The sequence below is a fragment of the Microtus oregoni genome, unplaced genomic scaffold, assembly GCF_018167655.1.
Source record: "Microtus oregoni isolate MIOR12 unplaced genomic scaffold, Mior012 000003F_ref0000135, whole genome shotgun sequence".
Lineage (NCBI taxonomy): Eukaryota > Metazoa > Chordata > Mammalia > Rodentia > Cricetidae > Microtus > Microtus oregoni.
Genome location: NW_024543062.1, coordinates 66750646 through 66822734, shown reverse-complemented (window position 1 = coordinate 66822734; position 72089 = coordinate 66750646). Strand labels below are relative to the sequence as shown.

Sequence of the window (72089 nt, the reverse complement as noted above, 5' to 3'; positions counted from 1 at the left end):
GACAGAAGAGTGGAGCCGTGAGGACTCTTGTGCCTTTTTGCTTGTTGGCTACAGGTGACAGGTGAAGCTGTTTGCTGCACAGTACAGACTGTGACACAGACTGCAAAGATCAAGGCTCTCTGAGTCCCCTGCAGACAATGTAGCCTCACCCACACCGGGTGACCATCCTTCAGCAGGGAGCTGTGTGTGTGTGTGTGTGTGTGTGTGAGAGGAGAGAGAGAGAGAGAGAGAGAGAGACAGACAGACAGACAGACAGAGACAGAGAGACAGAAACAGAATGAATCTCCATTGATATGTCTCTCATGACACCATTCACTTATGAATTGCAAATTACATTTCAAAATGACTTCGCTCAAAATACCCAGACACCTGACCGCAGACTGCCAGCCTAATGCTAAAATAGGCACCTTGATCAGCTCACCCTATGACTTTAACCACGCAGCTGCATCTGACCATGTAATAGATATCTTTGCCAAAAGAAATATGAACAACGCTGGGAACTGGTTACACACTTGGGATTGGGCCAAACTTTGCAGGAGTGATGGCTCTGTTGTCTGGAGGGTCTCAGGGCCAGGACACTTTTCTCAACGATCTGGATCTATATAATGAAAGCAAATAGGAGAGAATCAGACGTGCCCAGAACCTCTCCCTGCCTAATATGGGAATAGCAACTAACCGTCAAGATGCTATTAGCGTCGGCTCACAGCTGATGACTCACCTTTAAAGTCGTACAAAAGAAAATGAGGCCAAACCATTTGCAAGACAATTTGTAATGTGTATCAGGAGTCATAAAGATGTTTCTTCCTGTCCCCTTGACACAGTCACCTTACTGGAACTCAAAATATGATGCAAATGAAAATGTATTTGATATAAAATCTGAGTCAATCCAAGTACTCAATAATAAGGAAAATGGAAATTATGGTGATTTCCTAAAGAAATATTCCACAGCCATTAGAAATTAATTAGGAAACTGTCATCATATAGAAAAACACCAAGGATGATGTGAGATGCAGAATATAAATTATATAGTCAAATGCATTTTACAATTGCAATCATGTTCAAATATATCTAAATGAAACAACAGGAGTGTGAGTGTTTCCTATACTTTTATAGCTTTTTAAAATTTCAATCTATCATTTTAATTTTGTTTTTGTTTTTCGAGACAGGATTTTTCTGTGTAGCTTTGGAGCCTGTCCTGGAACTCCCTCAGTAGACCAGGCTGGCCTTGAACTCACAGAGATCCTTCTGCCTCTGCCTACCAAGTTCTGGGATTAAAGGCATGCGTCACCACTGCCCAGCTTCATTTTAATATTTTTTAAAAGAAGAAGGACTAGGAAGGTAGTAAACCCAAAAGTCGGGCACACAGTAATCCTAGTTCTCTGAAGTCTGTGCTGGGAGGCCCAGGAGTCCGGGTTACAGATAAACACCATGTCTCAAAAACAAACCAGAGAGATTGAGCGAGATAGAGACAGCAAGAGAGAAAGAGAGAGAGGTTATATACAATGCTTCATATCCCCCTCTATTTAAAGTGTTTAGTAAATGAGTGTGGGGACCTTGTGAATCCTTTGACAGCAGAATGAGTACTTAGCTTTTCCTCTTTCCCCAAGACTTCCCAGGATGCAGTGGGCAGGTAGGAAACTCTTTCCACAGAAGCCCCTGGCTCAGTCCCTCCCTGAGGAAATCGGCCTTAGGAATCCGGACCCTAAGTTTCTGTTATTTCCAAGGAAGACCTACTTTAATAACAAAACAAAACAATAAAAATCAGGGTGCACTGCACTTCCTGCACCCACTCCTGTTTCTCTGGATGGCACACAAGTTTCCTGGACTAGACTTTGGGCCCTCTGCTAAATAAAGATAGGAAATCACACAAGCGTGAGATCTTTGTTTTGATGTTTGCTTCTCCAAAAAAGATTCACACACACACGCACACACACACACACACACACACACACACACACACACACACACACTATACCCTGGGTCCTGGGCTCCACTCTCCACAGAAAGATGAAGATAACGAGGTGGCAGTTACTGGATTTGACCCTAGCTTTCAGTTCTGCCTCCACATATTCTTTGTGTTTTTATGTCACATAAGCATAAATAGGGAAAAGAATGAACGCCTACTACAGATTTGCTTCGCTGTCCGCTGACCGAAACATTGGTAAGAGCTGAGAGATGGGCCAAGGAGATGGCCCAGCAGCTGCAGCACTTGCTATAGGAGCAGATACCCAGAGTTTGATGGCAGAAAAAGAGAATGAGTCCCGCAAAGTCCTCTGACTTCCACTTGCATGTAACGGTGTACACAGCTGCTCATGTGACTATCACATGCATGTCATGGTATGTGCATAGGTACTCAAGTGCCTTTCACATCCATGTCACAGTATGCATACAGGTGCTCATGTGACTATCACATGCATGACGTGGTGCGCACACAAGTGCTTATGTGACTATCCTATGCATGTCATAGGATGCACACAGGTGCTCATGTGATTATCATTTGCACGACATGGTATGCACACGGGTGCTCGTGTGACTATCACATGCATGTCATGGTATGCATACAGGTGCTCATGTGACTATCACATACATATCACAGCATGCACACAGGTGCTCACATACAAACACACAATAATAATAAATTTTTAAAAAAGAATTCAGGTGTGTAGTCCAGTACAGCCCTGGATGAGTGAATTCTCAGCCAACTCCTTGATCACTCCCACATGCCATTAAATAATAAGAAATGAAAAAAACCCTACTGTTTTCATTATCGATATATATAAACTATACCGTTTAAAATGAGTGTCGATAATTATCTGAAGAGAAAAAATTAATTTTCCAGAATAAAAATATCTATCAAGCTCTTCCCCAGCCATCACACCCATGTTGCTTAAAAATTGTGGAGCCCTTGGGTCAAGGAGACAGTCAAGTCGGCTTTCAGCAGAAAATGTGCCGCTCTGCACGAAAATGGCCACTTAAGCAAGAATGTGGAAATGATTTATCTCCCCATGTAGAGTCACAACGGCACTTCAGTCAGGAGCCATGCTCCTACACACAGCAGAGCACTCAGGGGCCAGAGAGCTGGGGACCTAACATACGAAAATTACCTTAATAAAAGTTAAATCACCCACATCCCAAAGAATAAAAAGCCACTGACAACAATAATGTTTAAATTAAGAACAGCAGAACATAAAGCACTTCTGTGCCCACCGCATAATCGGAGTCTTCCAGAATTGGTGGCAGGAAGCAGTGGGATGAGCCGTGTGTGAAGACTGAGGCAGGAGGAGAGAGGAAGGAGCCGTGGGCCTGAGCAGAGGCCGCTGTTTAGCTTTATCACGGTAGCATTCCGAGCCCAGAAAGGCACTTGAATGAATGACTGAATGGATGAATGAATGAATGCATGCACAAATAAAGTATCAACATTCACCAAAGACAGCACAGTTCTCGGGTGAAATTAAAGAGCCATGCGAATTTACCTTAAATCAGAGAAGTGGAGATGTTTACCACATATTGCATTTAGATAATGGTAATCTAGCTCAGGGAGCCACACGTAGGACAAGGCTAAGACCCTCCTAAAAGATCATGTCTGAAAAGTCAATCATGCTAGAGTTTCAGAAATTTCTCCCTTAAATTATCTCCTAAGTTTTGATTGCACACACACACATGCACACACGCACGCACACACGCATGCACACACATACACACGCATGCACACACATGCACACATGCATGCACACACATGCACACGCATGCACACACGCATGCACACACACATGCACACACAATGCACACACACATGCACACACACACACACATACACACCCTTCCAAATGAAGCACCTCTACCTGCTGATCCGCGGTTCCAGTTGTGTGCACCAGCTGAGCTCAGCGGCTGCTGAGAGCGGGAATTGGAAGGGAGCCACAGGCCGAGAGGCCCCCTGACTCCTGGAGCAGCCACCCCAAAGCACACCCCTCCCGGACCTTTCTTTGTAGTACTTATCACTGTCCAGTCATCTTGCTGGTCGCCTTCTGTCTGGCTACTCTCACCAGAATGTCCTCTCCAGGAGGGCCAGAACCTAGGCCGCCTGTTTCCTCTCTGACCCCAACGCCTGTCACCTAGAAGAGATCCAGAGTCTTGAAAACGAATGAATAAAGTTGGGAAGTGATGATTTTAATCCCAGCACTGGGGAGGCAGGTGGATCTCCAGCCTGGTCTACAGAACGAGTTCCAGGACAACCAGGGCTATACAGAGAAACCCTGTCTCAAAACAAACAAACAAACAAACAGAAAACAAAAACTGAAAGAAAGAAAATGAACGAATGAGTGATTGAACGAACAGGAAGTCCAATGACAGTGTTCATAGGTATCGCTGTCTTCAGGACGGTGAAAACATCTCCGGCTGCCGTCCCTTACATGCAGTACAGGATGGGTGTTTCGCTGTTGTTCTTTTGAGTCTGGATTTCCTTCTGTGGTCCAGCCTAGCCTAGAACTATGCAGCCCAGGCAAACTCAAACTTAGAGCAATTCTCCTGCCGCATTCCCTCCTTTTGCTGCGAGTCCGACTGTGAGACACCACAGCTGGCTCTGGGTTACTTACTTGTTTTTACTTTGTTGTTCTTGTCTGAGGTACTGAGGCAAGCAGTCTTCCTCTGACTGAGTTAACCCCCTGAGAAGTCTGTTTTTAAAGAAGATTTGATGAAAGGCTTCCTAAGTAATAGACATATTTACTCCTGATGAGTGATCCAAGACCTTGCATTCCACACAGTTAAGTCCTTGACAGTTCAAATCGAAGGGAAGGCTTCTTTTTCTTAAAATACATATTTAAAATTCAGATGCTAAATGTCAGTAATAGTAATGTGTGCCTATAGGAGCACTCAAAAAGCTGAGGCAGGAGGATTGCTGCAATTTTCAGGCTGGCCTGGGCAAAAGTATGAGACTCTGTCTGAAAAAAAAAAAAGAAAGAAAGAAAAAAAAAAAGAAAAGACCCCCCCACACACACTCCAACTGAAAAACGAAGAAAACCAATAGTAAAAATCAACATGGAAGCAGCAGGCTTCCACAGGGCCGTCTGAAGTCACTGCTCAGTAGTCCCTGAGAGTCCCATAGGGGTCTTAAGTGTCACTGCAGAGTTATACAAAGTCTTATTTGTAGCAATGCAATCGAGGCTATTACTCTTTTATTTTGCCTTAACCTAGCAGCTATAAAGGTTTTTGTTATTTGTTTATCTGACTGTACCTGGGGTCTAAGGAAAAGCATCTTCTTCGCAGGGTCTTTACCTTCAGCAGGGCCTGTAGCGAGTTCTCTGTAGGCCTCTCTACCTCGCCGGCTTGAGTCCAGGCTTAACTATGACAGTGTTCTGCACTCCTGAATTACTGCTTGACTTTGCAAGCCGGGCGGGCTCTTTAGATGTGCTGCATCTACAGGATGAATCTACTTCAGCTAATCTCAGGGATGAAAGATGGTGTTGAGTAGTGGCGGACACAGCCAAGCCTGATGACCTGAGTTCAATCCTCAGGACAGGCGTAGTAGAAGAAAGCCAAAGCCTGCGAACTGGCCTCTCATCTCCACACATGCTCTCTCTCCCTGCCTCCTCCCTCTCTCTCTCTCTCTCTCTCTCTCTCTCTCTCTCTCTCTCTCACACACACACACACACACACCAAATAAATAAGTAAATAGTGGCAGTGGTGGCACACGCCTTTAATCCTAGCACTCAGGAGGCAGAGGCAGGTAGATCTCCGAGTTCGAGGCCAGCCTGGTGTACAGATTCAGTCCCAAGACAGTCAGGGCTACATAGAGAAACCTTATCTCAATCCCTGCCCCACCCCATCCCCCTCCCTCCCCCCAAAAAAGGAAAGAAAGGAACATATTTAAAGTTGCCTGGTATCAACTCTGAGAGGAGAGCATCACCTATTTCGTCTACCAGGACCTTAGACAATCGGCAGCCCATTTGCTGAGGGAATCTGTTTAAAGAGGGCTAAGAAGAGGACGTTTGTACGTGCAGACTCCCGAGCAGGTCGCTTCCTTTCCACTCAGGGAATCTCAATTTACGGGTGCCTGTGTGTTTAGCAAGTCTCTCAGTCAGATTCCCAGACTGAGGTAACTGAGGAGCACTGAGTAGGAGCCCTGTTAGGGAAAGTGTTTCTTCTTAGGCCTCTTCACTACCACATCTAAAATGGCTGACCCTAGCAGAGCCTGGAAGTGCTCAATTCCGGCACTGAGGGGGCAAAGGCAGATGGATTTCTGTGCGTGAGATCAGTGTGGTCTACGTCGTGAGTTCCAGAACAGTCAGGGCTATGTAGACAGACTCTGACTCACTCCAGCACATGCTATCACCTCAGTACACATCCGCCCTGTTTGCTGATGGTTTGTATTTAAAAAAAAAAAAAAATCAAAATTTACATCAAGCATAGCAAATAAGTTTACTAGAAAGAAACAAACCATGACAGAAATCACAGAGAACTCTTATGCAAAGAAACCAATCCAAACGTCCTAGAGCAAGAACAGCAGCGCAGGACAAACTTTACCACACTGGCTCTCGGGGCCAACTGGGACTGCTGACACAGCTATCCGCGGACCACCGGGAACCTGAACTACGAGGCACAGAGGACAAGGCTGCCCAGGGAGAAAAGAGGCTTAGCCAATTGCCCCGCCACCGTCTGGCGTTCCCCATCCGAATGACCAGACATTGCTGGGGGTTCTTGTCGTCCATCTTGATGAAAAGAAGGCTGCTGTCAGGTGTCCTTTTTTTCAAAAATGTGTAAGAACTTCAGCAAATTTTGCCCTTTTCTCAATTCTATGAAGAGCTCTATTTCACTTCCGTCCTCTGTCATCCTCCCATCCCATCTCCCCGACCCCCATCACTTTGAAACAGGCTCTGAGCTGTCCTGACTTGTCTTGAACTTACTCTGAAGCCCTGGTAGATCTTGGATTGGTGATGGTGATCCTACCCATCCTTAGCCTCCTGGGCGGCTGGGATGACAAACATGGTTTTCTGTGCACACTGGTGTACACTGTATTTAAGCGTGGTCTTTTGTTAACTAATGAATGTTAGATACTGTATCAAAAGCCAACAAATGTTGACGCTGGTCTGAGCTACTTAGTGAGTTTCAAAGAAGGAAAGGAGAAAGAGAGAGTGAGGAGGGAGGGGGGAGAGAGAGAGAGGGAGGGAGGGAGGGAGGGAGGGAGAGAGAGAGAGAGAGAGAGAGAGAAACAGGGCTGTTATACAGAGAAACTGTCTCGGAAAAAAAAAGAGAGAAAAGAAAAAAGAAAAACTGGTGTCAATGGAAGGCTTGATTTAGCTGTCCTTTCCATCTCCCTCTAGAAAGGACAAGGTGGATGGCAGTGAGGGAGGGGTGGCTATTATCCCAACTCCTCAGGATGTAAGATGGGAAAATTACAAATTCAAGGCCAGCCTGGGCTACCTAGCGAGTTTAAGACCAACCAGGATAACTCGATGAAAACTACTTTGAATATAAAATGAAGAATGAGTTGCGGGGGGGGGGGGGGGGGGGATACATGCGAATGGTAGAGTACCTGCCTAGCTGGTGCAGAGCAGCTCTGGGCTCCAATCCTAGCACACACACACACACACACACACCAGCACGGCTACTCCCACACAAGAGAAAGGGCAGTCAAGACCTGAGTGCATCCTCTCTTCTCTTCTCTTCTCTTCTCTCTTTCACCGGGACTCTTCGTCACCTCATGCTGTGAGTTTCAAGTTATAAACTACTTCTAGTGGGTCCCAGCCGGCGCTCTCAAAAATTAAAACAGGATATATCTTATCAGAGGTCAATAACAAAAATCACAGTTCTGTAATGGCGCAGTAAGTTTACTGTGTGCATTCCAGGTGACGTCAGTCTAGTTTTTACTACGCCAGTCATGGGAAAAGCATTTGGAAGCTTCCACAAAACCAATAAGAAACTACTCTCTCCCTCATCCAATCAGAAATTAAATTTCTAAGCAATAGGCCGGGTAGTACAGACCTGAAATCTAGGTATCTAGAATGATTATGAATTTGATGCCAGTATGGACTTCACAACAAATTCTAGGCCAACCTGGATGACATAATGAGGTCATCTCAGAAAGAAAAAAAAAAAAGCCTGAGTGGTGGTGGTCTCAATAAACAAAACAAAACAAAAGAAGGTGGGGCTGTGGTGTCCTCCTTGAATCCTTGAATTGGTCTACAGAATAAGTTCCAGGGCCAGGCAGCCAGGTCTACACGGAGAAACCCTTTCAAAATAAAACAAAATAAAAATGACAAAAAAAAAAAGAAAAGAAAAGAAAGAAAAAGAAAATATTAAATTCCCTAATCGAGTATCTAAAGAAAAACTTAGAGCAGATGTATTCTTCAATAGTGACCTAAGCCAGCTATAAATCTCCAGACATCTGTCTTGAGTTGCCCAGACCCGCGGGGGTGTTGACAGTGTGCCACAGTAAACACTGCCCCACCCGCTATGCCATAGCTAAGCTGCCAGCTTCCACCACAGACCTCACGCCTCTGCGCGTCCTTTCTTTGGGCCATACTCCTCTTCTCCTCCGAAAGCTTCCTCTGCTGCCGGTACTCACATCCTACAAGCACAGCCTCCGGCATTCCCTCGACCTCCCTCCTCTCCTCACCGCCCTGTGGAAGGAGTGCCTTCCATGAGCCAGTTGGTACGAACAAGAGGCCTTGCTTCCAAGTAGCCCTGGGCTTGCCTTCCTGGGGGCCAGGCAAGTAGGACGGAATCGGAACGGAACCATCGGGGAGTGGTTGTGTGGGTCTCGCAGCAGGCATGACTATTATCCTGAAGAAGACTGGCAGCTGCCAGAGCAGGCTGCGGTTTGAAACCAGGGAGTCAGGAGTGATTCCAAGGGGAATGGGTTGCAGTGTCACAAAAAATAAGGGGAGTTGGGAAGTTCAGACAGTCAGTGAGGAAATGGTGGTTTCCCCTGTGCCCGGGGGGGGGGGGGGGGGGGGGGGGGGGGGGGGCAACTGCAAACATAAGTGGAAGAGCTAGGAAGACTAAGGCTGCAGGTCAGCCGGCCCAGTGCTGAGTGCTGAGATTAAAAACACATGCCACCACCACCCGGCTTAGGCAAGTCTTGACCTCATAAAGATTCACCGACCTTTGCCTCCAGAGTGCTGGGATTAAAGGTTGATGACACCATGCCCACTTCATGCCTTTCTTTGTAACAGATTTTACTTAAACCCCTTGAGAGGAAGAAATATGTCTGATTCTTTTTTCAGGTTTTTTTTTTGTACAATTTCATTACATTTGTTTTATATGTATATGTGTGTGTATATGTATATGTAATTCTTTTCTCCTGGCATGAGTATTATATATACAGATAATGTAATTTGATCAGATTGTCCCCCACTCATCTGACTCTTGACTCCTGACAGCTAACAGTACCTTGGCATTCAATAAACATTGTTATGGAGTGATGTCATATTTGAAAACGGAGATATTGAAATTAGAGTTATTTTTTGGGAAAAGTTAAATCATGACGTCAGCTCTTTCACTGTCTTACACAGCCATGGCATACGGGAATACTGGCCTATTAAAAAGGCGGTAAAAAATGTGACCTTTCTTGTCATCTCTGTGATTATGATTGTTAATTCTACAACTGTTGTTGGCCTGATGTTGGGGTGTTTTCAACAACATAGAGCATCTAAAGCATGGGATATGAGGTGGTACATAACTATGATTCCAGCACTGAGAGGCAGGAGCTGTAGTCCGAGGCTAGCCTGGGCTAGATTATGAGACCCTGCCTTACAACAAGCAAACATGGCTTCTTCTTATGCTCATTCATTCGCTGCCAATTTTCCATTAAAGAAGGAATACTGACACTCACGTCTATTTTTCTGGTACCAGATACTGAATTTAGGGCCTTGTACATATTGGGCAAGTACTGGGTCACTGGGCTCCACCCCCAGACCTCTTTTTATTTTTTATATTAAAACAGGGTCTCATTAAGTTGCCTTGGCTAGCCTTGAACTTGTGATCTTCCTGCCTCAGCCTCCTTAGTGGCTGAGATTACAGGCCTGGGACATCGGATAGGGCCGAGCTACCCTTTGAGAAACTTATGTCCTAGCTGAATAGTGGTGGCACACACCTTTAATCCCAGCACTCAGGAGGCAAAGGTAGGTGGACCTATGTGAGTTCGAGGCCAGCTTGGTCTACAGAGCGAGTTCCAGAACTGACTCCGTAGCTACTGGGAAGTCCTATCTCTAAAAACCAAAATAAATAAATAAATAAACAAACAAATAAATAAATAGGAAAAGAAACTTATGTCCTTAAATCTGCTGGAAAACACTAAATAATGTCAACATGTTATAAAAAAAAATGTGAGATCTTGGGCTGGAGAGATGGTGCAGCGGTTCAATTCCCAGCAACCACATGACAACTCATAACTATGTGTAATTCCAGTTCCAAGGGATCTGACACCCTCACAGAAACAAACATGCAGGAAAAACACCATTGCACATAAAAATAAATAAATCTTTGCTGGATGGGGTGACACATGCCTTTAATCCCAGCACTCAGGAGGCAAGAGGCAGGTGGATCTCTGAGCTCCAAGCCAGCCTGGTCTACAGAGAGAGCTCCAGGCCAGCCTGGTCTACAGAGTGAGCTCCAGGCCAGCCTGGTCTACAGAGTGAGCTCCAGGCCAGCCTGTCCTTAAAGAACAACAACAAAGTGGGATTTCCACAACAGAGCAAATGTAGCACATAAAACCATATTACTCTTATACAGGTATCCTATACAAATTTGCTAACAGTATCAACTCCTTAAAATAAAAAAGCATGAATTATGTCTTAATAACAATAACAAAATACAGGCTTTCAAGTAGAAGTGCTTGAAATTCCTGTACAGGATACAAAGGTCAAATCCCACTAGTCATGATCAAATGTGCCTATAATCTCAGCATTCAAAGAAGCAAAATGCTGACCAGAAGTTTGGGCCAGCCTGAGCTACATAGTGAAGTGGTGTCCAGGCCTGCTAAGAATTATATACTGAAAATCTGTCTCATAACAAAAGGGTTGGGGGTGACAGCTCAGTGGGCAAAGGGCTTGTCACCAGCCTAGGACTAATATGGTCAAAGGAGAGAACCAAATTTCTCCAGTATTCTTCTAACCGCCCCCTCCCACACAGCACCATGACATACATGTATGCATATGACACACATGCACAAAATAAGTAAATAAATATAGATTTGGCTTTATTTTAAAGAAGTTGAATCCTAAATATAAATAAGCAACAAACTTTATTTCCTTTTGCGGGGGAGGGAGGTTGAACAGTTTGACTTAACAGGAGTATAGAAATCAATAATTAGATCACACAGTAGACATTCATGTTGCTCTCTTAGTAAGAAAACTTAACATGCCAGTTGGTGGTGGTTACCTTTAATCCCAGCACTTGGGAGGCAGAGACAGACAGATCCTTTGTGAGTTCGAGACCAGCCTGGTCTACAAAGAGAGTTTCAGAACAGTCAGAGCGGTTAAACAGAGAAATCCTGTCCCAAAAAGCAAAAAAAAAAAAAAGAGAGAGAGAGAGAACTTTTGAAATATTGTCAAATTCTGTGTCTCTCTCTGTATGCATGGGGGGGGGGGGGAGAGAGAAAGAGAGAGAGAGAGAGAGAAATATAGAAAGGGTCTCAGGTAGCCCAGACTGGCCTCAGACTGCCTTGGCAGCTGAGCATGGCCTCGATGCTCTTTTTCCCACTCCTGTGTGCTGTAGTTTCAGGTGTGTAGGGACCAGACCCAGGGCTTCAGGCATGCTAGTCAAGCATTCTGCCAAGTGAGCTACGTCTCTAGGCCCTCTCTTTGATATTTTTTCAGTCCATTCTATATGCTGACAATGGAGCCCAGAGCTGCTCAGTGCTAGGCAAGTATTCTACCACTAATCTAAGCTCCAGCCCTAGTACACTTTCTAATTTTTTTTTCTAATTTTTCTTTCATTCTGAAGACACATAAAACCACTTTTATTTTTCAAGACAGAAGAGTATCACTATGCAGTTCTTTCTGTCTTGAACTTCCTGTGTAGATCAGGCTAGTTTTCCAGCTTGCAAACGGCAAGCATTAGCACTGTAGAGTATCCACACTGAGAACTGCACATGGTTCAACACAGCAGCATCAGAACAACCACCCGAGAACTGCACATGGCCGGACATGGCCTGACACAGCGGTATCAGAACAAAAGAATCACCAGCGGGACAGAGCTGGATCCTATAAAAAGGAGTAATTAAAAATAGAAGCTTCGCTCCCATGCATCCAGTCAGCCGAGTTCTGCTGGCCAAGGACTTTAATGTAATGTGGGCAGTTAGCATTCCCTGGGCTCTAAGCCTAACCTGTCACATTGTCCTCTGCTCGTCTGGTCACAACAGTCCAGAAAACCAAGCAGGCAAGTATGTTTATATCCATTTTTTTTTTTTTTTTTTTTTTGGTTTTTCGAGACAGGGTTTCTCTGTGGCTTTGGAGCCTGTCCTGGAACTAGCTCTGTAGACCAGGCTGGTCTCGAACTCACAGAGATCCGCCTGCCTCTGCCTCCCGAGTGCTGGGATTAAAGGCGTGCGCCACCACCGCCCGGCTATCCATTTTTTATTTATGCAGGTGGTAGTAAAAAACACAGGCAAGGGCCGGCAACATGGCTCAGAGGGTAAAGGGCCTTGCTGCAAAGCCCAGAGACCTGCATTCCATTCCCAGAACCCACAAAAGGGAGGGAAAGAACCAACTCCACAAGGATTAAAGCCGTGCGCTGCCACCACTCGGCTTACTCAAAGTTTCTTCACACTGTGTTCATCCTGTAATGGGATTCCTGTTATCCTGCCTTTAGGTCTGTTGAGGAATAAACGAGGTAACGGCAGCAGAATGGATGTCCCCATCAAGCCGCCCACTCTTCAGGCCGCGCGGCCATTGAGACATGCTCTGTCAGGGCGGTTCTTTAAGTTTATGCAGATCCAAAATTAGACTTCTAAGCAACGGCTCGAGTTTGGGCCAGATACAAGCCATTTCTAACATACTGCACCCTATCCTTCCCCCTTCAGCCTGTCGCAGACGCTCCTGCTGGCATGCAGCCATGACTGGGGCTCAACCCCTTTGTCATTGCTGCATGCTATAGTTGTCCCTCAGACAATGCCTACAAAATAAGACTTGTCTTTAAGGGAAATGATTTTTTTTTTTTGAAGGAAGAACCCTGGAATGAGAAACAGTAAGCAACTGTACTTTGTCTCGTTTTCAAAAAGCTAAATATGAAACAAATATAAGTAAGGTTTGGGACTGGGGAGATGGTTTAGTGGTTAAGAACACTTGCTTCAATCCCAGCACCCACCTGGGGTGGCTCTCATCTGCTTGTAACCTCAGTTCCAGGGGATCTGATGCCTCAGGTCTCCATGGGCACTCAAACGCATATACTATACACACACACACACGCACACACGCACACATACACATAAAATTATATATATATATAATTTAAGAAGTAATCCAAACAAATCTTTAAGTGAGGTTTATCTCCAAATAGATTTTTAAATATTTATTTATCCAAACAGATAAGACACTAGGGAACTGCCTTTGATCCCAGCACTCAGGAGGCAGAGGCAGGATCAGGTGGATCTCTGAGTTGGAGGTCAACCTGGTCTAGGCCAGCCAGAGCTACATAGTGAGACCCTGTCTCCAAAACAAAACAAAACAACAAACAAACAGAAATCCTAAGTTCTGGGGCTGGAGATATGGCTCAGTGGTTAAGAGCAGTGACTGCTCTTCCAGAGGACCTGGGTTCAATTCCCAGCACCCACATGGCAGCTCACAACTGTCTGACGATCCAGTTACAGGGGATCTGACACCTTCACACCAATGCACATAAAATAAAGTTAAATAAAGCATGAAAATATTTAAAAAAAAAAGAAATCCTAAGTTCTTCTAACTAACCAATACATTCGTTCAATTAACCAACAGTCAGAAATGAAAGCAATGGCAACCAAATGAGCTTCCAATCTTGGTTATTGAAGCTGGGTAGAGAGACCCAAGCAGTGCTCTGTTGTTTTATTCCTCTGCGTGTGTGCGCTGTATGTGTGGTAAAAGAATATGTGAACCTACCTGTGCATGTGTGTATGGAAGCCTGTTTCTTCTTGTGTGTGCACAAGTATGTGCTATGTGCATGTGTGTGCAGTGTGTGGAGGCTCGAGGTCAGTGCCAGGCATCTTCCTCCTTCACACTCTCTCTGGACCTGGAGCTTGTCACTTCTGCCAGAGTCTGGGACCTACCGCCTTTCACCCCTTTGGTGCTGGGCTTCCTGGCTTGTACTACCCTCCCCAGCTTTGCTACTGGCATCTAAACTCAGGCCCCAATGCTTGAGCTTTGCCCACTGAGCCATCTCCCTGCCCAGCCTGCAAGGAGGTTTTTTTTTTTTTCTAAGTTTCACAGTAAAAATTGTCCCAATCCAATTACTCTTGTCCCTCCCTACTTTTGAGACAGCATGGCCTGGAACTCGTGTTTAATGCACACTGGAATGTCAGGTGTGCACCACACCTAACCCTCCCCTCACACTTCACTGCTGGAGCTCAGACCCCAGAGCTCATACTTACCAGCAAGTGCTACATGTTACATACCTCTGGGGTACATGCCCAGCCCTTCCAAAGCTCTGCTCCTAACTGCTGCCCAGTTTATGGTGGCAATCTACTCAAGCAGTCTCCTTACTCCAGCACATTTCTGTCCTCTCAATAGAAGCTATTAGCATGTAATCAGCTCCCAGTTGTAGCAACTAAGTATCAACCAGTACTGCCCAGTGTCGTCCGGTAAACAAAACAGCCACCAAACCAACCACTAGCCTCAAGCTCTCTCTATGGTTTCTTTACCACAAAGGACCCTGGTTAAAGCGAGCAGGCACCCCCTAGAATAAACACCCCTCTGACGGTACTCAAGGGCTAACACTTCTGAATGGCTACGTGTCCTTGTCCGGCATGTGCAAAATTTAATTTTAATTTTTTTTTAGACAAGGTCTTATTATAAAGCCCTAGCTGACCTCAAACTGAAATTATCTCCTGAGCAGGTGCCGGAATTACCCCCATGCCCAGATTTTGGATCTAACTGTAAAGCTCTCTGTATGGATCTTCCGTAAGGCTAAGTAAGACTTTGGAAGAGGAGACAGCACAGTGGTTTCACAGGTCTACCAGGGTACAGGCTCAAGCTGGAGCGTTCCTGTCTGTCCAGTGCCTGCTCTTCACTAGAGATGACCTGTGACCCACAAAACACAGATTACCATCAGTGAGTTAAAGCTCACGGTTAGACAGCAGCAGCCTAAACTCTCTTCTGACAGACTCACTTTTTAGCCTCTTTGGGGTCTTGACACCAGTCACCTTTCCCTGCGCTTCCGTGTCTACACAAGCAGACGTCCACCACCACTTACAGCAGGAGATGTATTTGTTCATCTAAATTCATCACTAGACTTCTTGGTTTGGTTTTGTTTTGTTTTTTGAGATATAACTCTGGCTAGCCTGCAATTTGCCTTGTAGACCAGGCTGGTCTTGAGTTCAGAGACCTGCCCACTGAGAGCTGGGAATAAAGGTGTGTGCCACCGTATCTGCACGTTTTTGTGTTGTTTCCTTCGAGACAGGGTTTTTTGTGTGCATGTGTGTTGCCTTAGCCATCCTGGAACTCACTGTGTAGATCACGCTGGCCTCAAACTCCGCCTGCTTCTGCCTCCTGATCCTGGATTAAAGGTACGCACCACCACCACCCAGCAAATTTTTGTTTTTGAAGTGAAGTCTTACTAAGTTGCCTAGTCTGGATTTGAGTTTTATTTGCCTCTGTCTTCTAAATTGCTGGGATCACATGCATGGGCCACAGTCCCCGGCTTCCACCACAGGAATTTGGGGACTGCACCAGGGCCTCATGCATGTGAAGCAAGCACTCTCGCTCCCATCCTCAGGCCTCTAGCACTGGGACAGTAAACCAAACCAGCCAAGCCAAGCTATAAAATTATCAAAAACATTTTCATCCACCTCTAACTTAAAAGTGATGCTATATTTAAAAAAAAAAGAAAATTATTAAAATTTAACATTTGTTTACGAGTGTCGTATACCAATAGGCTTCACATAATTCAACGCTTTTACAGAAGGAATGACAGGAACACCAGCACTTCCCAAGTATGAGCCAACGTCCTGATTTTTGTTTCACTCTGTTCAAAAAATACGCTTGAAGAGACTGTTTTCTAAGATGGGGCGAGTGGTCTCATTGTGTGTTTCAGATTGGCTTCAAATTCAAAATCCTCCTGCCTCAGCCTTCTAAGCACTGGGCACCCACTGCCCAGTTGAAGTAAGAAAAAAAAATATACACACATACACACCCTTTTCCTTAGTATATTCAAATTATTTAATTTTGTCTTGGAATAGACATTTCAATTTACCAAATGAAACAATTCTTTTCTTGAAAAGCCTGCTCTTTGGTTTACATTTTAGTATAAAGCCAAAGTGCTGAGCATTTGAAAGCTTCGAGAAGATGTGGTTTGTCTTGAAACAGGAGAAACCAGATACTGTTTATAACTTACATGAACAAGGGATTCAAAAAGTGATCAGTTTTTGGAGCTGTTTCTCAGTCATCAGAAGCCAGGTTCCAGCTGTGACTGGTGTCCTGTTGATAGGCCCAAATTCCCTTTCTCATGACAACCCTCATATCTCCACACACATTAATTTTACTATTGTGGAGCAAGGTCCCCACCATCAGCTCTTGACTGTATGTTTGAGAATATATATATTTTCCCCCAGTAATGGGGAAAAAGCATATTCAATCAGCAGTAATTTGTGTTCTAACTGCCTTATAATAGAGCAAGAGCATGGGCACAGAAGTGAGATAAATACAACACCTAAATCACTATTTACACGTGCTGGACCTATCACTGATCAAAGGCAGCTCTATATACACCTGGAGTTTCTGCTCTCCCGGCTGCCCAGAGCCCCAGCTATTTCAGCACTGAGCAACATTAAAACCAGCACTTGCAGGCTGCTCCAAGGCGACTTTCGCTCTTCACTTCCAGATGGAGCAATTGTCTCAGCTGGGCGAGTGACAGCATATTCCAGAGCGAAGCTTTCTGACTAAACTACAGAATGTATGTCTATTTCTTATGTGGAAATCTGAAATGTTATTTCCATAATTGAATGTCGTGGGAAGTCTTAAAATTATATCATTGTGTAACCAATTTCTATAAATTTTTCCTTGCACATTGTAGAAACTTCAGTTACATTTGTAAACGAGTTGACAGACTTTATTTTTTTTTTTTTTTTTTTTTTTTTTTTTTTTTTTTTTTTTTGGTTTTTTTTGAGACAGGGTTTCTCTGTGGCTTTGGAGCCTGTCCTGGCACTAGCTCTTGTAGACCAGGCTGGTCTCGAACTCACAGAGATCCACCTGCCTCTGCCTCCCGAGTGCTGGGATTAAAGGCGTGCGCCACCACCGCCCGGCTGAGTTGACAGACTTTAAAGGTAAAAAGTATTTTCATTCTCTTTTTTTTTTTCTGGATACAGAGGCTACATACGTAGCTCAGGTTGGCCTTGAACTCTTGATCTTTCTGTCTCAGCCTCTCAAGTGCCGCTGGGACTACACGTATGCATCACCACACCAATTTGATTTAGACATTTAATGAGATCAAAGAGGAAATAAAATAAAAAATTATGTTGTATCAAACATGCTAGGCCACTCTAGAAGGCTCAAGTACATTTTAATATTCAAATATTGGTGCTGTAATTCACCAGCAGTAACCCCCTGTCTATTTTGTCATTATTACCAGTTTTCCAAGTTTTATAAGGAATCAATAGGAAGCAAGTCTATTAATATTCATCCCCCTGCTGGGCATGGTGGTGCACACCTTTAATCCCAGGACTCGAGGCAGAGGCAGGGGATCTCTGAGTTGATGAAGGCCAGTCTGGTCTACAGAGTGAATTCCGGGACAGGCTCCACAACTCTGTTTTGTGAGCCGTATCTAAAGTCCATGCATTAGAACCTCAGAAAAGTACTCATCTACGTTTAATCATGACCTTTTTTTTTAATTAAAAATGAGGCCACTGAAAAAAAAATGCAATGACTTTGAATTTCCCTATGCCAATTCTCTAGACCAAACCTTTAAAGACCAAATTGGCAGGGAAGATGGTCGAGATACATATCCCCACTACCCCAAACATGGCTGTGCAGACACCAGCACTCAGCGGGCTTTAAGGTAATTCAACACTGAGAATCCAGCCAGCTGCCCCCAAATCAAAAGAAATGAAATGTCTTACAACAGGATCCTAACTCAATTTTAAGATGCAAAAAAAAGACTAGATTTTTATTGAGATAGTAACCACCATAGCCTAGGCCGGCCTCAAACTTGCAGCAATCCTCCTGCTCTAACCCTTCCAAATTTTGGAATTTCAAGCCCACGTTACCACGCCCTGCTGGGGAGACTTCTAATATAAGTGGGAAACAATGTTCAGACCAATTAAAGCTGTTCCACATTTAAGACATCCCAAGTCATCTTCCTACCCGTACCTAGCATTCAATTGTTATGGGTCACTAAGTCAGGCCCTAAAATAAACAGAAAGGCTTTCCAGCTCAATTCATAAGCCAATCAAAGTCATGGGCTGGCTCTTCATGGGGATCTACCACGACACCTATGTGCAGCTCTTATTGCGAAAAGGGAACTCTCAAATGCTTGCTCATGGCTTTTTTGTAGGAAAGAGGCAAGTTTTCCCGCGGCCAAACAAGAAACAGTGCTGCTGCTGAGCTCAATTTCACAATCTACTCCAAACTTTGAATCTCAAATCAACACTGAGACTTTAAACAGGGCATGCATACCAAACTCACTCAACACTTTACATCTCAGCTCTTCTGGTTTCTTTTTAGAGACAGGGTTTCACTAGGGAGCTCTGGCTATCCTGGAACTCACTATGTAGACCAGGCTGGCCTCGAACTCAGAGATCCACCTGCCTCTACCTCCCGGGTGCTGGGATGGAAGGCGTGCGCTACCACTGCCTCGCTTTTTTATCCCATTTTAAACCTTGGTTTTCCAGTGGATAATTCTGGTATGACACTTTTTAAAAAAGCCGAAATAGCTGAGGATATAGGTCATTGGTAGAGCATCTGCCTACTTCAGTGCAAGACCCTGGTTCAAGCTCCAGTAGCACAATATAAACAGTGGAATACACAAAGGAACCAGTCACAACTTAAAACCTCCAAACATTTTTTCAAGATAAAACTATAAAATAAGGCATTACAAGTTTTTATAAAAACCACTTAAAACCATTGTTATAATGTATTATGCCTTTCTACAGTATACTTGTAAATTGCTTTTCTGGTGAATAGGAAATGTGGATTGACTCTTTTTTTTATCTTAATTCTTAAATTCTCTGCATATTCACTTGGTCATACATAACAAGACTTTTGACTAGCCTGGCAAAAATAAGTTACTTAAATCCTTACCAGCCAATGGAAGCTGTGCCACTGAGTTACTAAAGAGCAGATTTAATATATAAACACAAAGGTGAGCCATCTTTTTCCTAGGTTGGGAATGTAAACAGAAGTTCACCACAGATGTCTGTGTAGAGTTATTTATTAATTGTTCCACAATAGTACTAAAGTTCAAAACAAACCAAAGTACCACAATTAGTCTGAACCGAAAGAATGACAAAGAACGAATTTCCAAAGATCCCCTTTGCCCTCTGGATCAACTGCCTACTAAAACTGTGCTAACATTTCCATTTCCCTTGCTCCTTCCAAACTTGTTCCTTTTCCTCTAGACTTTAAGAACTGTCCCTTAATACTCAACCCCTACCCATTCTTCTCTTACTCTCTAAAAACACAGAAAAAAAAACCTCACAAATCTTCTCCCTGGGTGTATAAGGTTTAAATCATCAACTTTCCCTTAGTTATATTTCCCAAGAATGACCCATTTCAAAATATAGCATATAAAAAATATTTTCATGTCTTATCTCGCACAGTACACCTCAGCCCAGCTAGTCACACGTGGGCTGAGTATAATCTTACTCCTGATCCATACATAAAAAGGCATGGGCAGGTGTGTTTGCCTGCATATCTGCCAGCACATACCCAGAACCTGCTTTTGAACTGCTAAGAACTTCCAGAATTGGCTAATGATTATATTGTTACCATTTCTGTTGGTAGAAACACTGTCAAAGCCCAAGCACCCGCAAGGTGAGAAAGGGTGCAAAGAACTCCAAGTTCTACACGCGTGCTCTTTGACTGGCACAGCAAACAACTTCAAGGCCTTATAGAACCTCAGTGTTTCCCACAGACGGTGAGGAAATGAGCTGCAGATGAAGAAATTTAGAACTGGATACATTTCAGGCATTAATCTTTTATTTGTACAATAAAATTTCAGAATATAGGCATCTTCTAAGGAAGGAATTCTTAATAGGTGTCCATATGTAAGATGTAAGATATGTGCTTGTTGACTGACTAGCAAACTATTACGTGTAGATGTACTTCCACTAATGTGCAGTCAGGGAGGCACTGAGTCTACCAAGTGCCCAATCTGTGAACCCCAAACTCTTAGACAGTATTTCACTGCATAAGCTAGAAAGTTAGTAATTTAGAATCCTTCCAGGCCAGCCTAGTCTACGGAGTTCCGGGCCAGCCAGGGCTACACAGAGAAACCCTGTCTCAAAAGACAAAACAAAAATTAGAACCTACGCCAGCCAGTCACACTTAAATATATTTTGAAGCAAAACAAAAAGCAAAGCAGAATTTTAAAAGTATATGATCTCATAAAGGCAATGTCTTGATTAAAACTAAGTAGTCTCAAATTCTCTATTTTTTTTTAAATCAAGGGTAAGACAACAGAATCCCAAGGCGCTATCTTTAATGCTGTGCATTCCAAGTAATAAATTAAGGACATAAAAAAAATAACATAATTCCCCTAAAACTCCATCAGGAACTCTAGCATCTCTGAGGGCACAAGCAGATAATCAGCTGCCCAGATCCTGACACCCAGACAGCAGCTCCAGCAGCTAGGGACCCATCTCAGCACAGTCCTGCCCTGTGTCCTGAGAACTAGCTTGAGTTGGTCTATATCTGCCGAGACCATGAAGACCACGAAACGCAGAAAATGACAGCCTTTGGAATGTTTTACTCTAAAAATAGTTTGTAGTTAAGATTTCTTTTTCCCCTTCTCTCTTCAGGGAAGTTCTGCTCAACAAGAACCTATGAGTTTAGAGGCTAAGGTTTATACATGAGGTTAGCAACTCAAATAGTCACCCAGTCAGGCTTAAACGTCACTAAACCTAATTATAAAATGCTGATTATCAGGGATGAAAACAATATTAAAGTGGACAAGAACATCTAATAAGTTAGTGCAATACATGAAATCTGAGGTAGGTATTTGTATGTTTGCAATACTTAAAAATTTAAGCATATTCTGTTCTCATAAAATTACCTCAAATTACTGATCAGTAACTGCTGAAGAGCAGTCCCCACTGTATATGTATCTCAACAGAAACCCACCGCAGTGCTTACCACCTCACACCTAATGCCTCTCGAGACAAGGTCTCACGTAGCTCAGGCTGGCCTCAGACCTCATCAGGTAGCCAGAGATGACCCTTAACTTCTTATCCATCTGCCTCCACCTCCCCAGTGCTCATCAGGCAGAGCTGGCGAACTCGGTTTGAGGGATAGAACCCAGAGGCCTTGTGCATGCTGGGAAGAACTCTATCATCTGAACTACCTATATTCCTAGCCATACATGGTCTCATGCCTTAAAAACAAAAGCCGTTGATTAAAATGATAATATCTGTATATATTCCATAAAAGGAAAACAAAAAGGCAGGTAAGCGGGTTTTAAAATTCTTATCTGTTTGAGCAAAAACAAGCTCTTCAGGGAATCAAGTAACTGCAGTCATCTTAGATTGAGTGAAACTTCCTTCTGTTTAGTACTTGACTCCAAGAAACAGTGTGGGAGTAACTATGGCAAAACAAACTATCCTGCCTTCTAATAGCAAAGGTCCATGCTTACCTTTACTATGATATGATATGATACGATACTTATGTATCATCACACACATACGCAGCCTCAGAGCATTCTACTCCCATTCAGTATGCTCACTCCTAGTCCGTCGATATCCATGCCACTAAACCTACAGTTTTCTAAACACCTCAAAAGACGTGCAACTTTTTCTTTTAGACAAGGTCCCATTGTGGCCCTGGCTGGCCTGAAACTGTTTGTAGACCAGTCTGGTTGTGACTGCCTCTGCCTCCCCAGTGCTGAAACTAAGGGCATGGTCACCATAGTCAGTTTCTTTTATCATTTAAAGTTAGTATTTATTTCAAATACCTTTACTGCATCTTCTATATTACAATTTCACCTTTTCCTTCTAATACCTACGCTCTCAATTTCTTAACATGTTAGCTGCAATTTATCTTTTTTCTTACTAAAAATGCTCAAGACCATTTTAATCCATCATTCTGTAATTTTATTATAACCCTTTGAGGCAAAAGGATATATATCACCTTGAGCCAAAATATTGCGTTATGATTTTAAATAAAGCCTCAATAAATATCTCCCTAGGATAATATTTAGGATGGTTAAACTAGTACTAATTTACATATTAGATTTCTATTCCTTATATTATTGTGCACCTCAAACAAAATAGTCAATGCATTTTCATATAAACCTAGAAAGACAAAATACATTAAAAATACAATAAAAATGCAAGCTCCTAACTTACAATTTATACCATTAATGTGACTAGTTTATGAAATGTAATCCACAGAAAACTGGAAAATATGACTAAGTGATATCTCCTTTCTTCAATTTTGTGATTAACAGGACTTTTATTGGTAGTAAACTAGAGCAAACAATCAGAATAATACATATGTAGTATTCAGTACACACAATAAAAGTTAAAGAAATTCAAAACCTGTATAAAACAAAAGCGAGCGAGAGAGAAATCATACAGCTTAAGAGATACAGGGTAAAGGTCTCGCCATCCTTTGATCACACTTGTCTCTGTACCCAATACAACTTACTGCACTGAGTAAGACGTACAGACATTTTAGTACTGAGTGTATTAAAAGAATTAAACACATTTTCTAAGAATCTTTCAATGACAAGTTGGTACCCTTTAGCTAACTAAAGCCAAAGGAAGGTGGGAAAAGGGAATTAACTAGTATTTTGTAACCATTTTTAATAATTTCTTATTTTCAAAACACTGCTTTTATAACAGAAGTGTTTTACACTTGCACAATATTAATTACTTTATTATACACGGAAGCCTGTGGTAGGCTGATTACACAAGAAGACTGCAAACAACCAGTGGTACTTTTCTGACGTCAGAAGAGTTCATAAGACTGAAACATCACCAAAAGTACATAAAAAACTCATCAGCATAAACATCAAAGTACATTAAAAAATATAATCAGGAAAAAAATACAATTGCTAAAAAGTGGTTTAGAGCAGAGCCACTGCCTATCAGTAGCTTCAAATGGCAATTAGCGTTCATAGCAAGTTCTGATGACTTTACAAGATCCCTGTACAATACTGACTAATACACCCCTTCAAAATGTACATTAAAGGCTGCAATTTCACAAAGAGTTCTGATGTCACTAGTAAATATATACTCTTATCTGTTACACAAGCTATGCTACCAGGTGGAATTACAACCCTTAAATATCTATAGCTTGTACATGGAAATCTGTATTGGGCTTGTTTTTTTTAAAAAAAGGTGAATAAACTAAATACTATTATTTAGTATTTAGATGCCATAAGACATATAAAATGCATAATCAATCATCTACTAGATGACAAATCACTCTAAAATTGAAACCATCACGACAGGGAGAAGGAACAAGAAGGCCTAGAACTTTAAGAGGAAGTTAAGAATAAGTACCAAAAAAAACAGAAGTGAAGGTGGTACGTAATAGCACAAGTGAGAGAATGCTTTTAGGCCATGTATAATGAATAATGCATACCCCTAATTTCAATGTATTACGTGAATCCAACTTACTTTCTAATACTGAAACCAACCAACCACTTGGGTTTTAACACTGTACTAGACATTAACAGAATCACTTAATGGAATTACAGCCTTGTTATAGTTGGATAAGGAGGGTGCTTCCCTCCCTCTTTCTTTTATTAAAGCTATCATTCCAGGCTTTGATCAAAGATCCAAGAATATTTGCTCTACCAAGCTGGAATGAACATGGGTTTGGAAGTTTGGAGTACATTTAAAAGCTGCAACAAAATATAGGTAGCCAACAATCTCAGAATTTTGGATCAGCCCAGACAGAGATAGCATTTGAAATGTTTTCGATCCCTTACTTAAATGATGAAATGTATATTCTATCAGCCCAGAAGGAGCAATCTGAAATGTTTAAGATCCCTTAACTTAAACAGTGAAATGTGTATCATACTATTTGTAAATTGGATATTCCATTACGGTGATAACGTACAGAATTCCCATGCGTTATTACACTTTCCTGAGAGTAAAGCAATTAGAATAACCTTAATCCTAGCAACAAAGTTTTTTTTTTCTTTTTTCTTTTCTTTTTTTTTTTTCCTGTAGTTTTTGTTTTTTTGTTTTTTTTGCATTTAAAACTTTTGGGCTATTCCCTGACAATCTATACATGTAAATTTGATTGCTAAACATTGTCACTTTGAATGTCAAACTATTTTTAATCTATTGATTTTGATTAAAAATCATAATACAAACAGCTAAAATCACACTAACAAAATAAACTAAATATGAAAAGTTGCATTGAAAGGGCATTACATTATTCTTAATAGGATCGTGTAGAAACATTCCAATGGCAGTGTTCTCAAAATAAAACAAAATTACATTAGAAGACTCCCAGCCTGGTCACTCTTGAGACCTTACCTGTAACTCTGGCTGGTGGGTGTCTTTACTCTTGTACTACATGGCTCACTTACATCAGACATCATATTTGTATACCCTGAGAAATCTGACACTGAAGTCCTTACTCTATGGTCCACTTCTCCATTAGAGTTAGTGATAAAGGTCATTGGCACCCTGCTGCCCGACTTAAACTGAGAACCAAATGCTTGTGCAAAGTTCTCAATCTGGTACGTTGTTCTAGGCTCTATGTCTTTCTGAGGATCGATCTGGCTAGCTAACTCCTGAGATGGAATCTGAAAGCTTGTTGAGGACTCTAAATTTTTCTGTTGTTCCTTCTGGCTAGACAATTTCTGAGATGTGGACTGGAAGGCTGATGATGTCTCTAAGTTCTTCTGAGAATCTATCAGATCATCCAGCTCCTGGGAAGGTGTCAACTGCTGATGTGTAGCATCCAAAGCAGATAAATAAAGACCTGGTTGAGATCCAAACAACATCCCAAAAGGAGGCTTTGGCAATGAAGATGGCAACACTGAGGTAACAGATTGGCCAAAACCACACTCCAAAGGAGATGTAGTGTATATCTGTTTTTCTGGAAACAAAGTGTGGTTGTGGAGAGGTGAAGACAAACTGACAAACTGGAAACCGTGTCCAAGAGTAAAACTTGCGTTAGTGGATTTTTCAAAAGCCTGTTGGAGGTATTTGGAGTATTCTTGTAACATGCTTGTTTTATCATTTGAAGGTGTTTGGGTGCCTGGGCTCAGATTTTCTTCTTGAACCAATTCTGAGTGTTCTGAGGTGTGTAAATCCACTCGTGGCTCTGTTAAACTGAAGGGATCCTCCTTCTGCGTTTCTGATTTGCTGGAATACTGATCCAAAATACTTTGTAAAACCTCGTCAGGAATTCCAGACTTGTCATGACAAGACTTAATTTCAGCATTTAGAGCTGAGGAGTCAATAAGTGACAATGGGGCCTCATTGTCCAAAACACTGACACCTGCAGACTGAATGACTGACTGTTGGGAGACCATGTGTCCTACGTTTATAGAAAAGGCACTGTTGCTGCTGGCAGTTGGTAAGTATCTTCTCTTCTTTGAAAACTGCATGGCATCATCATAATTACTACTTATCTGACCTTGTTTGCCACTTGTACTCTGGAGAAGACCAATGGTCTCCACACTATTATTCGAGACTATGCCAAGTGAGCCACTTGGTTTACCAGACAAGGATTTCTGCCCAACTACATCTGGTAGTGGAGACACAAAATTAAGGTAGCTTTTATCTGTATTCTTTCTGCTTCCTTTCTTAAAGATCAATTTTGGCACCCTTTTCTGTAGTTCATCTATTCCCGTGCCAATTATGCCTCCACTGGTAGACACCGTGGGCATTTCTACTGAATAACTCTGCATGTTTATATTGTTTGACATTTGTGAGTCATTTGTTTTGCCAGTCTTGTGTTCCTTATTTTCAATAGCTATGCTTTTTGACTTCGATTTTCTCCTTGAAGAACTTGTATTTCCCTGAGACAGCACAGCCAGACTACCCATATTACTATGGTTGGATGACCCAGGATCTGCACTAGCGGCCCCTTTTGCTATGGCTTCACCACACGTGCGCCTGTGCTTCAGCAATCTGTCAGTCCTTGAAAAATACTGTTGGCAAGTGTCACACTTATATGGCTTTTCTCCACTATGTGTCCTCTTGTGTCTCTCCATATGGTACTTCTGAATAAACTTCATGCTGCACTGATCACATCCAAAGGGTTTCTCTCTACTGTGAATTTTCTCGTGTCTCTGCAGTAGGTATTTCTGAATGAAACCCATACTACACTGGCTGCACTGGAAAGGCCTTTCTCCCGTGTGAATGAGGACGTGTCTCCGCAGGTGATAGGAGCTCCGGAAAGCAGCGCTACAGTGATCACAGATATGAGGTTTCTGACTTGGGGAGAGGACGGCACCTTCTCCATCTCCAACCAACGGTTTGGAAGATGCACTTGGCTTCCTCTTGGCTTTGATTCCCTGAGATTCTGGCTTTGGCCTCTTTGCCTTTTTGACGTTAGTGTCCTGCTTTGGCTCCTCGGTGCCATGGTCATCAGTCCTGCTACCGCTGCTCAATAATACATCACGGTGGTGCTGGGCTGGTTGCTGCTGGACATGCTGGTGGAGAATACTGAGGTCTTGGATGACGCCGTGGCTCCCCCCTTCCCCGCCTCCTAGGCCCGGTGATCTCTCTTCGGCCCCAGCGAACAGCCCCCCATAGTGGTGATGGTGGTGGTGGTGGTGGGACTGCTGCTCCTCGGGGTCCGCGGGTTTCTCCTGTTTGATGCTCACCAAGGACTGCAAGAATCCCCAGGAGGTCCTCTGCGAAGGGAAGGCCGCGGATGACGCCGCCGGCTCCTTCTTGAAAGTCATGTCCGGGGCTGGCGGAGGGGGGGGCTCTGCGGCCGGGGCTGCGGAGGTAGAGGAGGATAACACGCACTGCGGGGGAGGGGCGGCCGTCCCCGCCGGCCGGGTGAAGCTGGTGACCGGGGGGAGCCGGTGGTTGAACATAACCATACCCTGGGGAAAGGTGTGCTCCATCTCTGCTCTCCTGCCGCTGCCGCCGCCGGAGCTGCCGCCGGAGCCGCTACCACCGCTACTGCCGGGACCGCCGCCGCCGCTGAGGAACCCGCTGCCGATTTTCATACCCCGGAGGAGGCCTGGCTGCGGAGAGGAGGGAGAGGAGGGAAGAGGGGGAACGGCGGTAGGGCCGGGCCCCGGGCCGGGACCACCGCAGCGTTTGGGACCCGCCGCGCCGCCGCCCAGCCCGCACCGCGCCCGGAGCCCGTCCGCAGCCCCGCTGCCTCCGGCTCGGCACGCTCAGCCCCGCGACCTTCCTAGCCGCCCCCGCGCCCGGCCCGGCCCGCCGGCCACACTTACGGGTTCCGCCACCGCCGCAGCCGCCGTCGCCTCCAGTTAATAAAAATAACGCCGTCCTCTCCACAATGGAATTAAAAGCCTCCCCGCTTCTGCGCAGCCGCGGCGCGGTGTCTGCCGGGAACTCCTCGACCGGACCAGAGGGGAGCTCTACGGGCTCAGTGCGCCTGCGCCGCAGTTTCCGCCTGGCCGGCCTGTCAATCAAGGGGGCGGTTGGGCGGAGCTGCTGGGGGCTGGGCGGGAGGGGCGGGGACTTAGAGCCCGACGACGGAGGGGCTTCCGCAGCGGGGGGACGTGATTGGTGGCTGCGTCGAGGGGCAGAAAGTGGCTGAGGGTTTCTGGGGGAAAAGACGCTCTGGAGGTGGAACCCGAGGGGCGGGAAGTCGGGGGACGCCTGGTGAGCGTGTTGCAGCGTGGCGTGGGAGCCGCAGAGAAAGGGGTTTGCAGAAGGTGGAGAAACTGAGGACTGAACTTTGGCGTTTTCTTCCCTTAAGGGTTTGCTATCTAGGTACTGAGTCAAAAATCAAACCTAGAAAAGGAGCCCTTGAGGCACACGTGATTCTGTCTGAAAGCATTATCCTCGTGATAGCATTGATTACAGATACCTGTTACTCCTTCCTATCAAATGGGGCGGTAATAACGCGAGCCCTTGCCTCTACTGGGGAGGAGCCTTTGAGGTACCGTTGAAAAAAATTGTCTCACTGCCAACCTACCTGAAGGCTATACAGCAAAGGGAAACCACGTGTAATCCCAGGTGCGGCCATCCTGTAAAACACGCCCACGCATACTTCATCAGCAGGTGGTATTTAAATGCCATATACTTTCCCAGTCATCTGAGTTTGCTTGCCGCGTTAGTTGCTCTCTAGCCTCATTTGAAAATTTTGACCATCGTTATTTTCTAAGCTCTCTGCTAGGATACATACCCCACCCTCCCGACCCTTTCAGTACAGAATGCCGTGAGGCTCATAAAATTATTCATTTGGGGAAATTATTCAACTGGGCAAAATTAGGTAAAAGCTTGAAATTAAAGTTCAATAAGCCTGGCGGCGGTGGGGCACACCATTAATCTCAGCAGTCGGGAGGCAGAGTCAGGCAGTTCTCTGAAGTCAAGGCCAGTCTGGTCTACTAGGCGAATCCAGGACAGCCAGAGCTGTTACACAGAGAAACCCTGGCTAGAAAAATCAAAACAAAAAAAGTTCTACCAACAAAACCAAATAATTACTTATTAGTGCTTAATAATGTATAAAAAGCACTCACTTTCACAGTGCCCAAGCATCTACACCAGCATCTTTCCTGGGAGTATTTATACATCCCTGACATTCTTGTAACTTTTTTTTTTTTTTTTGAGACAGTGTTTCTCTGTAGCTTTGGAGCCTGTTCTGGAACACATTCTGTAGACCAGGCTGGCCTCAAACTCACAGGGTTCCACTTGCTTCTGCCTCCCAAGTGCTATATTTAAAGGCGTGCACCACCACCACTACCTGGTTGTGTGTTTTTTTTAAAGAAAAACCAAAAAAAAAAAAAAAAAAGAAATTACATGTCTGTTTTTTCATGGTGTTTTGCTAAATGACTTCTTGTAATTAAATATCTTCTCTGAGAAATTTCACAATTAAAACCATAAGGACTGTTACTTACTAACACAGGCCTCTCTGAGTCTGCCCGGAAAAGTTAAGGACTATTTTATGGGTTGTTTGATGAGGCATTGTACCTTTCTAACCCCATGCAACTGCATTTAAGGATTTCCCCAAACTGTCAAGTATAACTAAGTATTAACCACTGAAAATTCAAAAACTTCAGGCAGTAATAAACTATCAGTCAGTGCCAGTGAGAAATGAGGCTGTCCCTTTATTCAGGGTGCTAGTGTTTTTAATAGTAAGCTGGGATGCATATAAGCTAGTCCAAGCATGAAGGGCAGCAGGACACTCAGATGAAAAGCCAGCTTTGTCCCTCCGTTATCAAGATAAGAAACCTGTCATTTCTCTCATTCACTCTGTCAGCCTTGAGCTACTCCTAGCAGACTTACCTCTGGGTTGTACACCCCATCTATCAAGAAGATGAAAAGACCCTGTAAAACAAAATGGAGGGGGAAAGCTGTTAGCGCTAATCATTCCAGCAGTAGAAATGCCTGAAATAAACTTTCCTGAGAACAGACCAAAGAAGACACACTTCATCAAGGGCGATTTAGTTTCCCGTTTTTCACCATTAGAAGCTGCACCTTGAGCATTTATATGACAGCACACCAGCACATTGCTTACACTGGTTGTGCTCGTCAATTCTTTAGAGACAGAAAATAAAAAGAGCATCCAACTACATAGAACTGTCATTTGGAAAATCAGTATATCAGTTTCTGGAAGGTAGCCGGGTGATAAAAAAAAATTAAAGTCAGGATATTATCAAAGTCAAATCAGAACTAGCACTAGACATTAATATTTCTAATCACTGTTTGAGGCCGCGGCAACTTTAGTATATTTGTCAAAATCTTTGATGCTTATAACTGGAAAATAATTGAAAGATTAAAACACTGGGGGTAAGGGGCATAGTTCAGTGGTGCTGTGGTTGCCTGCTGTGCATAAGGCTATGGGCTACCAGGAGAAGTAGCCAGCCTCCTTCGAACCCTCAGAACTAAGGAGATCAGCTTAGATAACGGGGCTGTAGATGTAGTTCAGCAGTTAAAAGCACCTGTTGCTCTCGCAGAGGATCCTGCAGGCATGCACATGGAGCACATACATGGATGCAGGCAAAAAGTCATACACTTAAGGTGAATAAATCTTCCAAAGAAGACCATCAGTGTGAATTGTCTGTTTGAAACAGTCTCATTGTATAGTCAAGGCTGGCCTAAAACTCCTGTTCTTTCTGTATCTGCCTCCCAAGCACTGAAATCATACCCAGAAATATGAATACTTTTTAAAATAACACTTAAATTTTAAAAAGATTTCATTTGTTTGAGACAAGATTTCTCTATGTAGTCCAGGTTGTTCTAGAACTCACAGAGATCCGCCTGCCTCTGTCTTCTGAGTGCTAGGATTAAAGAAAGACATGCTTCACCATGCGTGTCTAAATATCACCTGAAACTCTCAGGCCAGAAGCTGTGGTGCACGCCTTTAACCACAGCACTGGGGACACAGAGACAGGCAGATCTCTGTGAGTTCAAAGCTAGGCTGCATAGTGAGTCCAAGGCCTGCTAGCACTGTGCGGTGAAACTGTCTCAAACCAGACAAAAACCTAAACATTTTAATCTATAAAGGTGAACAAAACTAATCTGCCAGCAAGATGGTTCTGCAGGTAAAGGCGCGCTAGCTAGTAACCTGTCTTCCACCGATAATTCCCTTTGCAATCGTATGTATATGAGTGTGTGTGTGTGTATACACATATTTTACTGGGCATGTGTGTGCCACAGCGGCATGTGATGTGACAGCTGGAGGCAGTTCTCTCCTTGTACCACGTGGCTTTCATGAGTCAGTCTCAGGTCGTCGGGCTTATGACCAAGAATCTTTATCCACTGAGTCAAGTCACTAGGCCCAGGTCACTCAAATTTTATTGATGAAGTAGGACTATTTTTCTTTGTGCAATAAATTAATTTCTCAGTCAAATCAAACTTCTTGGATGTTACATAATCCACATGATGATGTCTGGATTAGAAACTCAGCTGTTTAGATAAAATCTATAGTTTGAAAATCAAATAACTCTTCTATGACCATTCATATAATTTATGGGGTTTTTTTTGTTTTGTTTTTTGTTTTTGGTTTTTTTTTTTTTGGTTTTTCGGGATAGGGTTTCTCTGTAGCTTTGGAGCTTGTCCTGGAACTAGCACCTATAGTCCAGGCTGGCCTCAAATTCACAGAGATCTACCTGCCTCTGCCTCCTGAGTGCTGGGATTAAAGGCATGCACCACCGCTGCCCGGCTTATATGTAATTTTTTAAGGTTAGTTTTTTTCTAAAGGAAGGGTTAGGAGAAGATCATGTTTTCCCTCATGTATGGTAAACTGGGCAGAATATGAGGACAGCCCAGAGTCCTTCACTGCGCTCTGTCTCTGTTACCTGTTTTAAATCGTAATGTAGTTAACCCTCTCCTTTTTGAAAACAGGATCTAAACTGAAAATGGATTTTGAATACAGGAAGTTCCAATCTCAGCTTTTCTTGTTCTCTTTGGCTATTCTTCCACTCGACAGACTTTACACATTCCAAGAAGACCCCATCTGTGACTTCCACAGACCGCCAACAAGTCTGAAACTCACGCCAGGGGTTCTGCGGCCTCTTGAGGCATCTCCCTGACGCTGCCATGGCAGTGGGGCAGTGTAACATTAAAAATAGTCCTCATCTGTGTGTAGGCCCCACACAGGCGGAATGTTCCCCACAACGTTAGCAGCTCCTGGAGTTCCGGTCGTGTGCTGACATCTAACTGTGCAGATTTCATAAACCCCAGTGCTGCAAACACATCTCTTCTCCATGAATGGAACCAAACGGGAACATCTGGACATCAGCATCTGGAGTCATAGTGATTAGCTGCATTTTCACCTGGCAGAGAAAAATACCTTTAAGAACAGCTGGAGGGAACTAACTGCCATCTTAACTAGCACTGAGATTTCTCAAATTCCCCCACCAACATTCTGTCTTACAATACAGTGCCATATTTCCAGAGTGAAAGAGCCCTCACACCTGAAGAGTGCCTCCTGCCAGGAATTCCAATGGCGTGTGTATCCAGTGTGTGGATGTGCCAAGACATAAATAACTTATATAAATGCATTAACCTATAGATTTACTAGTTCCCTCGGCATTTTAGTGACAAGAATTGATTGACAGGAAGCACCCAAAGTGTAGCCAGATTCCTGTGAGCAGGTGTGTACCTCGTGACTAGGAGCCAGGACTAGGAACAGAACACCGGAGCCACATCTGATACTGTACAGGCACTAAATATAGCGCTGTAAGGGAAAGGGGAAAAACACACCATCTCTTTCTCACTTAGCTGTGACGCGCTGGGAAGCCAGGCAGCTCTGTTCTTGTTTTCACGGTTGCAGGAGGCCGCTGGGCCACGGCTGTAATCATCAGTGACTGATGGGGGTCTGTGATTTTATTTTTCTTGATTACCCTGTGCTTCTGTGGTTCATTTCACGACCTATTGCAAAGCCAGTATCTCTGAAGCAATAAGACAGTCTTTCTGGGCGACACAACAACAGGGTGGTGGCCCTGCGTGTGCTCAGTGTGTAACATAAATAATGCTAATGTATGGATAGCTTTCTCCTTGCACTTGGACTTACATAATTCCGTTTGTTCCTCCTAACTACCGTACTGCCAAGTGGGTGGCACAAGCACTGCCAACTTAATTTATGAAAGGAGGAGGCTTTGAGGCTCGCTCCAGGTATCACAACACTGACAGGTTGGCAGAGCCTTTGCCTCCTTATGTAAGGCTCTTTCCGTGCCTTAAATAGACCCGTCCACGGTTTTAAGTCACCAGCTTCAAAGGAATGCAATTGGTGGGACCCTTAAAATTTAGGTTCGTGGAGTTGGGGGTGTAGCTGAGTCAGTGCAGTGACCACGACAAAGCCCTGGGTTTGACCTCCAGCACCTCACAAGACCAGATGTGATGGAACAGGCTTGTAATTCCAGCACTCGGGAGATGGAGGCAAGAGGACCAGAAGCTAAGGCTATTCTTAGCAACATAGCATCTTTGAGGCCAGCCTTGGCTACATGAGATTCTGTCTCAAAATAAAATAAAAATTATAAAACATAAATAAAGAAATATCAGGCTTACTAAAAGGATATTATAGCTGGATGTATTGGCTCATGCCTATAATCCCAACATTCAGAGGGGGCTAGAGGTTCCCAAGCTGAGTATAACCTTGGTTACATAAGAAAGTATAGCCCTGCAAGGTCCTGTTCCAAAAATAATATTTTTAATTGGAGGAAAGAAAAGCATTTTGCAGGTTTTCTGTTTTGTTTTCTTTCCATTGTGCTCGTTTTTCTTTTGTTTTGCAGCCCTGGGAATCCCTCCAGGCCCTCAAACGCACTCAGCAAGTTCCGTCCTCTGCATTAGTCCAACTCTTGACCTGCTGAGATAGACTCTTACTATGTAGTCCAGGCTAGCCTGGAGCTCGCAGCCTTACTGCCTCTTGCCTCTGCTGGCCGAATGCTAGGATCATGCTACCACAGTCAGTTTGGCTTCTGTTTTTGCAAACACTCTCCCCGCTGCAGCTCAGACTTCACTAGCTGGCTTTGAGTTTCCAGGTCTCCTTCCACATGAGCTGAGTCACCTCAAAGTCGGTGTAGTTCACAGAGTCAGGGGCTCAACGGCCATTAATGCTTCAAATAACCTGGCTTTCCTTCCAATCTAGCAAGCAAAACAGGAAACATGCTTTGTAAGAGTGACTCTTAAGCTATGAGCCAGGTTCTGTCTTCTGTTCTTTGCTTATGAATCCTCGTTCAGTGATGTGTACCTTCCAGTTGCAAGGAAACACTTCCCATCAAAGACTGCTAGGTACCCACACAGTCAGATATTATCATCATTTTCTGAATTTCTTTGAGTTGTTTTGTTGTTTGTTTTTGAGACAAGGTCTGACCTTAGGATCGGCTTGATCTTACCATCCTTCTCCCTGCCTCATCTAGCAAGTACAGGGATTATCAGCCTGTTCTACCACACCCGGGATCATTTACTGAATTTCTTTGACTATGCAGTATCTCTGTATTCTTTTTTATCTTTTAAATAAATCATGTTCCAACCTACTTTCTATAAGTAGTTCCTGTTGGGGGCCTCATCTGATGGGAACAAGGACATCAGTGTACAAGTCTGTACATTTGGAGTGTTTCCTTGAAGCTCTGGGAACAGAGGCAGAAAACTAGACATTTAAATACCTCGCAACAAAGGGATGGGTGAATAAATTGTGCTACCTCCATCCCTGGGAACATCCCAGCTAGCACAATGGGTTACGGCTGTGTTTATTAGCTATGTAATGTTAAATGAAAAAGATAAATCAAAGCAAGAGACAAGGATGGTATATGTTCTCATTTAGCTATTGTGGGGGGGTCATCAGGGTGCACGTATGGAGGTCAGAGGTCAGCTCCTGGGAGTCTCTTCTCCCCTGTGTGGGTTACAGGGATTAAGCTCAGGTCTTCAGGCATTTTGGGACCCTCTGTACTCACCTTTATAAAACAAAACCACGTCCTTTTCTCACTCCAGATCTAAGAGGGTAAACGGGGGAAGGCTACACAAAAATGCTCACCACAGGGCCACTGGCTTCCTAGTGGGAAGTACAAGAAGGAAGGATGCAAGCCAGAAACAAACAAGCCAGGAAAACTAAAGAGACCACTGTTAACAATCTAAGGACAAGCACATCTCATGCTTTGTTTCTTGCTCCCCTAAATCCAGAAGGCAGGATCTGTACCTGGATAGGGATCTAAATATGTTATCTCCTAGCAGTCACGGGACACTGGTCCCAAAATACCCTCCTTTCTTAAGGAGCTCCCCTGCAGAATGCAATACCAGGACCTGACTACCCGGAGAGCCAAGTGATTCATGAGGTGGGTGGAGCATACCATATGGACGTGTTGGACCGAGGAGGAATATCCCATCTAGGACGGAATGGCTCAAGGTATTTCATCACACTGGGACTGGACAGGTGGCTCAGCAATTCAGAGCACTGGCTACTCTTCCACAGAGGATCATGGTTTGATTCCCAGTACCCACATGGCAGCTCCCAACCATCTGTAATTTCAGTTCAGGAGATATGACACCCTCTCTGAAGCCTAAGAGCACCAGACACACATGTGCTAAACAGACACATGTGCAGCTAAATACCCATATGCATAAAATAATAATGATGTTGATGATGATGATAATAAATAATAATAATGGTTTCATCACACTACATAGAATAGCACACAACTGGAAATTCGTGAATTATTTTTGGAACTTTTTATTAATATTTTTGGACCAAGGTCAACTGTGAGTAATTGAAACCAGGATGTGAAACTATGTTTAAACAGGCACCACACACATATCATAGGGCAGTTAAAAATAAAATCTGAAGGAAACCAGAGGTCTGGAGAAAGATACAAAATAACTATCAGGAATTTTATCATTATATATGTATATCTCTATAAAATATACATACAATAAACCCATTTAAAAATAAGTCGACTTTGAATAGTTCCACTTGTTAAAATTTATTGTAGTCACTATACAAGATAATAGTAATCAAGAAAAAGCCTCCCCCACCTCGTGTGTTTATGTGTGTGTGTGTGTGTGTGTGTGTGTGTATGTGTGTGTGTGTGTGTGTGTATGCATGCACGTGTCTACAAGCTCCTGCCTCGGCCTCCTGAGTGTTGGGATCACAGACATTTATCACTACTCCTGGTTTTAAGGGTACTGGGGGATGATAGGAGCATTAAGGATGATAGGCAAGCACTCTTCTAACTGGTAGATGAAAAGACTTAGAGCTGGGGAGCTGGCTCTGAAGGCAAGAGCATTGGCTCTGGAACCAGGAAGACCCGAGTTTGAGTTTCTAGCACCTACACAGAAAGCCAGGCATGACTACATGTGCCTACAACCCCAGTGTTAAGGCTTCAGGGACAGTGGAGACCTGCAAATCTTGAGAGTTCCATGGCCAGGCAGTCTAGTCAAAATGGCCAGCTTTCAGCACAGTGAGAAGCCCTGTGTCAAGGCAATGAGGTGGAGAGCCATAGAGGAAGACCCTCGGACCCTCCTCCAGCTTCCACGTGCCTGTGCACACACCCACACGCTCATGCAACACACACACACACACACGCGCACACACACACGCTTACAGGAGCTAGTCATAGTGATCCACACATCAGTCTTTCCAAGGGGAAAGAGTGGGTTGTACGAAGGAAGTTAAATCTAGTGAGTTTCTGCCTCCTTTGTGGTGAGCGCGTGATATAACTGTTTCTGAAGATCTGATTGTTGAAAGCGGAGGTGGTGTTGAGAGAGGCACCCGGGGAAGAAGATTACAGAGAAAGAGTCTCCATGAGCACAGGATGGAGGGGACCTGCACCTGCCGGGAGCTCAGGACTGCCAGAGCACAAAGTTTGGAAGAGAGAAGGGAAGGAGGTAAAACGGGAGAGCGGGAAGGATCGGGTTATGAAGGTCTTGCATGTCAAGTAAGAAGTCAGCTCTTCTTCTTTAAGAAGACAGTGTGAGTCATTGAAGAATTTTAGCTGAGAAAGCAATGTGATAAAATTTAAAAGATGAATAGAAAACAGGGGTTGAGCATGTAGCCGGGTGGCAATCATGCACTTTAGAAGCACCGTGGGAACAAACAGCAGACACCAAGCAGGGGAGGTGGACAGAGGTGGCCCAGGTTAGACCCAAGTGACCTGTTTGGGCGGTGCAGCTGTCAGAGAATCAGAACTAAGGACACGGTTGTGGGGGTTTAAGTGTTTAGGAAGTGTGTGCCAGGCATGGATGCCGGGGAGCAATTAGGACAGAGCCGAGGTTCAGGGGATGCTGGGATTTCTGATTTCTATTATATGCTGAGTAGGGGTACTGTTTTCCCAGAGAATTAAGTAGAAAAGCATGCATGTTTCTTGGAGGGCGTGCTGGCTGGTTTTTAAAGTCAACTTGACACAAGTTAAGGTCATCCAAGAGGAGGGCAACTCAGCTGAGAAAATGCCTCCATAAGGTGCGGGTTGGTTTACATAGGAAGCTCCAGATCAGACGGGGCTATTGGGAGAGACCGTGTCTCAAAATATTCATATTTATAAATACAACCATTGTTTGGTTTTGCATGGAAACAACTGAGAGAGGTCACCAGAAGGAAATGCTTGGAAGCACACAGAGGTTCAAGCCTTAGACTCTGCATCAGCTTCCTGGGTTCCAGGAGTAACTGAAGCTCAGCCACGCAAGCTTGGGAAAGTTAGCGAAATTTTTTTGTCCCGCATCTCATCATCTGTAAAAGGTACATGATGATTGCACCTATCACTCAGAGTTGGTATGGGAATTAAGTAAATTGCATTTGTGAAGTGCTTGGAACTTTTCAGCAGTTGGGAGGAGGTAATTGTTGCATGGGTGACTGATAGGTTGTCACGGTAAGATCAAATACTAAAGGACCTGAAAACACCACTAAATTCTGACTTAGCAATTCATTCTATTTCTATTTGAGTAGCTACTATATGTCAAGACACTAGAGACAGAGTTATGAACGAGACACTGACCTTGCCCTTGAAGGATCTAATGTTCTGGTGAGTAGTAACATTTAATAATGGTGCCGCTCCTGTCACCTACACCTCACCTCTCTCACACCCAGGGTACAGGACCGTACACTACAGAAACCAATGCATAGCTCAGAGTTAAGCCTCCAAGCTGGAAAGTGACAGCCCCAGGATTTGACCGAGTGTGATGGGTACCCTAGCCTCCACATCTTGCCATTTCCGGGTTGCTGCTGGTGACCTTGGTCACACGAGTTATAGAAGCATGGTGGGGCAATAGTCAGAGAGCAGTGCACCGAGTATTGAGTGGGCTCTGTAGATCAAAACCTCTCCCCAGAGGAGCAAACTAACAAAGCTATAGATCTGCGGTGGCCTTGACTTGTCCGTGGCAGAGTAAGAAATGTTGATTTAGTTAAATCAAGTGTGGTCTTTGGTCAAGTCTTTCTCCAACACCCATTTCCCCCGTGACTTTGCAGTGAGCGGTGTGGCGGTCAGTTCAATATGACTCTCTCAGATAAATGGTTTGCGTTTGACATTACTTATCAAAGCAAGGTAAATAGAAGTTAACAATCAGATGTACACATAGCAGTCCCTCATTCTGTAACTAAAAAAAAAAAAAAAAAAAGTAAAGCCGGGCGGTGGTGGCGCACACCTTTAATACCAGAGCTTGAGAGGCAGAGGTAGACAGATCTATGTGAGTTCGAGGCCAGCCTGGTCTACAGAGTGACTTCCAGGACAGCTAGAACTATTACACAGAGAAACTGTCTCAAAACAAAACAAAACAAAAATTAAAGTTACTAAAGACCTATCATAGAGATCATTTTGTGAGATCACACTGTTTTGCTAAATGGAAGAAACAGTGCTAGAGAAATCGTGCCGTCAGCCTTTCCTTGGTTGGTCTCAGGAATCTGCTTTTCGCTGCTATTGTCTGTTGGCTGATTTTTCTTACTGAGGATAGAACTCAGGGCCTTAATGCATGTTAGAGAAGCATTCTGCTATTGGCCCAGATGTTTTGTGTCTTGAGATAGGGTATCACCATTTAGTCGAGGCTAGCCTCAAATTTAAGATGCTCCTGTTTTTGACTCCTGGGTGCTGAGTGAACTTGCTCAGCTATAGTGGCTTTTTGTTTGGTCGGGTTTTTTGTTGTTGTTGTTTGGTTGGATGGTTTTTTGTTTTGCTTTGTTTGGGAGACAGGTATTCTTTGTGTAGCCCTAGCTGTCCTGGAACTTGATGTATAGACCAGGCTGGCCTGGAACTCACAGAGATCTGTCTGCCACTGTCTAAGTGCTAGAATTAAAGGCATGCATCACCACCACCCAGCTGCTTTATTTTTTTAAATTAAAGTGATTTGCCATATGTGATTTAGGGTATTGCCACTTTATTAGACTCAGTTATAAGGATTTCAAAATATAGTGTAATATGTTGACAAATAGGAGATTTGCCAAAAGAATACTGGGCTAGCTATCAGAGTTGAATAAATAATTGCACAATTAATTCTCAGGATGGCTGGGAGGGGACAGAACAAACACTCCCAGCTGCTTCTCTTTTGTTCTCTTGAGGGAGATGTGCCCCAGAGAAGCAGCTCTTATGGTCTCTGGTCCCCGTGAGATGAAATAGCTTGTCTCATTCAGCTCTTGAGGAGCACCTGGCTCCATTCTGCTCACCAGGCTCTCAGCAGCCCAATCTCTACAGTCCAGGGATTGAGCCCTTGTGAGAGGCTCTGACTTGTTTACAAGTCTATCAGTCAGCCAGTCTCGCGGTGAGAAAAGGAGGGCCACACAAGATGGCTGCCTCTCTTCCCGCCTGGCGAGGGCAGGGAGGAGGGAAGACAGAAGGTGTTCGAGGGTTGAGGTTTTACCCCCAGGACTCACAGATTGAAATAAGTGCATTTGTAAGAATTGAAGACAGCAGGACGAACATCAAGGAAGCATGAATTTGAATAGTGAAGGGTCCCCAGATGCTTGGGATTCTGAATCTTATTAAAAGAGAAAAGAGGGCCAGTGAGATGACTCAGTGATAAAGGAGCCTGCCTCCCAACCCTGCTGACCTGGGTTCGAGCCCCAGGACCCATCTGGGGAGAGGAAAAGACTGACACACGCAAGTTGACCTTTAACCTCCGCACCCCTCTCAATCAATAAATAAGTGTAATTTTAAAGCAAAAGGTAAAAATCACTGATTAATGAGATCTCTCGATGCCTTCTCTCCACCCTTCTCTCTCTCCACTCCATATCCCCTTGCCATTAAATAAACTCTATATACCCCCACCCTGTAAAAAGAGCGCTCTCATGCCAGAGATACAAAATAATATGAGGAGATGCTAGAGAGATGGCTCAGAGGTTAAGAGCACTAGGTGTTCTTCCAGAGGACCTGAGTTCAATTCCCAGCAGCCACATGGAGCCTCACAACCATCTACAATGAGTGCTCTTTTCTGGTGTCCAAGCATGCAGGCAGAACACTGTATACATAATAAATAAGTCTTTTTTAAAAAAATGGCCAATTTATGGGGTCTGGTGTAAAAAAAGACAGGGAAAAGTCCTGACTGAATAAAGGCAAAAGTGAAGGAAAGTAGCATATATTGGTATGATGATGTAACACTATGCAGACATTAAAAACAAGTATTCATGGATCGTTTTGACCACAGGGGTAACTACTTGTATGCACGAGTGAAGAAAAGAGACCCCAAAGTGTTCTTTCAGCTGCACAAAAGGAGATCCAGTTGGCCAGCTCTGGTGTCCACATCTGTAATCCCCGTTCTCGGGAGGTGGAGGCGAGGATCAGGAGAGACCCTCTCATGCAATTCCCTTCAAGTTGTAGGACCACAGAGATAATTTATCACAACCACCAAAACCGAATAAAATCACACAGGAAACACTGGACAGAATAGAGTGCTTAACCATTGCTACTCCATGGCAAAAGCAAGGAAACACCTTTCCTCTGTGTTTTTATTCTTTTTTTTTTTTTTTTTTTTTTTGGTTTTTCGAGACAGGGTTTCTCTGTGGTTTTGGAGCCTGTCCTGGAACTAGCTCTTGTAGACCAGGCTGGTCTCGAACTCACAGAGATCCGCCTGCCTCTGCCTCCCAAGTGCTGGGATTAAAGGCGTGCGCCACCACCGCCCGGCTTGTGTTTTTATTCTTGATATACATCCCACAGACACCATTTCTTTCTTTCTTTTTTTTTTAAAATATTTATTTATTTATTTATTTATTTATTTATTTATTTATTATGTATACAATGTTCTGCCTACACGTACCCCTGCAGGCCAGAAGAGGGCACCAGGCCTCATTACAGATGGTTGTGAGCCACCATGTGGTTGCTGGGAATTGAACTCAGGACCTTTGAAAGAGCAGGCAATGCTCTTAACCACTGAGCCATCTCTCCAGCCCCCACAAACACCATTTCTAAAACATCTGCCTTACTCAGGATATCTCCTCTGCTAATTACTATTTTTTTTTTTTTTTTGGTTTTTCGAGGCAGGGTTTCTATGTGGTTTTAGAGCCTGTCCTGGAACTAGCTCTTGTAGACCAGGCTGGTCTCGAACTCACAGAGATCCTCCTGCCTCTGCCTCCCGAGTGCTGGGATTAAAGGCGTGCGCCACCACTGCTCGGCTGCTAATTACTATTTTATTTTTTAGGTTTATTTTAATTATTTTTACTTGTGTGTTTCTGTGTGAGTGAATGCTACACATGTTCAGTGGGTCTAGATTCTGGACAGAGTCAAAAGCCAGATGAAGGCCTTGGATTCCCTGGAGCTGCAGTTACAGGTGGTCGTGAGTCGTCCCGAGTGGCTTCTCTGAGAACCAAACTCAGGTCATCTGCGAGCCCTCTCCGAACCCCCCCCCCCCACCCCCCGCTACTTATTGATGAAGCATGTCCGTTATAAACCCAGACCCTGCCCGGCAGTTAGAAGGGCATCACTACACATTTACCAGAGTGTTGACGGAGTATCTGAGCACTGCAGCAGCTCACAAGCTGTTGCCTCCGAGTACTTCCCAGAAGATCAGCGCTGTTAGCTTCCCGTTACATAAAGAAGTGAAGGAACACAGCCACGTTTGACATTTCGTCACCAGCAACAACACAGGAGAGACAAGTGGCTGATGGGAACTGGAAAGACACTCATCACCTGACATGGCTGTGGACTCGCACAAACTGCAGTAAACAAATATCCACTAAGTAGTTGCTGTGGACTATTGAAAAATGCAAGAACCAGAGAAAGTATATTTTATCTCTCACCATAGTCAGTTATGATTTGTGAAACAGTGGACTCTGGAGGGACAGAGCCCCCTGCTAAGGTGCTGAACTGGCCGGACATTCTCTCCTCCGCTTTACGGATGTAAATTTGGGTAATTTGACTTGGAATTCTGATCTTCAGACTGTTGCACCAAACCCAGGGGCTCGGCAGTACCTGCCATACCCGGCGCCAAACTTGCTCTTATATACATTCACAAACTATTGAGATGCGGGATAGGAACACAGATTCATGAGATGAACTTAAAGTTTCATCTGAGCTATCCCTTTTTAAAATTAAATTAAAAAATTTGGTATCTGTGTATGTGTGTATGCCATCTGTGTGAGGGTGCCCATGGATGCCAGAACTTGAGCTGACCTTAGAGGCAATTGTGAGCCATCTTCCGTGGATGCCATCATGCCAAGGAGCTCAGCTTGGGCCCTCCGGAAAAGCAGCAAGCATTCTTAACTGCTGACCTAGCTTGCCAGCCTCTGGTCCATCCTTAAAAGATAAAACTGACCAACTGCCGTAGCTCATGCCTGCAACCTTAACACTTAGGGGTAGGAAGGCTGAGGCAGGAAGATGGCATACTCCACGTTCCTGGCTAGTCTAGGCTGCAGAACAGGACCCTTTAAAAAAAAGGTGGGGGGGGGGCTGGAGAGATGGCTCAGTGGATAAGAGCATTGCCTGCTCTTCCAAAGGTCCTGAGTTCAATTCCCAGCAACCACATGGTGGCTCACAACCATCTGAAATGAGATCTGATGCCCTCTTCTGGCCTGCAGACATACACACAGACAGAATATTGTATACATAATAAATATTAAAAAAATAATATAAAATAAAAAAGGTGGGGTGGGGGAGGCTAACTGAATATATATTAAATACACTACATCTGTTAATGATCTTGATCTGCTGTAGTCCAAGGTAGTCTAGAACTTGCTAAATAGACCAGGCTGGCCTGGGACTCACAGAAATCCACCTGCTTCTGCTGGGACTAAAGGCACGGGCCACCATGCCTGGCTACAACAAATTTGTAGACTCAACCAAAAACCTCTAAAGATTGAATCGGTCTACAGAAGCAGCAGGCCTGCTCCAGCTCAGTCTGTTTTGTTTCACTGTGAGCAGCTGAGGAGAATGGAGATTTCTGCAGTGTAAAGCCTTCACCTCTCTACACCATAAATAGGAACTAAATTGTCTCAAATCCCAGGCTCTTAGTCACTCTCTTCCAAAAGTTGTAGTATAATATTACTGCTTACAGCAGGAGAAAGAACATCCAGTCCCGAGGAAAAGAAAAAGGCTTTTGTTGGAGTCTTCTCTCTGTTTTACTTTGGAGTTAAATTAAGTAACAGTTACTCTGAATGACTAAGTATTGGCCTTTAGGTGTTGGTGTACGTCCTGCCTCTGAGTGCCTGAGTTCAGAAGCTGCTGGTCCAATAGGCTTGGTAAGAGCCATCAAATGCACAGACCGAGTCGTCAGAGGAACTTCTCGTTTAAAAGGACATAAAATAACAGTTCCATCAGGCTATGATGAGCTTAATTGAGACAGCTGTTAGCTCTCCTCCGGAATACAGTCTTCAGATTGGAATCCTTCAGGCTGAAATACTTTCTTCCGTTATTGCTGTGAAATATTACAAGTCTAGCTAGCTTCAAAATGCTCAGAAATACACTTGTGTGTACCCTGACTCTCACAATAGGCATTTGACAGGATTTTAAGTATGATAACATTCACCAAAGGCTTGACATACCCAATATCTAGTGTAAGAGACAATCTCAATATGTATGTGTCAGCCACGCCTAGATCCATCTGAGTGATGACATTATTTGCATTGACTTTTATGTTTATTCTTATTAAATTTACAAAAGTACAGCTGGGCGGTGGTGGCACATGCCTTTAATCACAGCACTTGGAAGGCAGAGGCAGGTGGATCTCAGTGAGTTTGAGGCCAGCCTGGTCTACCAAGCAGTTGCAAGACAGCCAGGACTGTTACATCGAGAAACCCTGTCTCAAAAAAACAAAACAAACAAACAAAAATTGCAAAAGTACATGGTTCACAGGCTTGATAGTTCTGCAAGATCTTTATTGGAAAAAATAGCATGGATTGGGCTGGAGATGTGCCTACAACCCTAGCACTAAAGAAGGAGACAGGGGGATCTGAAGAGGATGGGTGATGACCCTCTTTATCCATTCTATGGCTGAAGGGCATCTAGGTTGTTTCCAGGTTCTGACTATTACAAATAATGCTGCTAGGAACATAGTTGAGCACACATCCTTGTGGTACAATGGAGCAACCTTTGGGTATATACCCAGAAGTGTATTGCTGGGTCTGGAGGTAGATTGTGGTACATTTACACAATAGAGTACTACTCAGCGGTAAAAAATGACTTCTTGAAATTTGCAGGCAAATGGATGGATCTAGAAAAAAAACCATACTGAGTAAGGTAACCCAGACCCAGAAAGACAAATATCATATGCACTCACTCATAAGTGCCTTTTAGACATAAAGCAATGAAAAAACATCCTACAATTCACAACCCCAGAGAACTTAGACAACAATGAGGACCCTAAGAGAGACAAACATGGATCTAATCTACACGGGAAGGAGAAAAAGACAAGATCTCCTGAGTAAATTGGGAGTGGGGGGGGGGGGGTCACAGGAGAGGGTAAAAGTGGAGAGGGGAGGGAGGGGAGTGGAAAAAAATGTATAGCTCAATAAACAATTTTAAAAAAGATCATCCTCTGCTTTATAGTAAGTTCAAAGCCACCTGGCCTAGGGAAAAACAAAACAACAAAAATCACACACAGATCTCTATCTACTTCCCATTTCTCAGAGGAAACGGGTTTTTATTTGTTTCCGTATAGTGTGTCCATTGTTTCTCACTCTTTACAATCCTTTAAAAATCCTACACACACAGGTGTGGAGGCCAGAGGATGACCGTCTGAAAGTCAGTTCTTTCCTTCCACTCTGGGGATCCCAAGAATCAAACTCATGTTGGCAGGCTGGGCAGCAAGCACCTTTACCCCTGGAACCATCTTGATAGCTCCTGTTTTCTTCTCTTAGTGTTATTCTTTTTTTTAAAAAAAAAGTCTTGACTGATAGTTTTTATGCCTTCCTCGATGTGTGTAAGTAACGGACTGACATCGCTACATCCTGGTGTTCAAGCTGTACTGTACCTCTAGACTTTCTACAACAGCACATGCATAAGAAGCACACGTCCCTTTCTAATGCTGGCCTATGTCCCTGGCCCGCTTCTTTCCTTTCTGGGCACTTACTCCTTTTTGGTAGAACATATCCATCAATAGCTCCTTGACAATGGCTTCTTGACTCAAATTGCTACCCCACATATGAGAAAATATCTTTTTTTCCCCTTCACATACAATTGATAGGACATAATTCTAGTTTAGAAACTGCTATCCCGTAGATGTGTCAAGACATTTGGTGATCTGCTACCTTTTAGGACTGCCATTGACAAATTCTGTCAATTCTTCTACTTGACGCTTTCTATGAAACTTTTGTTCTAATTTATTTGTTTGTTTATTTTTATCCGAAAACTGTCTCATTATTCTCAGGTGTAATGAGGTCACTATGTAAATCAATTTTTATTCATTGTTCTGGGCATTGGGGGCCCTTTCGATCTAAATACTCTTTGGTGGGTATGTAAGCAATCTTCAGTTGTTTCTTTGGTGATTTCTTCTTCTTCCTCTAAAATCTGTAATAACTGTTGATCAGCCTGGGAAGGAGGCTCAATTCTTGCCTAGGATGCTTGAAGTCCTGAGCAGTCCTTGGCAGTTATACAACTGGCCAGACCATGAATCAGTTCTGTAGAAGGATAAGGTAACTGCAGTTATCTGTTTGTCCATATCAATCTCCTGCATAAGGAATAAGCACCCAGAAGCTGCGTTAAAAAAGTCAGTTAGGGGGCTGGAGAAATGGCTCAGTGGTTAAGAGCACTGACTGCTCTTCCAGAGGACCCGGGCTCAATTCCCAGCACCCACATGGCAGCTCACAACTGTCTGAAGATCCAGTTGCAGGGGATCTGACACCTTCACACCAATGCACATAAAATAAAGTTAAATAAACCATATAAAATATTTTTTAAAAAAAAGTCAGTTAGGCCGGGCACATGCCTTTAATCCCAGCACTCGGGAGGCAGAGGCAGGCGGATCTCTGTGAGTTCGAGGCTAGGACAGGGTCCCAAAGCTACAGAGAAAGCTTGTCTTGAAAAACCAAAAAAAAAAAAAAAAAAAAAGTCAGAATTGCATTCAAGGAATGAATCTGAACAGAAAGTGATATTCCTTGTTTCCACATATGACAAACTTTGATATTTGTTTCAAATATTAACAATATCAGCTATTATTTAATGAACAAAACCAGAGTATTTCAAATAAGACACAATTTTTATTATAAGCAATTTGCTAAGGTAAAATTTAAAAAAATTAAACCTATTGTCATGGGACATGGGAGGAAGGGAAGGGAGTGGAGAAAAATGTATAGCTCAATAAAAACAATAAAAAATTGAACCTGTTACATTAAATGGCCATAGTTAGTATTTGAAAACATGACTTAATACATATTTTTGTTAGCATCAAGTTGCTATACCTATATACAGTAAATATATTTTATATTGTCAGGCTATGTAAAGAGACAACTTAATTCTGTTTTAGCCCTCAAAAGAAATGATTTTTAATTTCAATTTAAAAATACTCCTAGAGACAGTGACCACCTTGCTTCCTCTTCAATGGGCACTTTCTCTAGAATATTCTAGAATACCCCAGGTTACAACCTGAATCAGTGATTGCCACATCAAGTAAATGATTCATTTTACAAAGTTTATTCTTGGGAAAGACAAATGTTTTTCTAAAATTAACTCTACTAACAGAACCTTTAAAAATTTCTCTGCATTTTTCTTCCATACGCTCAACACCAACAGATGACAGAAGAAAGCAGTCATGTGACATCTGTAATAATTTACATGTAACGTGGTCTAAACTGACAAAAGCTAAAGCCATATTTTTCTTTTCCAGACAGGATTTCTCTGTGTAGTCCTGGCTGCCCTGGATCTCACTCTGTAGACCAGGCTGGCCTCGACCTCACAAAGATCCACCTGCCTCTGCCTCCTGAGTTCTAGGATTAAAGGTGTGCATCATCTCTGCCTGGTCTTTTTTTTTTTTTTTTTTTTTTTTTTAATATATGACTTGGTTTAACCAAATAGCTAACCCTTAACAAAGTTAACAGAGAGCCTGAAGCTTGAATAGGTTACTCTAACTTTAAGAGTTTATAAACCTTAACCATCACATAGGTTACACAGAACTCGCTCCTGGCTTTGTCCTCGTCTGTTAGTTTTTCACTCAAACGACACAAATCATCATACAAAAACCCATTCCGATCTAAAACACCTGGTGAGCCTGCTGCTGCTGCCTTAGTGTAGGAAAAACAAAATCAAACCAACCATTTTATACCACGCAGTCAACTTAACCAAGATGGTGTAAAGTCACATGGCCTGATTCCATCATGACGAGGCCCCAGCCAAGAGGGCAGCAAGTCACGTAGTTGCTAGGTCATCAGTCAAGATAATGGCAAACCCCATGGTTATTATTACTTCTAGGTGAGCCCACCTGGCATATACCCTTTTCCTGGACAAGAGTTAAACCCAAGTTACATACGTGGCAATTTAAGATTATCTGTAGACTCAATTCGAATTTATAAACCCTAAAATACAGAATGCTAAAGTCTTAGCAAAAGCTTTAAAAATAGTAAACAAAAGCCAAAGAAGGGTGGGGGGAGTTCATAACTAGCACCTTGCCATTTGGAACCTCTGTGGGAAGTAGTTCACTTCTTAGTTACCCTCAAGAGCCAAGTGTCTGTTCCTCAGCTGCTCTGTTTTGCTCTCCTTCCTGTCAGAGTCAGGTGACCAGCCTGACCCAGGACAGATACTTAGGAGGAAACTTTTAAACTAACATGCGTGGGTTTGAAGCATGTGGCCAGAATTCCAGCTCCAGGGTCAGCCTTTTCCGTAGAGTAGAACAGCATGAAACAGTTTTTAGATAGTATTCAAACCCCAAAGCCATGCGAGCCTCTGGAAGACTGGATCCAGCGCTCTGTGTGCATACATGTCCGTGACCAGTTTGTGTGTGTCTGCAGATGGGAGCAGACAACTCAGGATGCTTTGACATCTTAGCTGCTGAAGATCCAAGCAGGATTTTCCAGGTTTGGAGAGGCAGGAACATGAGTAGGATAAAAGCAGCAGGCAAGAGTTCTGTACCATCTCAGTTAGGAGTAGATACGTGTGGAGACCCAGCAGACTCGGCAGTGGCCAAGCCATGAAGAGGATTATGGGGGAGGGGCCTTGGATTACACTACCATTGCATCTTATGGAGTTATTTAATTTAATCTAGGTATTAGAAATCAAAGTTCTCAATTTGGACCAGCAGGGGCCATTTGTCCAAAGTATATTGAGGCCCGATTTGGATCAAGAGCTGAGCAATTATGAGGTCTCTCAAAGGGAGATTTTATATCACCCTGCAGCCAGCTGACAGTGTGTACTTTAGAATGGAGAATTTGGAACCCATGTCAGGGCCCAGGATTAAGGGGGAAAACAAAAAACAGGGGCTAATATGAAGTCCCTTAGAACATCCTCTAAGTCTCAAAATGTGAGCACACCTGGAAAGTAAGGAGGTGACCCCAACTGTTTACAATTCCAAGGTTAAAAAACCACGGGCTCAGTGGAAGGTTCTCAGGGCTTGTGGGTGAGCGTGTGGTGGTGACCCAGTGTAGAATTCCCAGAATTAGAATTCTCAGCCAGTGGAACGTCTCTAGTGTCTTCAGCTGAGCAGGTCTTAAGACAGAGGGAAGAGGCTGGAGAAATGGCTCAGCGGTCAAGAGCATTGCCTGCTCTTCCAAAGGTCCCGAGTTCAATTCCCAGCAACCACATGGTGACTCACAACCATCTGAAATGAGATCTGATGCCCTCTTCTGGCTGCAGGCAGACACACAGACAGAATATTGTATACATAATAAATAAATATTTAAAAAAAAAAAAAAAGACAGAGGGAAGCCCCAGTGTGCTCCGGGATCTAACCAGGGCCTTCGGGTTAAGGTCTACTGTTACCTTGTTCCAGCATTTTGCTACATTGTTGCATTGAGGCACATTCTGGTCGAACTGCAGCTTGGCCTTCTGCCTAGCAGACTGAAGGTCAGATTGTGTCTGGGAGATAATAGGTGAGAAAGGGCAGAGACAGACAGAAAGTAAAAAGATAAGGCTCCTGAGAAGGGGGGGGGGGGGTCCTACCAGGCCTTATTGAGTATATGAGAGCCAGGAAGGTTTGTCCACCGGTGGCCTTCAGCATATATTAGACTATTATTATTATTATTAATTATTATTATTATTTCTGCCACGGCAGAAAGACGGAAGGCAAAAAGAAAGAGAGGCTTAGTCTGAACTTAGGTGGGACCATGTGTATTCACAGCAAGGAGGCATTTTGTCACCTGTGTGAGCAGACTGGCAAAATGCCACAGAAGATGGGATTCGACCTCTTAGAGTCAGAAGTGACTTCCACAGTCACAGGGAGAGCTGGGATGTATCGTCTTTCAGCAGGGAGACTATTGGTCACCACAGCCAGTTATCCATTTTGAAATGTGTCATGTGATATTGTCTTAGTTAGGGTTTCTGTTGCTGACACCAGGGCCACAGTGACTTTTAAAAAGAAAACATTTAATTGTGATAGCTCACTCACAGTTCAGAGGTTCAGCCCATATCATGGCAGGAAGCATGGCTGTGTGCCCTGCAGGGCAGACGTGGTGCTGGCTACATCTGCATCAGAAGGCAACAGGAAGTGGCCTGTGACACTGGGTGGTGTCTTGAACACATGTGAGACCTCAAAGCCCACCTCCAGAGTGGCACAATTCCCCCAACAAGGCCACACCTACTCCAACAAAGCCACACCTCCTAATAGTGCCTCGCCCTATGAGATTATGGGAGCCGATTGCGGTCAAACTACCACACATGCTGTTTTGGTTTTCAAGAACTCTGCTTTGAGGATGGAGAGTTGGCTAGGGGTTTAGTGTGAGGACCCAGGTTTGAACCCCTAAACGTCATCAAGCAGGGCGTGGCAGCATGTAAGACTGGTCTTAGGGGCAGCTAGCCTGGCAGATGCACCAGCAAACAGTAAAGAGACCTTATGTCCAACATGGAAGGTGAGGATCGACACCCGAGGTGTCTTCTGATCGTCACATGTGTTCTGTGGCACCAGCACCCCCCCCCCCACACACACACACAAAACCAGCAACAACAAAATACTTTGTTCTGTGAATTCTCTCTCCTCTCTCTTCTCTCTCTCTCTCTCTGGTTTTGCAAGATAGGGTTTCTCTGTGTGGCCCTGGCTGTCCTGGAGCTCACTCTATAAACCAGGCTAGCTTCAAACTCAGAGATCTGCTTGCCTCTGCCTCCCAAGAGCTGGGATTGGAGGTGTGCTGTTGTTTTCTTTTTTAACTGTCACTGCCCTTTCAACTGCAGCTATCCTGGTCAGTCCAGAGAGGGGCAAGAGCCTTAGCTCTACCCCTGCTAGAGAACTCAAGATTCGAAGGTTGAGGTTGAGGTTGAATTCTGTTCCCCAGGAGACTGAACAGCAAGCAGCTCATGCTCCTCCTCATGTGTCTCCAGGAGCCCTTGTGCTTCTCCTCGCCCCTCCTTATAAACCGTTCTCCACCCACCCCTCCCTCTCACCTAGTTGCTGACGCGACCGCCTGAATGCAGGTGAGTTTTATTTAATCAAACGCATCTTTGCATCATTATACAAATGTTCCAGAGCATAAACAAAAGCAACATACCTTAAAATAATATTCTACAACAGTGTGCACCATCACAGCCCAGCTTGTGAATTTTCTCTTAATCCCCACCCCTTTTAAAACCACATCTTAGTCTCAGTTCATGGGTACAAGAATGCTAATAACAGAACTTTTGTCTTTCATTTTCTTTAACAGATACTTTCATTTTTTAAATTAAAAAATGCAAACTGTTTCCTGCAAGTGCCTGGGGTTGAAGACTTGTCAGTTATAGACATCTCCAATTTATGTGTTTATTTGCCTGGATGGATGTCTATTACTATGTGTATAGTGCCTTCCAAGGCCAAAAGAGAGCATCAGACCCTCTGGAACTGGAGCTATGACGGTTGTGAGTTGCTATGTGGGTGTTGGGAATTGAACTTTTATATTATATATATAATTGTATATATATATATATAATTGTGTATATATATATATATATATATATAATTTTGGAAGCATTATGTAGCTCTGGCTGGACTGGGACTTACTATGTAGAGTCTGCTAGCCTTGAATTCACAGGGATCCATTTGTCTCTGCCTCCTGAGTACTGGGATTAAAGACAAGCATCACTACACCCCACCCACAGAGATATGCGGTTATAGTTTTTCTAATTGAATGTTCATTGCACATAACACCATGACATGATACAACTGCTAAAATTCTAATACAATTGTAGACGGCAGTAACAGAATTATAATGGTTTCCCATCCAAACTTGTCTAGTCCTCCGTGGGTTCTGTTTCAAGTCTGCCTACATCAGGAAGACAGATTAGAGTCTAGGATGTTCTCAACCAGAAGGTTCACAAACACTGATACAGATCAATCTTGAGAAAACCAAGGAGAGTGATATTATTAAAAAAAAAAAAAAGCACTTCCTTAAAATACTCTTACGTTTATTTTTATGATTTTCCTAGAATTTTCCATTAGGCCAACCAATACATTCTGGACATTAGAGACAAACAAATTGGAGAAAAATTACAAATTTAATAACAATGCAAATAAGTTCATAATGTATTGGGCTTTTTAAAAATAAGCTAAAAACACAGGTAGGTACAATTTAAACTCCATCCCCCTTTTAAGTATGAATAAAAGACTAGAAAGGCTGGCAAAATATCTCCCAATGGCCCACATGTTAAAGGCATGTGGCATGGTTGGGATGGGGAGACAAGACTCACTGGGGGACTGGGTACCGTTGAAGGAGATATGAGGACCCCATCCCCATTCTCCAAATACTAGATGGGTAGATTTTTGCTCTGGCATCTGTCCCCGCCCCAAAAGGAAAGAGGACTGGACCGTGGACTGAAGGTGACATAAAGTCAGTTTTCCTCCTTGTTTATTTTGCGTGTGTTCATGTTTTGCTTGCATGCATGTCTGTGTGAGGGTGTCAGATCCCCTGGAAATGGGGTTGCAGACAGTCGTGAGCTGTATTGTGGTTGCTGGGTATTGAACCCAGGTCCTCTGGAAGAGCAGCCAATGCTTTTAACCACTGAGCCATCTCTCCAGCCCCAGTTTCCTCCTTGTAAATTAGCTGTCTTAGGTGTTTCATAACAACAAAGAAAAGCAGACTGATAGCCGTGTTGATGTCTGGATTGTAAAATTAGAAACACATTCTTGACATTTTTATTTACTTATTGTGTGTAAGCGTGGAGATCCATAGCAAGACCATGTCTCTAAATCAATAAACAAACATACAAATAAATTGACTTCGTGTGCCTCTAGAGATATCTACACCAATGCGACCTGGCGAGGAAGCACAAGTCTCTGCAGGATGCCTTGTGGATGCCAATCTGAGCGCCCTCAACTTGGCTGTTGTGAAAAAAATAACACTAAAATGAGAAAGGAGAGAAGGGACTGGAGAGATGGCTCAGCCATTAGGAGAGAAGGATATTCCTGGACTGACAGATAATACCTAGTTTCCGTAGCCGGGGCATGAAAGAGATAGCAGAATCAAAAGTTTATCAGTCTCCCTAAAGAATGATGTCCAACTGGAACTGATGGAGCATGCGATCAAACCGGACTCTCTGAATGTGGCTGACGGTGGAGGCTGACGGAGAAGCCAAGGGCAATGGTGCTGGGTTTTGATTCTACTGCATGAACGGGCTTTGTGGGAGCCTATTCTTTTTGAATTCTTACCTTCCTGGAACTGGGGGGAGCAGGGAAGACCTTGGACTTCCCATAGGGTAGGGAACCCTGACTGCTCCTTTGACTAGAGAGGGAGGGTGAGGGGGGAGAGGAGGGAAATGGGAGGAGGGGAGGAGGTGGAAATTTTCAATAAAAAAAAAAAAATGATGTCCAACAGTACACGGTCAGAAAGCCCTTAAAGAAAGAAGCACCCAAGAATCGGCATTTTGTTACTCCTTGTGGCCTGCGGCACAAACGCCTAAGCATTACTTCTAAACTTTTGGCCAAGAGAACAAAGGAAGCCAAAAATACAAAACCAAAACTAAACAATAAAACCCAGGAGCAGACTGCAAGAGACAGCGGCTGACCTCGCTGGGAGCTTCTACTTCGGAGTCTGAGTCCAGTCAAAAGTAAGTCTTTAAGAGTAACAAATAGGCCGGGCGGTGGTGGCGCACACCTTTAATCCCAGCACTCAGGAGGTAGAGGCAGGCAAATCTCTGTGAGTTCGAGACCAGCCTGGTCTACAAGAGCTAGTTCCAGGACAGGCTCCAAAACCACAGAGAAACCCTGTCTCGAAAAACCAAAAAAATAAAAAATAAAAATAAAAAAAAAATAAGAGTAACAAATAGGACTGGCGGTGATGGCCCACCCCTTTAATCCCAGTCCTTGGGATCTCTGTGAGTTAGAAGGCAGCCTGGTCTATAGGGAGAGTTCCAGGACAGCAAGGGCCACACAGAGAAACCCTATGTCGAAAAATCAACCTCCCCAAAGTAACAAATAAAATATATATATTATAAAATGTAAATATATTATAAAATAAATAAATAAGGCCTTGAAAAAAGAAACATGCACAAAAGGCCCAAGTACGTGTTTCACAAAAGGTGAAACTTCAATATCTGATGTAGTTATAAAATCTAGATCTTATTCTTTTGTAGTGAACTTCTATTTTTAATATTACATTGATTATCGGAGTGAATGAGAGTGAGTTTGTGTTCCTTAGCCATGACACTTGTGTGGAGGTCAAAGGACAACTGGCAGGCTTGGGTCTCTGTTTCCACCATGTGGGTCCTGGGAACCAGCTCAAGCTGCCAGGTTTGCCAACTCTCTGAACCATCTCACCTGCCCCATTACTGAGAGGCGTCAGGGTTTCATTATGATATCCTCATACATGTAAGTATTTTGATCATCCGTACCCCTACCCTTCATTATCTTCTCTCCTCCTCCCAGTCAGTGGCTCCCTTTCCTCTTTCTAACCCCCCTTTGCTTTAATGTTTTTGTTGTTTGTTTGTTTTGTTTAATTTTGGGGCCTATTGAGTTTGCTGAGGGTTGCTTATAGGAGCGTGGGTCAGGGGTTATTTGCAGGATAGTGCAGATAATCACAGCCATGGTGACGATCAAGTATACAGTAGCTTAGGGCTGGGGAGATGGGTCAGCTCTTAAGAGCATGACTTGCTCCTGAGGAGGACCTGAGTTCAATTCCCAGTACTCACATGGTGACTCACAACCAGAGGGCACCAGGCAAGAACATGGTACACATACATACACCCATTTAGGCAAAAAACCCTCATACACATAAAATTAAAAATTAAAAAAAAAAAAGTCTGCAGAGGTCACATCATTGCTGACAGATGCATTCCCAGGACCCTCCGCCTTTTTATAATTTAGAAAAGAGCATACAAAATTCATTATAAGCCTAAGATATGAGAGTATTAGATCCCAGGACCTCTTGTGACTTAAAATGTTTAAAGAAACGTAGCTAGCCAGGCTTTCAAAAAATCATTTAATACTACTGCAGAGGAGGAAACAGTAACAGGAACCACCATTGAGCGTTTTCTTATGGTCAGACAACAAGCTCTCAGGCTTAAGAAACTTGAAGTCTACACGAAGCCAAGCTTTACTCTAACCCTAAACCTGCACCATCTAGTAATGGGTGGGCGTGTAGAGAATATGTTTACCAAGGCTCTGGAAACCCCCTCAGTCCCTTTCCAGTTTACTTCAGAAAAACCCTCTCACCATTTGAGCCGCCATCTAGGAATTTATATCTAAATCACATTGCAAACAAAAATAATAAAATCAAAATGCCCCAAAGAAAACCTGTGGAACTAACGAATTTACCCTCTGTGACTGGTCTTCAAACTGATTATTTTGATATAATACACACTTTTAATATGCTTAATTAGTTATTAAAATAAAATAAAGAAAACTCCGCAGAAACAAGCGAAACCCCCATATCTGCTCACGTAGACGACACAGCCATGTCTTCCCTGTCTGAGTGCTCTCGTACCCGCTGTGAAGTCAGGGCTCACATTTACCACTCTTTTGTTCTCATCTTGTTCAGTTTTGTGTGTTTTTTATTATTACTCTTGTTAAAAGTGTAACTTGTTCCTTTAAAAACATTTGTTTTCAGGAGGTGGTGGCACATGCCTTCAATCTCAGTACTTGGGAGTCAGGGTTACACAGGCAAACTCTGTCTCAAACAAACAAACAAACAAAGCTAAATAAATAAATAAATAAAAATATTTGTTTGCGAGAGCTGGAGAGATGGCCCAGTAGTTAGGAACAATGACCGTTCGTAGAGAGGACCCAGGGTTCAATTCTCAGCACCCACGTGGCAGCTCATAAATGTCTGTAATTACAGTTCTAGTGCACCTGATGCTGCCCCCTGCCTGTGCTCCCTGAGCACTGCAGGCGCATGGTACACAGACATACAGGCAGGCAAAACACCCCTAGGTATAAAATAACAATAAAAATCTAAAACTGTTTGTTTGCCGCAAACAGTAGGAAAGCTACAAAGCAAAAACGCAAAAGTCACCTAAAACTTTACCCAGGAGCGGCTGAGGATACGACTCAGAGGGGAAGTGTTTGCTGCTCAGGCTTAAGGTCCCGCGTTCAGATATGCTACCCATGTAACCACCTGCCTGCAGCCCCTGTGCTGGGAGTCACAGGCATAGCCCACAGGGTGCTGGGCAGCTTTCCAACAAAAACAGTGAGCTCCAGGGTCAGTGAGAAATCTCTCAAAAATAGGTGGGCTGCTGGCACAGTGGCACATGCCCTTTATCCCAACTTTCAGGAAGCAGAGCCAGGCTGATCTCTACCAGCCTGGTCTACATCGTGAGTTCCAGGATGGCCAAGGCTATGTAGAAAGGCAGACAACTGTTGTCCACCTCTGGCCTCTCCACGGGTGCATACCAGCACACATATTTATTTTAGGATTAGAGATGGCTTCAAGAATAAACTCCTCTCTATGCAAGCATAAGAACCTGAGTTTCACCCCCAGCATCACGTGAACTGGGCATGTGACAAATACCTACAATCCCATTGCAGGGGCACAGAGAAAGGAGGGTCTCTGGGATTGGCTGGTCAGTCACTCTAGCTGAGTGAGCTCCTTGAAGGGAAGATGGGGAACCTGAGACCTGAATGTGGAGGTCCCCTTATGTCTTTATTATCTCTACCATAACTGACTGTGTTTGTTGGTTGAGTTTTTGTGGCTGTGAGCCACTGTGTGCGTGCTGGGGTTCGAACTCTGGGCCTCTGTAAGAGCAGCTGGTGTTCTTAACTACTGAGCCCTCTCTCCAGCCCCTTGTTTTGTTTGTTTTGTACCTCTCTCTAAGCTCTAAGACCTGGTCAGCTCTGTCACAGCTGTAAGTCCAGGATCTAGAAAAGTAGATGCCCAGTAAATATTTGTTGCTAGAAGGAGAACCTGGGGTGAGGTGCAAGCTGGGCCCAAGGCCCTAAGCGGAACCGGTTGTTCCAGTTCCATTAGCAACGCATCACAGACTGCACTGGAGAGAGTGGATGAACCCAGTGAGAACGCCTGTCAATCTTCCAGTGTACCCAGCAGTCTTGGGTTGGTGGGGGGGGGGGCTCTTCCTGTGTCAGAGGTGTACCCCCAAGGTCTGAGTCAGGGCTTAAAATTACATTTTCTCATGAGGCTTTAACACCTCAGAAGCATCCAATCCTTCTTAACACCCTTCCCCGTAAAAAGGACATAGAAACAAAATAAAGTTAGGGGAAAATTCCAGTTTCTCTCTCCATCTGATATATAGGATTAGTTAAGACAGTCATAAAATGTCACTGCCTGAAATAGTCTCCTGGTGTCTATAAAATAGCTCAGCCCTTTTACCAGGCAGAGGAAGAATACCAGGCCTGGGAGATTCAGTGACTGGCCACTGTGGACACGGGGTAGGTGCGCACCCCACCACACGGAGCCTTTGCTATGATCAAATCCCCCTCACCAGAAGTCAGAAAAACCACCACTCCCTATAGAACTTCCATCCATTATAACCCATTAGCGTTATAACTCTCTTGGTATGCACGCACGCATATGTGTGTTCAAACCCAGGACCCCTGCATGCTAGGAGCGCTCTCAGTCACTGAGATCTAGCTTCGGGTTCTGCCTTCTGGTGCTGAGCTTGCTGGAATGCATACAACCTGCCGATGCCAGCTTTAGGAACAGGATTGCGTAGACACTGCCATCTCCCTTGCCCCCTTCCAGGAGGATGATTGCAGAACAGTTAACTATTGGATATAGGACTTCAAGCAAGATGGACTCCGGCTGGTCCCTCTGTGACGCTATAGTTGTCTTGGATGAAGTCCATGAAGACTCTGCAGACAAGCATGTAGCAAACGAACATGATGATTTCACCTAGCATTTGCTGAGTAAGAATTTTATGTCAAGTTTTTCTGATCAGACATTTGCCATTAAATTAAAGTTTTTAAATTTAGTTGGTTTAAAAATAAATACAATTCCCAGCACTCGGGAGGCAGAGGCAGGTGGATCTCTGTGAGTTTGAGGCCAGCCTGGTCTAGTTCCAGCTAATTCCAGGACAGGAACCAAAAGCTATGGAGAAACCCTGTCTCGAAAAATCAAAAAAGAAAAAAAAAAAAAAGAAAATACAATTATAAGTTGGGCCATGGTGGTGTATACCTTTAATCTCAGTACTAGGGAAGCAGAGGCAGGTGGACCTCTGAGTTAGTTGCCAGCATGGTCTCCAGAGTTAGAGGATAGTCAGGGCTACACAGAGAAATCCGGTCTTGAAAACAAACAAACAAATAGAAATTACAGTTATTGGGGCTGGAGAGATGACTCAGTGGTTAAGAGAATTAGCTGCTTCTCCAGAAGACCCATGGACCTCACAGCAGGTGGAAGTTAGTCTCCGCTGTCCCAGACCTAGATTGAAGACGTCAGGTTTGCTTTGGGAAGTGGAGGGAGCGGTTGTTTTAGCAGTTTTTAACTTTGGTCCTGAGGCTGAACCATTGCTGGAAGTCATTTCAAAGTGTGCAACTGAGAAAACACCAGGCAGGTGGCCCAAGTTTCACGGCTTGCACGGGACAGTGAAGCCTAATGGTCCTTTCTGCATCTGCAGGCGTATTTTTGGCATCCCCGTATAGTAAGAACAAGTAACACTGCTTAAGCGGAAAGCCCCCAGAACACTCATTCAGAAACCAAACCCTGTCATCTTCATTCTTTCGTTACGTCAGTGCAAAGAACTCATGTGCTGAAAGCAACTTCAGCAACCCCCCCCCCCCCATTTGCCGTTTTATTAAGAGAACTCTTTCATCCATGCTTTCTGCCAACAGATTTCCAAGCCAAACTTTGGTGCCCCACACCCTGCTGTGTGTCTGGAGAAATCCATTCCCGTGGGCCCAGCTGAATAGTGCATCTCAGAATACAGAACACTAAGAAAGACCTTGAATGCTTAGTTTTCAGAACCTCTGCAGTAAACCTTGCCTGGACTTCCCAAGAGACATAAGAAAAAGATGGTTTAACTTAATGAGTAAACGTTCACTAACAATAAAATAGAGCCCTGTAGGACGCAGCGTGGGTGATGCAGGGGTCACTGGCATGCACCACCACCATACCCAGCTTTCAGAGACTCAGCATCTTGAAAAGCAGGGTGTGATGGGTGGCATTCAGGACCACCAAGGACAGTGCATGGCCTCAATCATAGAAGCAGGTTGGGGTTGATTTTCATGCTGCAAAAACCAAGAAGGAAACCGCCAAAACAGTAATGGGGCTTTCCCTAGTCCGTAATTTTCTTTGGTTTTCGTTGTCTTCTTGCTTTTTTTCTCCACTTTCTCATTTTAATACAGGGTCTTGATTGGCTGCCCAGGCTGGCCTTGAAGGCACTCTGTAGCTACACAGGCCTTGAACTCTTGATGTTCCTGCTTCTGAGCATCTAAAAAAAGAAAAAAGAAACTTGTGCTTTCCTTCATTTATTTTCTTCCTCTTTTAAACTAAAATCCCAACATTATTGTTGAATTATGTCAAGAAATACCAGGCTAGCTAAAAGATAGACCAATTATAATTTTTATTATTATAAGGGGCAAACTCACGAAACAGGAATGAGTAGTCCAAGATTAGCTGTATAGCGTGGAAACCAGAGAGAGAGTGTGAGAGAGAGCGCCCCTGGGCCAGAAAGTCACTTGTAACCTGACCCCACCCCTTAAAGATCATTGGCTGACAGAGAATCCCCATCACATTATACATTATTTTACTTCTTTTTTGTTTATTATTTTTAGTGCCATTACTAAACATTTTGAACACTAAATCAAGAACATCAGATTACTACATCCTTCCATTGTGGCTTCCTAACTCACAGCCACCTCGTCTTTCGGCTCTCATCACAAATAAAAATCCCTCTCGCCCTGTGGGTGCATGTCCCGCAATAATTACTACTAGCCTCAGCAATAGTTTATTGAGATACAAAATAAATCACTGAACTATAGCCTAATTCTTTTTCTCGCGCCCGCCTTTAAGAAAATGCCACCTAAATGTGCACATGAAAATCTGAGTATTGGATTCCCCGTGCTAAAATGAAAATCATCATAATTAACACTTTGTTTTTCAAAAGTGAAGGATCTACTGAGCTAAATCTAATTACACTTAAGGAATAAGATTGGTGCAGTGAAGTGGAAGAATGTAACAGGGCTTTTGAGGGTGATAGATTAAATACCTGGTTGAAGATAAGGCAAGCACACAGGATGACCACAGACCTATGGACTGGGGCAGGAGCATCTTTGATAATGCACGAGAATTGTATATAGAACACACACACACGCACGCACGCACGCACGCAAGGACGCACGCATGCAGGCCTGCATGCACACATGCGCGTGCGTGTGCGCGCATATACACTGCTGTTGCCTCAACTGACAGAGTTTGTTAGCCATACTGCTGGCACAATGGGTCTTTACAACAGAAGATACTGGCTCCCTCATCTGCTCCGTTCAGGCACTGGAGTGTGAAGGGACCCATGCCAGAATCCACTGAATAGGTAAACATCAAAGAGCTTGTGCCCAAAATACACAGGAAACGGCAAAAAGGAAAGAACCGAAACTAAAACCAGAAAACTGGGGAAAGACTAAAGGCAAACAGTACTAGTTAGAACCATGGTGTCTCGCATCCAGTCACAAAGGTCTCTACACTGCTGTGGCCTGTTGGCAGCGAAACAGATTGAGGTACAAACCGGAGCCACACCCCGCCCACTCATCACGTGAGTGAGGCTTACTTGTTGCTCTCACTGGGAAGCCTAGTTCATTCTGGCAGCTTGCTCTTCCTGCCCTCCTAACACTAAAAGCCTAATCCTGCTCCCCTAAGGCTCAGGCTCAGGGCCTCATCTGCTGGATGAATGAGCTCTCTACCTCTGGGCCACACCCCAATCCCTGCTAGTCCCCTTGTTACCCCTCTCTAGGAATAGCCACTTCACTCTCTCAACCGGACCATTCCCAAGGACATTTCGACGGGCTTCAGAGTCTTGCCTCTTACCATGGCTCAGCCCTTAAGAATATTGGCTATTTTTCCTGAGGACCAGGGTTCAATTCCCAGCACCCAAATGATGGCTCATGGCTGTCTGTAACTCCAGGCGTAGGACCTGTACCCAGTGCCCTCTTCTGGCCTCTGCAGGCACCAGGCATGTAAGCAAAACACTCAAACACATAAAATTAATTTTTTTTTATTTTTGTTTTTTTCTACAGAGTGAGTTCCAGGACAGGCTCCAAAGCTACAGAAAAACCCTTTCTTGAAAAAAACAAACCAAACCAAACCAAAAGAAAACCTCACTGGGTAGTTAGTGGCGGCACATACCTTTAATCCCAGCACGTGGGAAGCAGAGAAACCCTGTCTCAAAAAACAAAAACAAAACTAAACTAAAAGACCCTCAGGCTGGAGAGATGGCTCAGCGGTTGAGAGCACTGACTGCTCTTTCAGAGGTTCTGAGTTCAATTCCCAGCAACCATGTGGTGGCTCACAACCAACCATCTACAGTGGGATCTGATGCCCTCTTCTGGAATAAAAGTACACATGCAGATGAAGCACTCATATTCATAAAAAAAAATTAAAGAAATCTTTAAAAACAAAACCCCAAGTCTTCCTCAGACCTTGCCTTCACCTTCAGCCTTATCTCTCTTCCTCTTTACAGCAGAGTTTCTAAAGACTTAGCTGTGCTTCCTCGCCCGTTTCCTCACCTCCCGCTCTCTCAACTCAGCACGACACAGCTCCATCCTTCGCTCACCGCTAAAACCTTCCAAACTCCACAGATGGGGCAGACACCATACCCATGTTGCCTTTTTCCTTGAAATGTTTACAGAGGTGGCCTCCGTCCACTCTGCTCCCTCTCGTACTCTTTCATCCTAAATAGCTGAGTCTAACTGTCCTCAAAGGTTGAGCTCTCTCCCAGTGAAGAGAGAGAGAAAGGGGAGAGAGAAGGGAGGAAAGAAGAGAGGGGAGAGGGGAGGAGGGTAGGGAGGGGGAGGGAAAAAATAGGAGGGTAGGGGAGAATAGAGGGGGGCAGAAGAGGTTCCAACAGCTGCCTGGCGCTTCCATCTTTCCTCCTCTCCACCATCCCTGAATCTTGGCGCTTCTGTTACTGAGAAGGAAACAGTGCTCAACTCTACCAGACCTCAAGGAACAGGAATCACACGATCTATACAGGAGCCTGGAGGGTTTTTACAATAATACCACACAGTTGTTTCCCTAAGAGCTTTAAAGAGGCCTGTCACCAGTTAGATTGGCCTCAAGGTACACATGACTAGTATTTAAGTCCCAAGGTGAGAAGAACTTGTTGAGCTTGATTGGATCTCTCTCCGCCACCCCAACCAGCCCCGAAAAGGAAATGGTGCCCTGGCGCAGGAATCCCAGAGTTTGGAAAGCTGGGTCACCCTTCTCTGTTTCCGCCCACTGACTCTAAAGGCTAGAATTCCTCCAGACTCCGCCCTGGGCAGCACTCTGCTCCCAAGTACTCGATCCGTAGCTGTGAACAAAGCTACGTGACATTCACAGTACCCCCCAACGCCTCCCCCCGCCCCCGCAAGCATGGTCAGCGGTCTCAGCAATACCCCACTCTCAGTAACAACGTCCTGCGATAAAATACTGACCAAAAGGAGCTTGCGGAGGAAAGGGCTTATTTGTTACAGCCCATCACTGAGTGGAGCTAAGGCAGGAAGGAAGTCCAGACTGGAACCTGGAGGCGGGAACTGAGCCGGAAGGAGTACTCCTCCTGGTTTGCTCAGCTACCTGCAGAGAGTTGGCACCACCCACAATGAGCTGGGCCCTTCTACATCAATTAGCAGTCAAGAAAATGCCAAACACAAGCTGAACTGGCTAGTTTTGTGTCAACTTGACACAAGCTAGAGTCATCAGAGAGGCGGGAACCTCAATTGAGAAAATGCCTCCGTAATATTGGGCTGTAAGCAAGCTCATAAGGGTATTTTCTTGATTCATGATTCATAGGGGAAGAGCCCAGCCCCTTGTGGGTGGAGTCGCCCCTGGGCTGGCATTTCTAGGTTCTGTAAGAAAGCTGACCGCCCAAGCCAAGGGAAGCAAGACAGTAAGCGCCATTCTTTCCTGACCTCTGCATCAGCTCCTGCCTACAGGATCCTGCCTTCGTTGCTTTTTGTTTTTGTTTTGCTTGTTTGTTTGTTTTTTTAAGGCAGAGGTTCTCTGTGTAGCCCTGGCTATCCCTAAAACTAACTATGTAGACCAGGCTGGCCTCAAACTCACTAAGATCCACCTGCCTCTGCCTCCCAAGTGCTGGGATTAAAGGTGAGTGCCACCACCGCCTGGCTTTCACTTGGTTTCTTGATGATAGTCATTCTGATGCGGGTGAGATGGAACCTCTAATTTTATTTTGCATTTCCCTGATGGCTAATGATATTGAACACTTAAAAATATTAACTAGCTATTTGTGTGCTTTCTTTAAAAAAATTCTTTATTTAGTTTTATGTGCATGGGCGGTGTTTTGCCCGCATGTAAGTCAGTGTACCACATGTAACTGGTGCCTACAAAAGCCAGAAGAAGACAGAACTTTGAACCTGCAGTCACAGACGGTTGTGAGCCACCATGTGAGTACTAGGAATTGAACTCAGGTCCTCTGGAAGAGCAGCCAGTGCTTTTAACCGCTGAGCCATCTCTCCAGCCCCCTGCATTTCTCCTTTTGAGAAATAGTCCTTAGTCCATTTTTTTAAAATTGCATGCGCAAAGCCCCAACATTGATTCCCAGCAGAATGCAAGCCAGATGTGTGGTTTGTGGCACACAACTGTAATTCTAGCCTATGAGAGGTAGAGATATCAGAAGTTCAAAGTTATCCTTGGCTGCTCATCTTAGCTAGGATTTCCATTGCTGTAAAGAGACACCATGACCAGGCAACTCCTACAAAGGAAACATTGGGAGTGTCTTACACTTCAGAGGTTTATTCCATTGTCATCATGGTGTGGAAGCATGGCATCGGTGGAGGCAGCCATGGAGCCGGAGAAGGAGCTGAGAATTCTACATCTGGATCGGCAGGTAACAGCAAATGAACTGGCTTAAGCTTTTGAGACCGCACAGCCCAGCCCCTAAAGGCACACTTTCTCCAACAAGGCCACACCTACTCCAACAAGGCCACACCTCCTAATAGTGCCGCTCCCTATGGACAAAGTGTTCAAACACAGGAGTCTCTGTGGACCGTTCCTACTCAGTTACCTGGTGAGTTTGAAGTCAGCCTGGGATACATGACCTGATTTAGAAATAAAATTACCCCACACCCCATCAAAACAATAACAAAACTAACAACTTTAAGCCAGCCTTCCACCTGGGCCACCTAGAACATGTGCCCTTTGAAGCTCTCATCCATCTGATTTAATTAAATACTTATTTTTGCATTTAGTTGTTTAATATCTGTCTCTCCCAGAGCTAAGCTCTATTAGCGGCTGTTGGCTGTGTCCATGGTACCTGGCACAAAGAAGATATTCAGTAAATAATATTGAATGAATAAATATAATTAACCAAGCAAAGGCTTGGCAGACTTTCCCACTTGGCTATGGGAAATGTTCAGAACAGCAAAATGCTCGAACTAAATGCCAGCGTTGCTATGGCATTCTCATTAACAGCTGCGCTTAAATGTGAGTGGTAATAGCGTTAGTTGACACACCGAGAGGCAGTTGCCATGCTCCTTAGAACTACATTCAGAGAAAGATGTTACGGCTCGCCCGTGCATTTCCAGGCCCCTCTCATCCTCATAGCACCCTCTCTTTATCCTCCGAACCTTCAGCATCTTTCCTGAGACCCCAGTGCGACAAGGATGTGAGAATTGCCTACAGTGCTCACTATTTCCCCTGCGCTATTTTCTTTCTCTGTGCTCTGTCTCTTCAGAGTGGGCATAACTTTCGAAACTCTACCTTCCCCAAATCAACCTGATTTTTTTTCTTTAGCATCATTTTTAGTGTCTTGTGTTTCCTAAGATTTTTTTCCAAATTAATACACGCACAAATTTAATACTGTTCTATTCTACATCACAGTAGTCTTTCCTTTAAAAAATATACTTTTAATTTTTCTTAGAGAATTTCATACATGTTTGCAATAATTTTCAAAGCATTTATTGTGCTGATCAAAATTATCGTAGTCTCTAATTTTAAAAGGTGCAGTTATTCCACACAAAATCAATTACGAACAAGTAAAACTTACTTTGGAGAGTGGCTAGGTAGAAGGTGTCATGTCCACCCCTAAGGTTCCATATGTTCAGACACAGTCCATAATGAAGCGGTGGAACCTTCAATCAGTGGTGCCCCGTAAAGGGGTCCTTATGTGTTTGGATGTGATTAGTGGGGTTCTCATGGGACCCCAGTCACTCTCTGACTTCCTCTCGTCCACACTCCGGCCATGCTGCCTTCACCAGAGCCGAGGTGATACCACCGCTATGCCTTTGGACCTCCAGAACTGTGAGCTATATAAATCCCTCTTCTTTATAAAGAGACCCAGACTCTGGTATCAGTTACAGAACAGACTAACACTCAGATGGTAAAGGGATGTGCTTCGGATCACACACTCGTTAGGAATTAGAGTTGGTGAAACACAAGATTCCCCAAATGGTTGTGATTTTTACTTTTCATTGAGTGTGATTCTCTGTTCTTACACAACTATTTAAGTTAATTTCTACATCTTATAGTAATGAGCACATAAACGTATCGACAGAATGATCTCAAGAAAGAAAGCTTTGGGCATGTCTAACCGATCCTACTCTGCCATAGTCCTGCCGTTTCCGTCCATAAGATGAAATGTCCCACATTCATAAGGGAAGGGATGAGTCGGAGAGAGTTAGCAGTGGGACTGGGGTGGTAGGACTAGCCAGGCTCTCTCGCTCTTCCCCTCAGCCTGCTCCTCGAGCTCAGACAGTCACGGTATTTACCTGTCAGGCATCCCTCACCAAGCTTTCCTCACTGACTTTTCCATCGGATCACGCTATGTTCACCCAGCCAACAGGGTCTTCACCACGTGTTGCTCAGTAGAGGGCAGAGCTCCTAAGACAACCGAGCTCCTGGAAGCTCCTCCGTCCACTTTCCATCAATCACCCTCTCTACCCGGGGCTACCGACGCAGGACCATCCAGGCCATAGCCACCACTGGTCTTACTTAAGAGCATCTGGTAAATGTACAGAGGGAAAGACAAGTAGAGCACTTAAAATTAACCACAGGACTGAGTGTAGCTCAACAGCGTGGTGCTTGCTTAGCATAGAGGAGGCCTGGAATTCCATTCCTAACATGGAAAAGGAAGGGGAGAAGAGGAGGGCAAATATTTTTTTAAGCTCTAACTGCAGAGACTGGGAGATGGTCCAGTGGGCAAAATGCTTGCTGTCCCACATGAAGACCTACCTTGACCTCAGACCCAGGTTAAACGCCAGTATGGACATAGATGGCTCAGTGGGGAAGGTGCTCACCATGCAAGCATGAGAGTTTGAATTTTGGTTTCCAGAACCCATGGAAAACCAGACATAGTAGTGAGCTTCGGTTACCCCAGAGTTGCTACAGCATGATAGAAGCCAGAGACAGGAGACTGCCCAGAAGCCTGCGGACGGCTGGCCTGGCAAACTTAGTGGTAAACACGAGACCTGTCTCAGACAAGGAGTGGTATGGCACCTCCACACCCACACTAACAAACATGCACACACGCATTGTATACATATACATACACTGTATAGACAGACAGAGAGACAGACAGACAGAGAGATGATAGAAAGAGAGAGAGAACCAGTGGATGCCTGTAATCCCAGTTTGGGGAGGCAAAGATAGGGGATTTCAGAAGTTCACTGGCCATCTAGTTAGAGACCCCCATTTCCAGGTTCACTAATAGACCTTGTCTCAAAACAATAAGGTAGAGGGTGTAGAGGGAGACACCCGATCTTCACTGTGGTGGTTTGAATGAGAAAGGCCTTATAGGCTCATATATTTGAATACTTGGTCCCCTGCTGTGGAATAATCCTCTTGTATACTTTAAAGACTTGTCACTTGAACAGGTTTAATAAATGTGGCTTGGCCAGTATCCAGGCAGGAAGTATAGGCAGGATGACTATACTAAGGATGATGGAAAGGAAAAGGGAGGAGTTGAGTCACAAGCCAGAAACAAGAGGGAGCAGTTGAGCATACCACGCTAATAAAGGTATTGCCAGCTGGGCTGTGGTGGCTCAGGCTTTTAATCCCAGCACTCGGGAGGCAGAGGCATGTGGATCTCTGTGAGTTCGAGGCCAGCCTGGTCTACAAGAGCTAGTTTCAGGGCAGGCTCCAAAGCTACAGAGAAACCCTGTCTCAAAAAGCAAAACAAAACAAAAAAAGGTACTGCCAAGTGGCCAAGCATAAGTAAGAAATATGGGTTAATTTAAAATGTAAGAGTTGTTAGTAATAACTTGAGCTATTGACTGAGACTTTATAATTAATATAAGCCTCTGGGTAGTAATTTGGAAAGCAGCTGCAGCATGGTTGGGAACAGGCTGTTGGGAGAGAAATGTCTGTTTACAGTTCCAGTTGGTAGACCTGTTTGGGAAGGATTAGGAGTTGTGGCCTTATTGGAGGAGGCATATCACTGGCAGTGGGCTTTGAGGTTTTAAAAGACTCTTGTGTGATTCCCAGTGTTTTCTCTCTTTGCTTTTGGGTGTAGATCAAGAGGTTTAAGCTCAACTAGGTGGTGGTGTACACCTTTAACCCCAGCACCTAGGAGGCAGAGGCAGATGGATCTGTGAGTTCAAGGCCAGCCTGACTTACAGAGTGAGTTCCAGGACAGTCAGGGCTACACAGAAAGACTCTGTCTCAAAAACAAAACAAAACAAAACAAACAAACAAAACAGTAAAAAGATGTGCACTCTCACTGATCTTTGCTCTGACATCATAGACTCTAACCCTGGGAAATCATAAACCAAATTAAATACTTTCTTTCATAAGTTGCCTTGCTCATGATGTTTTATTACAGCAATAGAAAAGTAACTAAGACATTCACCCTGCCCCCCCCCCCCCACTCATGTAACTACAAAGGATAAACCTAAGTAAATCTCCACTGAATGTGAGATATGGGATGTGGTGATTTTAAGGGGAAATGAAGGGAAAACTCCTAACCAGGCAGGATAGCAGGGAATGGAGCAGTGGGGGTAGAGAGGACTAATCTCACATTCAATACATACTGTGTTATTCTTTCTGTCTCTGCCCTAGCCACGCCCACTTTTAACTTCTGACCTCCGCCCCGCCATCGCTCTCTTCTTACTATTCCTCTCCCGGTGTACACTCGGGGCTTTTGCCTCTCTCCTCCTCCTCCTCCTCCTCCTCGTCCTTCTTCTCTCTCTCTCTCTCTCTCTCTCTCTCTCTCTCTCTTCCTCCCCCTTTTAATAAACATTTATGGCTATTTTCTGTGTTTATATGTCTGACCCGCCGCGTGCGTGCCCTCCCGCTGGTGAGGACCCTAGAGCCGGCACCCGGCACTGCTGGGACCCGCTGGAGTTTGCTGCGGGGCGGGGGGACCCTAGGGATATTTTTTAAGAATAAGATACTGTCAAAAAATTTTTTTAAATTTAAAACCTTTAAAAAATTGGAAGTCATAAGTCATATATCAGGTTTTTCTTTTTTCTTCTTTTTTCTTTTCTTTGCCACCAACCAGTTCCCAAATCATGACATGGAGATTTATTAATTAGTTTTGAATGTCTGGTCGAGTTTAGGCTCATTTCTGGCTAACTCTTTTAACTTAATCTGTTTCTCTTTATCTACCTTTTTGCCTTGGGGCTTTTTACTTTTCTTTCCTTCCATATATTTACTTAACTGCTTAAATGGTTAGCGGGTGGCTGCATGGCATCTTGCCCCAGGCTTGTTCGTCTCCTCCTTATTCTCTCCTTCCTTCTGCTCTAGTTCCTCTTCCAAGCCTAGATTTCTCCTCCTATTTATTCTCTTTGCCTGCCAGCCCCACCTATCCTTTCTCTGCCTAGCTATTGGCCATTCAGCTCTTTATTAGACCAATCAGCTGCCTTAGGCAGGCAAAGTAACACAAATGCAACACATCTTTACATGATTAAACAAATGAAGCATAAACAAAAGTAACACACCTTTACAAAGTTAAAGGAATATTCCACAGCATCAACAAATGTAGCACATCTTTGCCCATTTAAAATAATATTCCACAACAAAATGGGATTGTGGTGGCACACACACCTTTAGTCCCAGCACTTGGGAGGCAGAGGCAGAATTCATTGCCAGCCTCTGGTCTACAGAGTGAGTTCCAGGACAGCCAGGGCAAAAAAAAAAAAAAAAAAAAAAAGGATGTTGAGGTTCAGAGATATGCTTAGTGGTTAGGAGCACTTGATGCTGTTGCAAAAGATCAGAGTTCAGTTCCCAGCACCCACATCAAGTTGCTTATAACCACCTCTTTGGGCACTCATAGATACATACACATACATGAAATAAATCTTTTCTGTTTGTTTTGGTTTTTTCAAGACAAGGTTTCTCAATGTATCCCTGGCTGTCCTGGAACTCACTCTGTACACCAGGCTGGCCTCACTCAGAGATTTGCCTGCCTTTGCCTCCTGAGTGCTGGGATTAAAGGTGTGTGCTACCTGGGCTGGAGAGATGGCTCAGAGGTTAAGAGCACTGGCTGCTCTTCCAGAGGTCCTGTGTTCAATTCCCAGCAACCACATGGTGGCTCACAACCATCTGTAATGAGATCTGGTGCCCTCCTCTGGCGTGCAGGCATACATGGAGGCAGAATGTTGTATGTATAATAAATAATTTAAGAAAAAAGAAAGATGTGCACTACCACCACTCAGCCTTTTTTTTTTAATTAGGTGCTTTCTTAGCCTGGTGTTGGGAATAGAACCTAGGACTCATCTTAGGCAAGCATTCATTGCTGGATACAATGCTGGCCATTGGTTTTATTTGAGATGAGATATTGCGTAGCTCAGGCTGACTTTGAGTTCATTCTGTAACCTAGGCTGTCTTTGAACTCACCATGCTCCTGCCTCTACTTCTGAGCACTGGGGATTACAGACCAGCATCATGCTGGCTAAAATCTGATTATTTCAAAAATCAATTTCAAGCCAGGCCTAGTGTTATATAGCTGTAATCCCAGTACTCAGAAACTTGGGTCAGGAAGAGCAGAAGTTCAAGGTCATCCTTGTTACATAATAAATTCCAAGTAGGTCAGCTTGGGCTACTTGCTACCCTGTCACAAATTGTTTTTAATTTCATAGAAGAAAAGTAAAACCAAATACAGCATTGTTTTATAACGTCAAAAAAATCTCTTTAGCTTGCATTTCTTTTTTTTTTTTAAAGATTTATTTATTTACTATATACATAGTATTCTGCCTGTATGACCACCTGCAGGCCAGAAGAGGGCACCAGATCTCACTATGGATGGTTGTGAGCCAACATGTGGTTGCTGGGAATTGAACCTGGGTCCTCTAGGAGAGCAGCCAGTGCTCTTAACCGCTAAGCCCCTAGCTTGTATTTCTAATACACTTAGAAGCATAAAATGCAATAAAAAAAAACTACCTATTATATAAAAATGCCTGCTTTGTGCCCTGAACCCCACATTTATTTAATTGCCTTTTACATTCTGAAACCCTGATATTCCGTGCACATGTATTTGTTGCAGATGACTTTTAAAGATGTGTTCACTGTGTCTATGTATAGGGGTATGAGTATGTACACACGAGTGCAGGTAACCTCAAAGGCCAGAGGCATTGGGGCCCCTGCAGCTAGAGTTACAGAATTTGTGAGCTGTCTGAGTGGGTGCCAGGGAACAAACTCAAGCCAAACTGGAGCCTTCTGCAACAATACTTGCTGTTGACCGCTGAGTCTTCAATCTAGACCTTATTTGTTTGTTATTCGATACTTAAAACAACCCAGAAGGATCAGTAGGACAATCAGCATCACTCCTATTTTACAGATGGAAATACTAAGATTTATTTAGAGAGACTAAGAGACATCCAAGGTCAGAGGGCCTAGCCGGAGGCTTGCCTCCAGTCTCTGTTACAGCCACAGCCTCTGCATAAAGGCCTATCCATCAATAATATTTTCTAATTCCCCTGGCATTGACCATGCTAACGTGACTTGGTCTACTCAGGAACTAAACTATCTGCCCATCATCTATTTTTCTATTTATTCAGAGAGGAGAAGCTACATAAACAGAGATCATAAAGGTGTCATTTAGTTAGCTTCGGGACTAAAAACACTTTCACAGAAACTTATGAGAAAACACCAATCCGATGTTAATATAGCAGTCACACTTATTAATATACCCGCAAAGGATTCTGCGGCCAAGTACGTTCACCTTTTCCCAGCCGTCACCCCCAGTCATCGGTGAAATCAGACCGATGACTTATTTCTGAGCCCGAATGGCAGGCGGTGCTAATTGTATGCATGAACTAAAAACGTTCTCGAGTTTTCTTTAGCCAATGGACTGAGAACAAGGAGCCTGATTTACATTTCACAGATCTAAATAATCATTTGAGGGTGAGCTCATTACAGGGACGCGGGCCGGGTAAAATGGCCACAGTACATCCATCTGGAGTTTTAAGGTTCCTACCAGAAACCTTCCATGATTTGTTTATGATGTAGAGATGATCGACTCTGTCAGCGCCTAATAAATGGTAAATAAAAAAGTAACCTGTGATATTAAAGTACTGCATTAGCTACATGGTGATGAAATTACAGCAACACCACCCGCTATAAAGCCTTATAGAATCTTCTCAACCATGCAGTAATTCTCCTAACTATACTATTATGTAGAGCACAGATATTTCTTTGTGAGTCCGGAGCAATACATCAGGGAAGCGTTTACTGTTGAAACTAGATTGAGAGTAAATGCATCTTGGGATGCTATGAATAAAAGCTCTAGCTTCTCATTACTTTATGACAAGACACAGAAATTCACTTTACTTTTCATTTAGGCTCTGCGGCTTCCGTGTATAGACGTATGCCTTCACGCTTTTATTCCCCGCTTGCTTCAGCCGTACGTAATAAATGATTATAAATTTTCGCATTTGACCACCTCTCTGCGAGTCTCATGCTTAATGCACAGGGTTAGGCAGCTGCAGGTGAAATTTCACAAACACTTTTATTTATGATGTTGTCCTTGGCAACGGAAATTTCAATGTCCTGAAATGAGAAGTATGATTAAAGAGAGACGACGTCCCGACAAGGTAGGAGAGGGCAGCCTTCCATTTGGTACTGAAAATATATAATACTTTTTTGACATCAATTTCATAGAGGATAGACATGGGTTAGTCATGGGAAAAAAAAGACACAAACACGTTTTAACTTCGG

General features: G+C 44.0%; 1 protein-coding gene across 2 annotated transcripts; it reads right to left on the bottom strand.

The window, feature by feature from the left end:
• Positions 1-23112: 23112 nt before the first annotated feature.
• On the bottom strand, positions 23113-27852 carry Znf281 (zinc finger protein 281). 2 transcript variants are annotated; one of them, XM_041648289.1, is made up of 2 exons: positions 27721-27852; positions 23113-27504 (listed from the first exon to the last, which is right to left on the bottom strand). In XM_041648289.1, the coding sequence occupies exon 2, from the start codon at positions 27484-27486 to the stop codon at positions 24823-24825; it is 2664 nt and encodes an 887-aa protein (XP_041504223.1). In that variant the 5' UTR covers positions 27487-27504; positions 27721-27852; the 3' UTR covers positions 23113-24822. The 2 variants fall into 2 exon arrangements, with proteins under 2 accessions (XP_041504223.1, XP_041504222.1); XM_041648288.1 differs by having other exon boundaries at positions 23113-27500; positions 27721-27832.
• Between the last annotated feature and the right edge of the window lie 44237 nt (positions 27853-72089).

Coding starts and splice junctions, on each gene's coding strand:
- Znf281 (XM_041648289.1), bottom strand. CDS start 27,486: ATGAAAATCGGCAGCGGGTTCCTCAGCGGCGGCGGCGGTCCCGGCAGT.